Below are 72,089 nucleotides of genomic sequence, written 5' to 3'. Positions count from 1 at the left end.
GAAAGAAAAGAGGCTCACAAACACATGGAGGCTTAACAACACGCTCCTAAATAATCAATGGATCAATGACCAAATCAAAATGCAGATCCAGCAATATATGGAAACAAATGACAACAACAACACTAAGCCCCAACTTCTGTGGGACACAGCAAAAGCAGTCTTAAGAGGAAAGTATATAGCAATCCAAGCATATTTAAAAAAGGAAGAGCAATCCCAAATGAATGGTCTAATGTCACAATTATCGAAATTGGAAAAAGAAGAACAGATGAGGCCTAAGGTCAGCAGAAGGAGGGACATAATAAAGATCAGAGAAGAAATAAATAAAATTGAGAAGAATAAAACAATAGCAAAAATCAATGAAACCAAGAGCTGGTTCTTCGAGAAAATAAACAAAATAGATAAGCCTCTAGCCAGACTTATTAAGAAGAAAAGAGAGTCAACACAAATCAACAGTATCAGAAACGAGAAAGGAAAAATCACGACGGACCCCACGGAAATGCAAAGAATTATTGGAGAATACTATGAAAACCTATATGCTAACAAGCTGGGAAACCTAGGAGAAATGGACAACTTCCTAGAAAAATATAACCTTCCAAGATTGACCCAGGAAGAAACAGAAAATCTAAACAGACCAATTACCAGCAACAAAATTGAAGCGGTAATCAAAAAACTACCAAAGAACAAAACCCCCGGGCCAGATGGATTTACCTCGGAATTTTATCAGACATACAGGGAAGACATAATACCCATTCTCCTTAGAGTTTTCCAAAAAATAGAGGAGGAGGGGATACTCCCAAACTCATTCTATGAAGCTAACATCACCCTAATACCAAAACCAGGTAAAGAACCCACCAAAAAAGAAAACTACAGACCAATATCCCTGATGAACGTAGATGCAAAAATACTCAACAAAATATTAGCAAACCGAATTCAAAAATATATCAAAAGGATCATTCACCATGACCAAGTGGGATTCATCCCAGGGATGCAAGGATGGCACAACATTCGAAAGTCCATCAACATCATCCACCACATCAACAAAAAGAAAGACAAAAACCACATGATCATCTCCATAGATGCTGAAAAAGCATTTGACAAAGTTCAACATCCATTCATGATAAAAACTCTCAGCAAAATGGGAATAGAGGGCAAGTACCTCAACATAATAAAGGCCATCTATGATAAACCCACAGCCAACATTATATTGAACAGCGAGAAGCTGAAAGCATTTCCTCTGAGATCGGGAGCTAGACAGGGATGTCCACTCTCTCCACTGTTATTTAACATAGTACTGGAGGTCCTAGCCACGGCAATCAGACAAAACAAAGAAATACAAGGAATCCAGATTGGTAAAGAAGAAGTTAAACTGTCACTATTTGCAGATGACATGATACTGTACATAAAAAACCCTAAAGACTCCACCCCAAAACTACTAGAACTGATATCGGAATACAGCAAAGTTGCAGGATACAAAATCAACACACAGAAATCTGTGGCTTTCCTATATACTAATAATGAACCAACAGAAAGAGAAATCAGGAAAACAACTCCATTCACAATTGCATCAAAAAAAATAAAATACCTAGGAATAAACCTAACCAAAGAAGTGAAAGACTTATACTCTGAAAACTACAAGTCACTCTTAAGAGAAATTAAAGGGGACCCTAACAGATGGAAACTCATCCCATGCTCGTGGCTAGGAAGAATTAATATCGTCAAAATGGCCATCCTGCCCAAAGCAATATACAGATCTGATGCAATCCCTATGAAACTACCAGCAACATTCTTCAATGAACTGGAACAAATAATTCAAAAATTCATATGGAAACACCAAAGACCCCGAATAGCCAAAGCAATCCTGAGAAAGAAGAATAAAGTAGGGGGGATCTCACTCCCCAACTTCAAGCTCTACTATAAAGCCATAGTAATCAAGACAATTTGGTATTGGCACAAGAGCAGAGCCACAGACCAATGGAACAGACTAGAGAATCCAGACATTAACCCAGACATATATGGTCAATTAATATTTGATAAAGGAGCCATGGACATACAATGGCGAAATGACAGTCTCTTCAACAGGTGGTGCTGGCAAAACTGGACAGCTACATGTAGGAGAATGAAACTGGACCACTGTCTAACCCCATATACAAAAGTAAACTCAAAATGGATCAAAGTCATGAATGTAAGTCATGAAACCATTAAACTCTTGGAAGAAAACATAGGCAAAAACCTCTTAGACATAAACATGAGTGACCTCTTCTTGAACATATCTCCTCGGGCAAGGAAAACAACAGCAAAAATGAGTAACTGGGACTATATTAAGCTGAAAAGCTTCTGTACAGCAAAAGACACCATCAATAGAACAAAAAGGATCCCAACAGTATGGGAGAATATATTTGAAAATGACACATCTGATAAAGGCTTGACGTCCAGAATATATAAAGAGCTCACACGCCTCAACAAACAGAAAACAAATAACCCAATTAAAAAATGGCAGAGGAACTGAACAGACAGTTCTCCAAAAAAGAAATACAGATGGCCAACAGACACATGAAAAGATGCTCCACATCGCTAATTATCAGAGAAATGCAAATTAAAACTACAATGAGGTATCACCTCACACCAGTAAGGATGGCTGCCATCCAAAAGACAAACAACAAGAAATGTTGGCGAGGCTGTGGAGAAAGGGGAACCCTCCTACACTGCTGGTGGGAATGTAAGTTAGTTCAACCATTGTGGAAAGCAGTATGGAGGTACATCAAAATGCTCAAAACAGACTTACCATTTGACCCAGGAATTGCACTCCTAGGAATTTACCCTAAGAATGCAGCAATCAAGTATGAGAAAGATCAGTGCACCCCTATGTTTATCGCAGCACTATTTACAATAGTCAAGAATTGGAAGCAACCTAAATGTCCATCGATAGATGAATGGATAAAGAAGATGTGGTACATATACACAATGGAATACTACTCAGCCATAAGAAAAGGGCAAATCCAATCATTTGCAGCAACATGGATGGAGCTGGAGGGTATTATGCTCAGTGAAACAAGCCAAGCAGAGAAAGAGAAATACCAAATGATTTCACTTATCTGTGGAGTATAAGAACAAAGGAAAAACTGAAGGAACAAAACAGCAGCAAAATCACAGATCTCAAGAATGGACTAACAGGTAGCAAAGGGAAAGGGACTGGGGAGGATGGGTGGGTGGGGAGGGATAAGGGGGGGAGAAGTGGGGGGGTATTAAGATTAACATGCATGGGGGGGTAGGAGAAAAGGGAGGGCTGTACAACATAGAGAAGGCAAGTAGTGATTCTACAACATTTTGCTATGCTGATGGACAGTGACTGTAAAGGGGTTTATGGGGGAGACCTGGTATAGGGGAGAGCCTAGTAAACATAATATTCGTCATGTAAGTGTAGATTAGTGATACCAAAAACAAAACAAAACAAAACAAAACAAAAAAAGGGCAGTTCCTGTGTGGTAACCTCCAATGAGTTCTACACAAGGGTATAAAGGGCACATAAAAGTGTAGGCAAAGGGTCTGTTTGTGTTTATACAGAAGATCAAAGCCTAATTGGGCTACCCTGAAAATGAACTAAGATATGATATGAAAAAGAACTTCCAACATCAGCACTCTCTGGAAGACTCATGCCAGAAGATGATCATCAAAAAACCCCAACAAAGATCCACGCACTGCTACAGCTGTAGATGCACTCATCCCACCAGCTCCTGGACTTGCCATGGGAATGAGGAAGGAGATATCTAAGCTGGCCTGTGCATACAGTAAAACAACAAATTTGACTGGATCTATACTGTTGGAACTCAACCAAGAATTAGGAGAAGTGCAAATTGTAGCGCTCCAAAATCTTACAACTACAGACTATTTACTGTTAAAAGAACATAAGGGATGTGAACATTCCCCAGGAATGGGTTGTTTTAATTTGTCTGATTTCTCTCAGACTGTTCAAGTTCAGTTGGACAATATCCACCATATCATAGATAAGTTTTCACAAATGCCTGAGGTGCCTAACTGGTTTTCTTGGTTTCACTGGAGATGGCTGGTAATTACAGATATGCTTTGGTTATGTAACTATACTCCTATTATGTTAATGTGTGTGCGCAATTTAAGTAGTAGCTTAAAACCTATACATGCTGAAGTTACTCTACAAGAAGATATGTCAAAGAAATAATCAATCTTCCCATGTTTTCTTCCGCCTGCTACTTCTATAGGTTTTCTTCTTCCTTCCTAATTACAACCCTTAAATAGAATTCATGCCTCATATCAAATTTACCGAATATCATAATTCTCCCAAGTGGTAAAGATACCTCAAGACAAATGCTGGGCATAGAAGCCACAGGGCATAAATATGCAAAGAAATAAAAAGCTAACCATTTCAAACAACAAGGCTTCTCTCTCACTTACCAACTTTACATTTCCCTGTATGGTCCCGGAAGATGACTGGTTAGCCAGAGACGGGTAAGATTCCTCAAGGGAGGAACAACCTAAGACAGGCACAGTCGCAGGGGGATCATCAGGTGAGAAATTGGGGATCAACAGAGGTGAGGCTCAGAACCTCACCCTCCCCGTTCTGAGAGAAATCTTCTGCATCCATGGATGTTTTATTGCCCTCGTCTAGCTTGGATTAACACATAGTCTACAGGCACACACCTGATCATCTACATTTGCTCTCTTACAACACTAAACTATGTTTTCTACCTTTATCTTGTATCTACCTACCACTTCAGCATTGTATTAAAAATAATAATAATAAAGAGAGAAATGTGGTATCCACATATAAATCAAGTATAAAAATCAAATGAGTATTCATATTTGAACTGACTGTTTAGAGTTCATAATGCATGAGCAAAATCCGAAAGTTTCTGTGATGACTGCCCTTGTACTGTTCACTATGTAACTCATTCATTATGTAAGAATTTGTTCTCCATATAAGAACTTGTTTGTTATGCCTCAGAAGATTGGAGACTGACGAAAATTAGGCTTGGGGTGGATTAATGATTGTGCATTGAGCATTGACTCCCCTATACAGAATTTTATTGTCGTTAACAACCATTTGATCAATAAATATGAGAGATGCCCTCACAAAAAAAAAAAAAAAAAAAGGACAGACTTCCAATGGTAAAATAAATAAGTAACCGGGATGTAATGTATAGCATAAGGAATATAGTCAAGATATTGTAACAGCTTGGTAGGGTGATAGCTGGAACCTAGAATTATGTATGTAAATGTTTTATCACTGTGTTGTACACTTGAAACTAATGTAATGTAATACTGTGTGTCAACTACCCTTCAATAAAAAATAATTATCTAAAAAAAAAAAAAAAGATGCTCCACATCGCTAATCATCAGAGAAATGCAAACTAAAACCACAGTGAGATATCACCTCACACAAGGCAGAATGGCCACTATCCAAAAGACAAGAAATAACAAATGATGGCGAGGGTGTGGAGAAATAGGAATCCTACACTGTTGGTGGGACTGCAAATTGGTGCAACTATAGTGGAAAACTGTATGGAGGTTCCTCAAAAAACTAAAAATAGAAATACCATTTGACCCAGTAATTCTACTCCTTGGGATTTACCTGAAGAAAACAAAATCCCTGATTCAAAAAGATAATGTGCACCCTTATGTTTATTGCCTCACTGTTTGCAATAGCCAAAATATGGTAGCAACCTAAGTGTCGATCAACAAGTGAGTCGATAAAGAAGATGTATTACATATACACATGGAGTATTATTCAGCCATAAAGAAAAAAGAAATCGTGCCATTTGCAACAACAGAGATGGTTCTAGAGGGTATTATGCTCAGTGAAATAAGCCAGGCAGAGAAAGACAAATACCATATGATTTCACTTATCTATGGAATATAAAAACATAGCAAAACAGAAGGAACAAAACAGCATTAGACTCATAGACACTAAGAAGTGACTAGTGGCTACCAAGTGGGAGGGGGAATCTTGAATCACTGTGATGTACATTTGATAAAAAACAAACACAAAGTTTGATTAAAAAATGGGCAGAAGAGCTGAACAGACATTTTTTTCTAAAAAAGACAAACAGATGGCCACAAGGTACATGAAAAGGCACCCAACATCATACTCATTGAGAAAATGCAGGTCAAAGCCACAGTAAGGTATCACCTCATACCTGTTAGAATGGCTAGTATCAAAAAGACAAGAAATAAGATGTTGGTAAGGATGTAGAGAAAAGAAAACCCTTGTGCACTGATGGTAGGAATTTAAGTTGGTGCAGCCACTATGGAAAACAGTATGGAGGTTTCTCAAAACATAAAACATTAGGAATAGAACTACCAAATGATCTAGTAATCTCACTTCTGAGTGTTTCTCTAAAGGAAATGAAAACACTAACATGAAAAGATCTCTGTACTCCCATGTTCACTGCAGCATTACTTACAATAGCTGAGACATGAAGGAACCTGTGTCCACTGATGGATAAATGGATAAAGAAAATGTCACACACACACACACACACACACACACACACACACAGGAACATTATTCAGCCATAAAAGCGAAGGAAATCTTGTCATTTGTGACAACATGGATAGACCTGGGGGGCATTATGCTAAGTAAAATAAATCACAGAAGAACAAGTATGACAAATACTGCATGATCTCACTTATATATGTAGAACCATAAAAAAAGCAACAAAAATCTCTCCCCCAGAAACCCAAATTCATATAGAAAACAGGTGGTTGTGAGAAGCAGGGGTGACAAATGGGTGATGTAGGTGAAGGTGGTCAAAAGGTACAAACTTTCAGTTACAAAATAAGTCATGGGTATGCATATACAGCATGGTGACTATAGTTAATATATTGTCTGATATATTTGAAAGTTGAATAGAGGTGCTAGACAATACCTAGACTTATTGTGGTGATCATTTCCCAATATACATAAATATTGAATCATTACGTTCTACACCTGAAGCTAATATAACGTCTAAAGAATGTAAGCTATTGCCTCCAGGTCACACTGATAAGCAGAAGGGATAGAGAATAGTTCAAATGCAGATCTGTCAGAACCCAAACTGGCACCTCTTCTATTCCATCACGCTGCTTCTCAGGGACCCTATTCTTGGGGAGTCCATTAGACTTATGTGCATAAAAATCATAAAATACACAAGATGCTTTATAATTAAATGCTATGTGAGAGTTACAGGTATTTATTATTATAGGTTTTTGGGGGAGAGGGCATCACTTTGAGCATGTGTAGTCTGAGAAATTTTCATGGTTGAGGTGAGGCTTGATATGGAATTTGAGAGAGACTGGGATGGGGGATAGACTGGTGGATGGGAGGCTGGAGGGTAAGCACAGATTTAATTATTCTTTCCTTCAATCAACAACTTACTGAAAGCCCACGATGTGTAAAACACAGTCTAGGGCTTATATGTGACACATCATGAATAAGACGAGGCTGCTTCATGCTGCCAGGCCTGCCAAGGCACGTGCTGCTCCTGCCTACCACGCTCTCCCTGTGACTGTCCACCTGCAGACTCACTCCTTCCTCAGGATCCACCCTGGGCATTTTCTCTTCTATGCAGTCATTTACCTTAGGGATTATGTCTGTGGGTCATGGAACCAGATTATCTGGATACAAAACTTGGCCCTGCTTGTGGGCAGATGGGGAGAATTTTAGACAACTAACTACTCCGTGCTCTAGATTCCTTGTTTGTAAAATGAAGACACAACCTCCATAATATTATGGTGATGACTAATTTAGTTAATGTGCATAAAGAAAATAGCACAGTGCCTAACACTTTATGGGTCAACAAACGTCTGAAATAATGATGGTGATGATGAAGGAGGAAGAGGAGAAAAGAGGACAAAGAGAAAGATAAAAAGCTTTTCCTAACAACTCCACAACCCCCAAAATAGTGGATGACACTGTCCGTGTGTCACCAGTGTCCACGGCACAGATAACTTACCTCCTACCTCCTCCCCACCCTCCTCAGACAGTGAGCCTTAAGAGTAAAAACCATTGTATGCACGTCCAAATTTCTGCTTTTTGGTACCAACTAGGCTTTCAACAAATGCTGAATGGAAGTACATTAAATGAATTCATAGAGGCCCCATCAATATGTGCAATATGGCCTATGGCCACCCAGAAGGAAAGAAAGGGGACAAATGGTCACCAGGAAGATAGAACATTTTAATATGTACCAATGGAAAAATAATTTAGGTAACTTGCTAATCATTTACTATATTTTATCATATTTGATTCTCAGAAGGATTTTTTTGTGGCGAGTATTGTTATGTTCATTTTATAAAAGAGGAAAGCAGGTCAGAGAAGTTTAAGTAACCTGACCGAAGTCAGACAGCCAGGCAAGGGCAGAGCCAGTCCTAATCAAACCCAAAGCCAATGGTCATCTCTAAGTAGTGGCTATACTACCACCAGACATCAGGACCTATTAGGTTGTATCACTAAATATCTGGTCAGATTGGTTACAAACAATCAGAACTCGTCCACTGAATCGCCGAACTCATTCCCTGTTTTGTCAGCTTTTGGGTTATTGAAATTTCATTTCAAGCAAAAGTACATGATAATGGAGTGTTGAAAGAGATCTGCAAAGCAGCACTTGAATTTCCCTGGAAACATTAGAAGGTAGTGGAGGAGACAGCTGGGACAATGCGCCTTAGGACCACCAACCACAGGAAGTAACTGACCCAAGTCCCTGGCAGCTGCTGTCTGATAACCATTGTTGTGTTTGCACCAAGGCCATGGGAGTCACAGGCCTCTTGGGGCCTAGGAATGAGCATGGCAGGGATACTAAGGTAGACCAGTTCCCGGGAGACTGTGTCTCATCTGAAATGACTGGCTTAAGGTCTTCCAATGGCTTTGCTGACTTGCCCTAGATTGCATGGGAGTCCAGGGTGTTTCCTTCCAATCTTCTCTTCCTTTCTTCTTCACTTGGGGTCATAGACTTGCCTTGCTATCTGTTAGCTCTCTTAGTCTTCCCTGGTAACTTCTCTGTTTTCTTTCTAACCCTATCCCTAACAGAATCCTTGAATGTTTAATGTGGTCTTGAGGTCTGCTTCTTGGAGGATCTAGATGAATACAATGTAGAACAGTCACGTCTCAACAAATTAGCTCACAGACTAGTTTGGTTCTGACAATTTTTATGCAAACTGTGGAAATAATCATAAAGCTTAAAAAAAGATTAGTTGCATGGGATGTCAACACCAGGTGTTTTACATATGGGATCTTGTTTATTCCTGACCATGATCCTACATATTATCTTCATATTACCATTATCATAACATGGTAATCCAATTACCATTGCCCAGATGAACAATCTGAAGCTTCAAAAATTCACAGAGGTTACACAATGATTTGGTAGTGAGCTAAGTCTAATGACTCACAGTTTTCCTGTGCTTTCAAACACTAAAGTCTGAGTATATTCAGTATCAGTTGCTGATCATGTCATTTAGGCTTCTTAGATTTTCTGTTCATAGTAAAATTAATGTGGTCTACATCCAGTTAAAAGTTTTCTGAGAAAAGACACATGCATGTGCCCACTACAAGCTAGGTGGTAAGGGTTCAATAGTAGTTAGTTGAATTAAATGGATTTACATAGAAGACGTACGCCATTTACCAAGAATCAAATAACGTTCAGGGCTATGCAGATCTGAATGGATTTATTTAGGCTTTCAACTTTAAAATATGTTTGCTTTTTAAAAGGAAAAACAGATACACATAAAAATGAATAAACATGAGATACTGGTAAATCATAGAAGCTGAGAACAGAAGGCTTTATAAACCTGCAGACTACAGGCTTCTGACAGGTGTCCAGCATGCTGAAGCTTGCTGGGCCCTTTCACACAGTGTCACGTGTCACCTCTATAACAGCCCTGAGAGGGAGAAGTGTCAATCCCCTTCTAGAGACAGAACCAGTGAGGTTCAGAGAAGAAAATAAATACCATGCAAAGGTTACAGTAGCAAGGTTTCCTGGCTAAAACTTAAGGGGACTGACATGTCTGGGTCAGGTAGGTGAAGTCACTGGGCTAGAGGCCTATATGCAAGCAGGAAGTGGCCTTCAAGGAGCACATTGCTAAGTTGGATGTAAGAAGGCAGATTTTGAGGATGTACAGTTTTGGGATGACTAGTTGACAACCCCCTTGGCAGAAAAATGAGTACAGTGATAGTTTAGAGTCACTCTCAAATGGCCTCGTGTCCAGAGAAGATCAGCGGTAAAGAGACATGCAGGTCAGAGAAGAAAAAATGTACCAAGTGCTGTGTGGTGATTAGCCAACCAAACGAATTTTTGAACACATGTGAGACCCTTCCACTGAGGACTTTAAGACATGACTGGGTCAGCTTTTACAGTGGGATGGGTTTCCTCTGCGTGCAAGTTTGGACAAAAGTCAGTAAAACTGAAATTTTACTTTTAACATGACTCCTACTCCTTTAAAAAGACTAAGAAAATTCAAATTCTGGTTATTCTACTCTACTAGGTATTTCGGGAGGCATGCTGGTTACAGTGTAAGAGTCCTGGACTAGGAAGTTAGACAGCCTGCATTCTAGTATTAGCATTGCAATAACTTGTTAGGTAAACTGGGGCAAATCACTGTTGCTCTCGGATCCTTAAAGGGAGGCTTAGACTAGAACTAAAATGCCTTCAGGAGTCAGGGAGGTAATGGACATGTTTCATGTGACAATAGGAAGCAGTAGGGGCCTTTGTGAACTGAGAAGAATGGATGCTACTACAGGGCTCAAGCACAAATTTTTTAAAACAACTGTTGGAAAAAAATCTTAAGTCCGCCTTTGGTCTGTGGGCCACTTCTAGAATAAATGCTAGCTACTCTAAAATGTGATTACTCCACAGATGGAAATTAACACCACCAATTTCCTTGAAAGGAAAATGAGTAACTGCTGAATATTATCTATCATATGGTGATGATGGTTATGTGTATTAGACACCGTGGGGTATCTTTTTCCCTATTTTTTACTCTTACCGTACATACAACTTGGACACCCACCCCACAGGCAGTGGACTCAGGGTTATAGAGATTATCCAGAAATAATGAGTTATAGTCTAGATGTTTGAGATTATAAGTAGACTTCTGCTAGCAATAGGAGAACCAAAAAGAAGAAAAGATAAAATTCTGAGCCTAGTGGACTTAGAGCATGGCTTTACCCTATGAACCACAGAGAAGGGGACCCATAGCAGGTAAAGGAAGACTGGAAGGCACATGATGGGAACTTGGACATGCATGAGAGGCTGAAAGGTTGCCCAGCCACAGAAATCCCAGATAAATTGCTGGGATGTTCTAGAGTGGATGCCTCCAGAAGCTGTGTTCCTAGTGTGTGTCCAAGAGGCTGGATGGAAAGTCTGTGTCCCATGTTGTACATGAGCAGCACTAGCAGACAGACTTACAGACCTGTGACTCTAACGTGGCGTGGGGAAAGCTAGCCCTGATTCCCTAAACCTCTGGAGGGAATGAAGGTGCTGGCTGAGGAGAGGAAAAGGAGGATGCAAAGCTGGAAGAGCTGCCACCACAGCCACGGCAAAGCTCACGCAGAGGCAGGGGTGGTCAGCACACATGACCCTGGGGAGGTGGGCGCTTGCCCAGGAGTTCCACTTACAGACTGCACAGGGCTTCCCTGGCCTCAGAGATGACCTTATGTTCAGTCAACAGCCACTGATTAAGCCCCTAGATTCCAGTCACTAGGCTAGTTGTCAGTAGCAAAAGATGAATTCATCATGGCGCTGTGTGTAAGGCCTGTGCAGCAAGAAACATATGAGAATAGAGAAAGGGGAAGTAAGGAGTTGGGGTAAAAAGAGGGAATGGCATCCCTGGCAGAGGACGCTGAGTAGTAACCAAGAGACAAAGTCAGGCTGCTCCTTACAGACAGCTGCCCTGGGGGTGAGCGAGTGATAGGCCACTGCAGGTGAAAAGTGGAGAAGACAAAATGGGTGATTCTGGGAGAGTAAGTCAAAACCGCTCCAGGCCTATGGCTGAGGGCATCTTTTAAGGAAGCACAAGTGAAGATGCAAAGAATACAATAAAAAGACAAATCCCCAAAGGGGGACTGACCACATGTCCCAGAGGAGGAATGAAGGAAATGGGGCTCTCTTCTTTCTGGGCTAAGTAAGCCTAGGAGAACCTCTCTATTTCTTCAAACCAGAATCATGAATGGAACACAGTAGGTGCTCAAAAAATACGGAATGAGTGAATTAATCTGTTAAAAATAAGGACATACTTTCTAATAGTAAAAAAAAAAAAAAAAGGGCTTGAAGACAGCCTCAGATACCAAGTCAGGTACCGAGGAGTACCCTGAACTCTAAATGCTTGAGGCTGGGGTGAAGTTGCTCCACACAACCTCATTTCTTCTGTGCAAATTCTTTAAGCCTGGGATTGGAGGTGACAGGAGGAAGTGGACGGGGCAGCACAGGAGGGGCACGGGATGCCACAGGGACCACAGCCTTCCTTGTTTCTGCCGCTTGGCCTGAGGCTAGCCTTGCTAATCATCCATGTGGAAGGAGATGATGGAAGAAAGTGGGCCCTCTACACCAGCTGCTCCCAAACAGCCCACAGGTATAACCCCAGTGACAGTAAACAGTCTGTCAAAATACTCCTCCCCAAGGACACCCACCCTCCCACAGACGCTAACAATGCCTGCAACAACATCGCCTGCAACAAATTGAACACCCCTGGCTCCAAAAATGTTTCCTGAGCAAAGCTCAAAGCCCAGCAGAATTTCCCGGAGGATCAGAACATACGTCTTGTTTTTTCTTTCTATCAACTAAGAGAATGGTTTTCCCAAAAAAAAAAAAGGCCCACAAAGGTCCTAAAGGAATGTCTCATTAATTCTCAGGTCTCCTGAGCACACATCTTTCCGAAGAGCAGCAGGGAATCAAAAGAAACGCAGGACTGGTACACAGATAAGAGTAAATCTGAGAAGACCAATTAAGTGAAGAATTAAAAGTTTATTATGATTGGTGTTTCTAAGTCGATTGTCCAGTAATTGTTTAAAAAAAAACAGCACCATGCACAGAGGAAGCCACAAATCCCCTTTTAGGCGGAACGATGAGATATTATTAATTTGTCTGGTTGTTGTAATAGAGTTTAATGAATTTTCTGGTTGAAAAAATCTCTGGGAAACTGTATCACCAATTAAATTAACATCAGCTAAATAAACACAAACAAGTGAAAAATAAGGAGGCCAGAGAGAAAATATTCTACACTGCCTTTATCATCTGGTCCCACTCACTTCTCTCCTACACACATCTGTGTCCCTGGATACGCATCCTGCCCTGTTCCCCCCACCTAGAATGACTTTGCCCGATGAGTTCTGTCATATGAAGTTTTCATCTTTGGGTTACCATCCTGTTCAGGAGCCACTTTGTGGCTTATACATTTCGTGCTTTGCCCCAGTTATGGGCTTTCTTCTATTTGCTTCTTGAGAGTAACTCTATTTTGGCATTCATCATATTGTGTAATATTAATTATTTATTTGCCTCTGTTCCCTGCTTGCCAGTGGATTTTTCATGGGTAATGATTATTTTTATTTTATTTGTGTGCCTCCAGTGTCTAGCATAATGTCTGGCACATAGTAGGTTCTTACTTAATATTTGGAGGCATTCCCATTCTCATAGCCATCCATTCTTTCTTATTTTAACTATGAAGCACTTAGTGCCTACCATTCACTCAGTGCTGACAGGCAAAGATTCCTGTTGTTTCCCCTTATTCAGGACGGCCTGCCCTCCCCACCTTCTGCAAATTTCTTCCATCAGACGGGATCCAGCGTTATGTGGCACCTCCAGTATCTCTTCCCTGATTATACCTGTTCTTGTTTCCCATGAGTGAACCTCCACGGTTCTTGCTTTATACTCTCTGCCGTGCAATCTATGTTTTACCATCTCTTTGTTTTTATGTGAAGGCATCTGAGAAGGACTAGAGAAAAGTTACACATCTGAGGGTTTTAAAATTAGATTTACTTGGATTATTGAAAATTACATCTGAGCTCGTCTGCTGAATGCTATTTGTATTAGTTTTCCAGGCCTGCCCCAACAAATACTACAGACTGGGTGGCTTAAACAACTAAACCTTCCTCACAGCTCTGGAGGCTAGAAGTCCAAGATCAAGGTGTCAGCGGGTTTGACTCCTCCCAAGGCCTCTATGCTTGCAGATGGCCACCTTCTTGCTGTGCACATGTATGGTCCCTTCCTCTGCGCATGCACATCCCTGGTGTTTGTATGTTCTCTTTTCATAAGGACACCAGCTTAGACTGGGTCTGGGATCACCCCAATGGCCTCATTTTAACCTAATTACCTCTTCAAAACCTTCCTGTCCACAGTCACATTCACAGATTTGGGGGGCACACAATTCAATTAATAACACTATTCATTTCCAGCTTGATGCTTGGGCCTAGAGTTGCCAACAGACGGAAGGCCCAAGCTCCTTGACCCTAGGGACCTTACTGCGTGCAGCCAGTGCCTCCAGGGCAGAATACTGACTGTACTTGGAAAGCCTACACCCAACTAGTCTCATCATGCCTCTGGGCTAAGAAGAGCCTGGGAAGACACAGGCCTGTGGGAAGGGGGAGGAAGTTAGGAGAGGAGACCTAGACCACGGTATGGCAGAACACTGGACAGGATGGAAATTCACTGTCTACTGCTCAAATAGTGGGGTTGGCTCGAGTGAGATTTGGGTTATTGTTTATTCCTAAAGAGGTCTGAAATGGTTGGCAAGGTACTGTTTGTGGTGAGACCCACATTCAGATGGAGAATAACACTGTACCCAGAACAATTATTGCACTGGGAGGAGGCAATTATAAAATCCTAGGAACTTTTATTTACTTGCTGTTTTTTGAGCACAAGCAAATAAAAAATTATATATATATAGAAACACAACTGTTCTAGACACTGGATACCTAATATTTCCAATTTCCTTTGCTCAGTTAGGACTGGGGACTGTGAGGGTCAACATGGGGATGTACAGAATGGAATCAGATGTGGCTCGTAGGAGATAACTGTCTAGGATTACAGAGAAAACATGCTCAAAAATTAGATCAAGTGACACAATCCCTGAAAGAACTTTGTGAAGTGTACAGTGCTACATTTTTCTCATAGTATGTTTTTCAAAGGTATTTTTTTCTCATAAATCACAGCACCACAGAATTCAGTGATGCTGGTGAGGCAGAGGCAAAGTGCAGTGGGAGATCAGAAGGTGAGCTCGTCCATATTAGCATCTTGCACAATGTTGGACAAGAGTAGACACAATAAATATATGTTGACAGGTACCAGTAGGCCCAGGGAAGTCTTTTTTCTTCTCCCTGTCCTGGACTCTAAGGAGTAGATCAAGCCTCTTCCTTTATGTTTTCCTTCATTTTTTTTTAGATGATACACATAGCTTAATACCAGCAATACCATAAGGTAATGTACAAACTTCTGTCAAATCTTAGCTCTACCACTGGCCAATTATATCACAGGAGCATTAATAGCTATACTCCTGAGTTTCAATTTTCATAGCTGTCAATGGAGTCAATGTTTTCTACCTTAATCCTGTTGTGCATAGATTAAATGCAAGTATTTTGAGAACTGTACACAGAGCCCAGTTCTTAGTACGAAGTAAATTATTCCTTCTGGTTTCCTCTCTATTCTCAAAGCAATTCTTGGACTAGAGGTGTGACACAGCTCTCAGTGAATTGCACATTTCTTTCTCCTCTCTTCCCACCCTCTCAATGAATTGATCTCTGTGAATCAGGTAAAAGACAGTAGTGTGGGGCAGTAAAGTCAGGTAAAGGTGCCTCTGTTATCTTTCATTTGCCTTGAATTCATGGAACTGAATGTGCAGATCGGGGCCGGGTGTTCTTGAGCTTTGCCTACTTTTAACCATCTCTGGTTCCCTCACAAGCCACATTTGTTGCAGAAGGCAATGGCATTCAGGTCCTGGCACCCTGGGGTTGACGTTCAGGCTTTGTGGTACTAGAGTGAGTGCTGGTCCAGGCGGGAGAGGATTTAGAGTCAATGGCACCTCAGTCACTTACTACGATTTGAGACGACTGACTCAACTTCTCTGAGTTCTAGTTTCCTCCCCTGTAATGAGCATGTGTTAGCAAAACTAACACCACCATCTGGCTGTAAAGGCTGAATTGAGGGTTTTCCCCATCATTATTAGCCAGCAGTGGTTTGGAGGGTGAGGGCATATAAAAGGAAAATTGAATGCTGAGGGTACTGGCTCAATAAACTAACCTAACAACAAGCAAAAACAACAGTTTTATCCAGAAATACCCTTTTTTGCTCTCATTTCAATTATTTTAATTATTGGGAAAAATATTGGCCAGAAGTGTAGTTTGTAGTGCCAAGTTAATATTTTGGCTACTTGTCATGAAGTTTAAGAAATGTATTAGGTTGTATCAGAGGAAAACACTTTAGATTACTGTTGTTTAAGTTAGCTTATAATATGTCATTTGGAAATGGCAACTAAAGTTAAGGGCAGGGACTTTATTCTGTGCCAACCTTTCTTCCCTTTATTCATTTGTATGTTGAACAGACATGTAAAGGAAGAGTTAGGAAAGACTGAATAGATAAATTTTGTTTAGAAGGTATATTTTCATTTATTCATTCATTTATTCTACTAATTATTAATTTAGTTCTCTCTATGGACCATCCATTCTCCAAGGTACTAGTGAAACTGGTAAATACAGCAGTTATAATCCCTTCTTTTATGCAATTTATTGCATTCTAGAGGGGATTATAGACATGACATAATGCAAACAATTAATTTAAGCATATTACAACATGAAGGGAACAAGGAATGACAGATAATAATGATGTGTGTGTGGAAGGGAATCTACTTAAACAAATTGATCGGAGAAGCCTCATTGAGGAAGTCACATTTAAGCCAAGTTTTGAATGAAGCTTACTAATAGAATGTCACATTTTACTTTCCAGGTGAAACTGGGAAGCCAAATTCTTTTTTAGATAATAGAATGGATGCATGCAGAATTTCCAGATAGAGTCCTTAGTTTTTATAAACTCTTTGCAATATAAGCACTGATTCAAATCAAAAGTGAATTATTCACCTCAGCTAATTGAAAACAAACCTAAGACTTCCAGTAATATGACAGATGAAATTTTCTGAAATCTGAAATACTAGACACTGGATTGGTAACAACACCAGTTTCCTTTTTTTTTTTAATTCACCGTCAAGCTCACTGGCATACTCCTTCAACTACACATGCAAGGAAATCTCCAGAGACCAGACACAAAGAACAAACCACACTGTTAAATAAATGCTGAGTGTTTGGCTAAGGGGCATTTGCCAAAACCAGCTATTTAGAGTCTTGAATTTGAATGGCTTCAAACCCACAGAGGATGAAGACTTAGAAATAAGGACCCTAGCTTATAGCTGAGAACCTCAAAGGCTGAATCTATGTTAAAGGATGGCTTTGGGGGCTCGGTGGGGGGGGGGTAGCCTGCCAGCAAAAGAAACTCACAGGGATATTGTTTGTTTATTGGCATTAGCTCTGGAAGCGGAGGGAAAATGTCTCAGTGAGAATTTGTGACTACAAGACATACCTCAAGCAGTTTTGGGCTTTAAAAAAACACTGTGTAGTCTGTGAAATCTCAAGTTTAAAATGTGTTAAAAATAATCTTGGGTTTGTGGTACCTTAGGGTTCCTTGTAGTAGTATAAATGATGCAAATTCCCCCTAGATACATTAAGCCACCAAGTTTGAGAAAAATACAAACAGCAGAATTAGATGCCAAAGACTTCATGTTTCAGGGATTATTATACAGAACATAAGAATATTTAAGACATTTAAAGAAATAAAATATACAGCCAAAAACGTGAGACTGGAATATGACTCAAAGTATTTGAAAAGAACTGTATAGAATTGCCAGAAGTAAAAAAAATAATTTCTTAAAAAATATGCTCTTCCCCTAAAAAGTCTTTTGTATCTGTGTTCAAGAGTAGAGTAGTAACAGATGAGCAGAAAATTTTTAAAGATGTCTGAAGAAATTTTTTAGAATGCATACAAAAACAAAGAAAGCAAAAAGTCTAAAGACACAGACAATAGAATAAGAAAGACAAACACATATTTAATAGAAGACTCAGAGAAGAGAGAGATAATTTCAAAGAGGCAATGTGATGATATTTTACAGGTGAGAATGTTCTAGACTTTGTTAAAAATATATGCTCAGTTAGAAAACAAAAAGATCCCAAATCACTGAATTAAAAATACATACTCAGGTATATCACAGAGAAAATGCAGAACATTAAAGACTAAGGGAAGATCTTAAAAACAGTCAGAGATGGAGAAAATAAAAAGGCACAAGAATAAAACTAGACTAGCTTAACTACAGTGGAGGCCAGAAGATGGGATATAGGTCAGGATAGATATAAAATAGCTATTAACCTATTGATGGCAGCTAAAAATGTGTAATCAATGCTATCTTTAAAAACAGAGAGCTAAAGAATGATGGTTTTAAATAAATAACAGGGAATGATCACTAATAAATACTCACTCGAGAAATATAAAGAATATACTCTATGTAGAAGGAGGTGAATCCTAGATAAAGTATTTGAGATGTAACACATAACGGTAATTACTATACCTATATACAAAATAAGTAAATATTAATTCTGTAAGATAATAAAATATATAACTTTAATGGTTAAAAAAGATAAAACTCAACTATAAAACAATAATAATAAGGTATATCCAAAAGTGAATGTCTGGGTTAAAAGTAATCTAAAGTCTGTTTTGGAGGAAGGTAAAGAGAACTGATTATAGTAAATTTTAAGGAAAAACATTTAGAGGGTAGAAATAGGACATAAAACTGCAAGAGCAGCAGAAGGCAAAACAAAATCCAAGAAAATATTAAGGGAGAAAAAAAATCACAAAAGAACATAAAATAAAATTAGTCCTACAAATAGATTAAAATATGTCAGTAATCATAAGAAATGATAATATTTAAACTCACTAGTTAACTTAAATTGTCATCATGAATTCACAAAACTGAAACCCATCTATATGATGCTATTTATCTATAAAAGGCACATTTAAAGTATTAAGAAAGAGGAGTGATGGCAGCCTTATGGTGGCATAACACATCTCTCCTTTTTTGTTCCTCTTTTTAACAATGAAGCAGACATCTATCCACAAACACAAGTACCTCTGTGGGAGTTGTAGAGACCAGCAACACTTGCCAAAGTACCTAGGAAGAGGCTCACCCACATGCGCATCAAGAAACAGGCATAAAGACCAACCTTTGTGTAAGCGACAGAACCAGCAGGATCTTGCAAACCGGCCATAGCTCCTCTCTGCCCCATTTGGAGAAAACCAGGAGAGGGATGACCTGTGCAGACAGCCACTCACAAGAGAGACTCTGTAGAAGTCCAGCCTTCCCAGGGAGACATTCCAGTACTCTGTTTGAGCAAAAGAACCCCCCGCAAGTATGGACACTTTGCTTGTGCCTCTCCTTCCCCAGAGGCACAGCACAGGGCTGAACTAGCCAGCAATTACCTCTCCCACTGGGGAAGGGAGAGTGGTGAGTGAGTGCCTGGCTACCCCAGCTGTGTAGGATGCTGCTGGATGAGCCTGCTTGTCTCCTGTGGCACCCAGAGTATGGGGGTGGGACCTCCATGACTGGGGGGAGGGAGAAGATGTGGAAAGAATCAGATAAGAATATCAAAGGGTATTATCAGGTTGTGGTTTCTAATGACTGCTTTCAGGACTGCAGCGGGAACCCTGCCCATAAGCCACCAGGAGAACCTCACCCAAGGATCCCCCACCAGGTCCACAGACACCCCCAGTGCCCCAATGCAAAATCCACCTCCTCTGACTCCATGGCTGGCTCATATATGTTCCCAAGTGTGGCAGTGAGAATGAGCTTTGGTAAAAGGCAGTCCGCTCAGAAAACAGGCTAGGGTCTGTGGGCAAGGGAGAAACTATGAACTGGAGCTGTGGTGCAGCCACTGGAAAACAAAGGAGAGGTTTCCAGCAGCCAGCCTGGTGAGTTGTTAAGAACCAGAGAGATATAAAGCCTAAGAATTATGCCACAAGAGGGATCAAAAGGAGTGGAATGGGTGTACCCAAAGGCAGAGAAAACACAATCTAAAGACAGTGCCTACAAACAGATTATCCCACATGGGAGCAAATGGTGATAATTTAAGAGGTATTTGCTACTTCAAATGCAAAAGCAGTGGTGCAAAACTATAAAGAAACAGGACCAAAAAATAATAACTCTCTAATAATTGAGCTCAGAGGTGTTAGATTTTGTGATTTACCAGGTAAAGAATTCAAAATAGCTGTTTCAAGGAAACTCAACAAGTTACAAAACACATAGACAGTTCAACAAAATCAGGTAAACAATTCGTGAACAAAATGATAACTTTAACAGAGAGACATAAAACATAAAAAAGGGCCAACCAGAAATTCTGGAGCTGAAGAATTCAATGAATGAAAGAAATAAAAAAGAGAAAGCATCTACAACAGAATAGATCAAACAGAAGATAGAATCAGTAAGCTAGAGGACAGGAACTTTAAAACCACCTAGTCAGAGGAGAACAAAGAGAAGAGAATTAAAAAAGAGCAAAATAGTGTAAGTGATATGTAGGACAAATGCTGCATGATTATTACTTGTATGTATAATCTAAAATAGTTGAACTCATAGACACAGAGAGTAGAATGATGGCTACAGGGTCCCTAGGGGATGGGGAAATTGAGAAGATGTTTAAGGATACAAAGTTGTACATAAATACATTCTGGAGATCTAATTTACGACATTGTGATTATAGTCAACAATACTGAATTATGAACACTAGAGTAAGAGACTAGATTTTAATTGTTCTTACCACAAAAATGAATGATAATTAGGTGACATGATAGAGGTATTATCTAGTGCCACTGGGGTAATAATGTTGCAATACATAAATGTATTAAATTGATGCATTGTACAACTTCAACTTAAACACTATGTATGTCTAACTATTATATGTCTATTATAGTTCAAAAAACAAATGCATAAATAACACTGTTCTTAAAAATATCAAGATATGAAACATCCATAAGGCTAATATTAACTGAAACACACTAAGAAATTGATAGATCTACAATCATGGTAGAAGATTTTATAAAATATCTCTTGTTAATTGATACATAATTTTTATATAAAGATTATAGAAGATTTGAACAGTAAAATTTGAAATCTTGATGTAATGATCATGTTCTCAAGAATTATGTTTTTCTTAATCACATATGGATTATTTTTAAAAATTGCCCATATATTAGGTCATAATGCAAACTTAACTGTTTTCAAGAAAAGGTTTTATATGGCTGTGCATTCTGAGTAAAGCTAAATTAGAAATTATTAATAAAAACATAAGCACAACTATTCAAAAAACAGAAAGTTGGATCCAAAAGGAATAGAAATATAAAAATTCCTGGAACTGAATAATAACAGAACATCTCATGTATCAAAAGTTCTAAGATTTGGCTAGTCATTTTTTAAGAAAAAAATTACAGTCTTGGGTTCTTAAATTAGTACGGAAGCTTAAAAGTATTAAGCTAAACATGACATTTAAAAATTTTTAAGTAATAAAACAGGAAAAATAGAATACAGATGATACTAAAGACCACAACTAATTAAATAGAAAGCAAAATCAAAGATCAACAAAGCCAAAACATGGCTGGATTAATAATATACAAACTTCTATGAAGATTCATTATGGAAAAAGAAGGAAGGCCTAGATAACAGATGAGATTTAAAACTTAAAGACAGAGGAGAGAGAAATAAAACAGAGAAACAAAGAATTCAAGTCCAAGGAACTGGAAAACTTTTTCAAGATAAAATAGCAAACCTTACTAAGTGTATTAACATTAAATATGTATGATCAAGAATTTAGTATCTACTCCCCAACCTAACAGCAGGTCTAGATAATTTTTACAGGTAGGTTTACTAAATACTTACAAATAATTCCATTATTAAATAACATATTTCTGAGAATAGGAATTTTCCTTAATTTTATGGGGCTAGTATCTCCATAAGTAACTAAATATGAAAAAAGATTACGAGATCACAGTCCTTTAACAAATGCAAACAAAACAAAAAATTCACAAATAAATTATTAGCAAAATGAGTGAAACAATGCTTAATGCTCAGATGAGACATCACCAGTAACTTGTGTTTATTCCAGCAAAGTGAGGCTTTTTTCATTTAAGGAGACATATTAATGTTACTTCATTAAAATATTAAGAGAGAAAACTCACGATAGCATCCATTCATTATTTAACTTAGGACACAGGAATGCCATAAGCTTTCTTAACCTGATAAAGGATATTACATGAAAACCTACAAACATCATACTTAATGGTCAAACACTAGAAGCATTCCCTTTAAAATCAGAAATGAGATAAGGATGCCAACAATCACAATTTCTGTTTAACGAAGCATTAGACATTCTAGATAAAGCATAAGAAACACTTTTTAAAGTTAGAACTATTTCATTATAAAACAAGAAACAAAACTGCCATTACTTGCAGATGATATAATTTTAGGGAAAACAAAAGAGCATCTACAAATTATTAGAATAAGAGAATAAGGGTTCTCAGTGTAAGATAAATATATAAAAAACAATTACATTCCTATGTATCAGCAACAAATAATTATAATACGTTGAGACCATTTCCTGCTTACTCTAAAACTTTATTTAAAATGTTAAAGGATGGCCTAAATAATGGAGAAATATACTACCTTCAAGAGAGAGGGAACATTTAAAGTACTGATCTCAATTTTCTGCTAACTTGATCTATAAAAATTCAATACTACTCCTATAAAACTCTGAAGAGGCTTTTTCTATGGAAATTTGCTAAGGAAATCTCAGAACCTATATGGATGGGGTTAAGGCCAAAAACAGCCATGGCAAATCTGAAAAAGTAAAATAAATAAGTACACTTGCCTCAGTACATCAAGACTTATAATAAAACTGTAATAACTGAATGAGCATGGAATTGGTGCCCAGAAAACAAGTAGACCATTGGAATAAAACAGTACCCTGTCACAGAAACATGAAAACCTGTGTATGTCAGAGGTGGCATACTGCTATATACCAGTAAAGGATGGACAAGTCAGGGAATGTTGCTGGGCTAATTGGCCGTGCACAGCAATTAAGCTCTGAGGTATATACCCTGGATTGAGATACCCTCATTAAGTCACATACAAAAAATGTCCAGCACTTAAAACAAACAAAAAGTAGAACTTAAAGCACCAAAAAACTATGAAAAGCCATAAACAATTTAAATGACCATTAAAAGAATGAGCAAATAAATCAGTTATGGTATATTCATTCAATGAAGTACTATATAGCAAAAAGATGACATAAAAATGGAATACAGTTGAAATCATTGTCAATGATTCTTTTAAATGTTTACTGGAATACAAACAATATAATATTCTGTAGAACTATATGTATATATGTAAACACACGAGTTTTAGGGAAAAAAGAGCATCTACAGAAAAAATTATTAGAGTAAGAGGGTTAATAAGGTTTCTGGATATAAAAGTATAAAACCAACTTCATTCCTATATTTCAACAACAAAGAATTAAAATAGTAAGATACCATTTCCCACTAATTGTAAGAAATGCATAAAGAATTTACATAGGCTCACACGTATGTAGTAACCATATTCAAATATGAATGTGTTTCATCAACACCAGATATGGGATGATGCTTTCTTTTGAATGGGAGGCTAGGAAATACCTCCAGGGAAGGAAAGAGAAGGCTTCAACTCTACTGGTAGCGTGTTTTTTTTCTTAAAAGGAGTGGTGTTTGTTTTACTGTTCATTACATAACTTTTTGTATCCTTAATGCTGCATAATACACTTTTTAGGAATCTTGGGAGATCTGAACCCAGTTCTACATCAAAGTCAGGACACAAGGAAAGCCAGGACTTTAATTCCCTGATCAGGTTCTCATCCTGAGCCCTAGTTACCTAGGAGGCCAGAGAGGCAGTAAAATGAAGAAATTCAGGTGTACTCTGAAAGAGGAAGAACAATTTAGAGGTTCCAGGTAGTAACGTTTTGGGTTGCTGAGGTTTTTCTCCCACCGGTTACATTTTTGGTCACAAGACCCTCAACTCCCTTAAATTTTACTTTAGAAAATCTTTCCAGGATGGATGCAAACTTGCATTTCCTTGAATGGCCTTACGGTTCCCTGTCTTCTTTATATTCTGCAGCTACTTATCTTGGACCACATTATCTGTGCACGTGCCTTTGCTCCTCTCCTCTCCCTCGGCATGCGGTCTGGGCTCCCTAAGCACAGTGGACTGCGTGCTCAGTAAGCCAGGAGCAGAAAGAAGGGGACAGTGGGTGAAGTGGGAAGACAGAAGGCCATGGGAGTCAGGCAGGCCTAGGCTAGATTGTAGCCCCAGCCCTACCCACTGTGTCGTTGTAGGGCCACGACTTCACCTCTGTGAGCCTCACCTCCTCAACTGAGACGTGGAGAGAATAACAGCTAAAATCTCAAGAAGTTGCACTGTGAGGATTAAAGGGCCAATTACAGTGCCCAACTCAAAGCAGGCACACAATAAACATCACTTCCCAAACCCCTTCATTCTTTCAGTTTGAAAGATTCCAGTGTATCCCTAGTAATGAGAGTCATCAATGACTCCATTATGGAAAATGCAGGTTTGGTGGTAATCACTCCACACAGCCTAACTGCTTTTGAATAAGTAGCCATTTTAGGTGGAAAATAATGAGGGATTATAGATGATGATTTAATGCACTGAGCATTCTCACTTAGCCAGGTAGACAGAACCCTACCGAGGGCTGAGGTTCAGGAGCTGGCAGAATTCAGGCCGTGGAAGTTCCCAAGGACGCTGGCCTATTTCTCTGGTCTCCATTCCTCCAGTGCAGAAGTCAAACACACCCCTGGATCACAGGAGCAATTTCCTGTGTGCACTGTCAGTAATTCTCAAAATAAGCCTTAATTAATATGAAAAATAAACACAACTCTCTACCATTCCCAACACACACAACAGCACTTTTTAAACCTGAAGGTTTTCCTGTGTTTCACTGAAAACATGAAACTGTTCATCTTTTCAATCACATTCCTGACTGAGGTAAACATGTCTTTCTTGCTAGAGGGTTCCTCCAGGAACATCACCTGAAGTAGGCATTGCATATTAATCACATGTTATAATTTTGCCCCTTCTTCCAAGAACAGCTATTTGGTGATCTGAAGATGTGGTCGGGAACCCCTCAAGTTTTCTCTTCTCCAGGTAAAATACACCGTCTTTTTTTAAAACTAGTAATTAAGATATAATTTTAAGAATGGACAATAAAAAGAACATATTCAAAGGCAGTATGAGAGAATGAACAACATTCTAGATGTATTCAGAACAAATTTACAGAACAGGATCATCACCTCCCTTATCATTTATACTAAGCCTCTGTTAACACAGCCAAAGATAGCCTTAGGGTCTTTGGTAGCACTGTCCCACTTCTGACTGAATACTAAGCTTAGCGGTAACTGAAATCCACAGTTCTCTTCACATGGCCTGTTGCTGAGCTGTGCCTACACCTGTCATCATGCTGCTCATTACCTTGACAGGTTTTGAGAGGTGCTCACCCCATGTCAGGGATTGTGCTAGCTGCAGAAGATACAGTCAAGACACATCTCCAACTTTCAAGGCATCCTTAGTTGAGTCAGGGCCAAGAGGCAATGAAAAATAGTCCGATACACTCCTCAGTAAGAATGTCGGGATTCTTGGAGGAGAGGACGGGACCTGAACTTGGAAAATCCGGCTAGGCTTCCCACATGAAGTGGTATCTCAGGAAGAATGGCCATCACTGGATCAGGTGGGTAGAGGAGTCAGAACAGAGCAAGCCTGCATTTCCTCTCAGACAGCCTGGTTCCAAGGGCAAGTATCTCAGGAGAAACTCAATCTCAAAAGTCACATGGCATCACTTCAGCCATAATCTACTAGATAGGAAAGTCACAGGGTCCCACCATGGGGTAACGTGATGGATTGTGGACCCCACTTCTTCATGGAATATTGGCAGTGTTCTGGAAGAATGGGTATTTGGAAAACAGAATTGGCCACATAAGCAGTGCTCTGTGGTTGAAGCCCAGAATATGAGAGGTTGGGAGAAGGCCAGAGATAAGACTTCAGCTTCAGCTTGTTAAGATTCAGGAGGTTTGCTTCAATCCTCATTTCTCATCAATTCATATCTGTCCCCATTCCCTTTCCCTGGCTTTTCTGTGTTTCCCTGTGTTTTCTGCCAACATATTAAAGGCAACCTGGAAAAATAAGTCTTTAACATATTGGGAAATGTGTCACTATATACAAGTGATATGATGCTTTAATCTGCTAAAGGCTACCAGTACGGAGGCAGGAGTATTTATTAAGGGAGAATCAGAAGGGCTGGTGGATTGTGTATATCATGTACAAAGGATGAAGGTTCAAGTACTGACTCCAGGATCTTCAACAGGCACTAAAACCTCATTAAGACTTCATTTTTCTCATCAATACAATGTACATAGTAATAGTACTGAATTACTGTAAAGAAAAATAATGTGAAATAAGTGAGCTATTATTAGTGATTTGTATTTCAGGTTAACCACAAGACTGTAAGTTCCATGAGGACAGGAATCTTACCTTCCTTTTTCACTCTGGGGTCCCCAGCGCCTAGAACAATGCTTAGCTTAAAGAAGAGGTTCGAATACTTGTCCAGTGAATACCTGTAAAATGAAGGACCGACTGGACCCTTAACTGTGCATAAGCCAAAAGGCCCAATGTCTGTGTGTGCGGCTGGGAGAGGGTCAGAGGCGTTTCTCCAGGGAATCACATTAGGACAGCTTACTGGAGTGAAACAGATCACAGTCCATCAAACTGGGCTCTCAGAAATCATGTGATCCAGCTTTATATAATCACACCTTAAAAAAAAAAATGAGAACCTGAAGTTGGGAGACATGAACTGATAAGCTTGGGGTGGCACTAGATGGGAAACTGCAGAAGTGGGACTGGAAATCAGTTCTTCTAATTCCTCTGCACACACGCTCACTCGCTCTTTCTCTCACCTGCCCTCCTCCCACCCTTGTGTGTGTGTGTGTGTGTGTGTGTGTGTGTAGGGTGGTGTCTTTTCCCTTTATGTACTCTCATATAGTTATGATTCTGGATGCTGTTCATCTATATCTCATTCTGGGACCCACTGATTTAGCAGGTCCATAATCTAAAGATAGAAACACAGTTTATAAGGAGATCTTTGCAAGGTAGAATCACATTTATTATTATATAAGAATATTCTGATTTACATACACAATGGCCTTTGAATATTCATTGCCTTCTGCTACCTGGAGGTACTCCTTCAGTCCCATCTGTGTCTCCTCCTTTGACACAGTCACATTATTATGGAGGCTGCCTACAGAGAACTCTGATCAGACTCTTGGGAAAACCTTCGAGAGAAAGATCCTATAGCAGGTATTAAAGAAAGGTGTTAATATCATCATTTACTGGGGACTTTATTCTCTACTGTAATGATAATGTAAAATATTGTGAGAAAAAGACTTATTGGACGGAAGTAGCTATTTGTCTGGCTTTTTCTGAGGAATGGAAGATGACAGAGGTTGAACAACTAGAGCTTGAGGAGGCAGGGAGTCTGAATCCCATTTGTAGATATGAAAGTGATCTCAGACTATTTCTTCTAGACAAGTACTGCAGGCAATATAAGGGGCTTTCTAGGGTAGTGTACTCAACTTTGGTTGCATATTGGAATGACCCAAGGGACTTAAAAAATACTGATTTGACACCCCCAGAAATACTGATTTAATTGATTTAGGGTATGATCTGTGTACTGGGATTTTTAAAAGTTCTCCATGAGATCCTAATATGCAGTTAGTGTCGAGAACTATTGGTTTACTTTCAGAGATTAACATACTTTTTCTGTAAAGGACCAGAGATTAGAAATTTTAGCCTTTGCAGGCCACAGAGTCTCTGTCTCAGTTACTCAACTTTGCCACTATAGCATAAAAGCAGCCACAGATAGTATGTAAACAAATGAGCATGACTGTGTTCTAATAAAACTTAATTTATAAAAAAATAGCCTACAGTTTGCTGACCCTTGTCTAGGCTCTGAAGTCATCAGTCATGAAATGGAAGGATGAATGTTCATAGCCAGGAGAGGTTGTTTTGTGGAAGGAAGGTTAGGTTAATTGGCAAGATTTCTAAAAACATGTAAAATGTTAAATGATGTTTTTATTTGGGGGGGGGAGTTCATCTTGTATTTCAGATAGCCCTACTGCAGCCAATGTCAAGATTCTAAAATACCTTCTATTTTAATACTTTGTGTAGATATGAACTTATACAACCTACTTTTATAGCTGATACCTTGGTAACATATTATACAAAAGATTCATGGTCCACATCATATTTCTGCTTGTGTATTTGGAGTAGATATGGGGCATGCATGCTCATAATCTGTTACCATCATTTTTTCAGACTGGTACCTTTGACGGAAAGTAGTATTTCAGGAGTAGCTAGGAGTTTTGACTTCCTTGCTAAAAAGGGAAATGCTTTGGTTTAAAAGTATAATTTTGGATTTCCCATGTAGCCTAGCTGCTGGCATGATGCTGGGCTTACCAGCACTGGGCTATGGCTTCTTCTTTTTTCTCTGGCAAAGTTGTGACATTGCCCAGTGTTTCCCAGACCTGTTCATTTATAGATCCCCAAGGTCCAGCTAGTGCCAGTGCAGGGAGAACTGGAATCTGTTGTACTGCCATGTGGTCCTGTGAATGCAGGATAGTAGAAGAAAGCTAGATACTCCTGAAATATTACTTTTCATCAAAGGTATGTCTGAAAAAATGATGGTAACAGATTATGAGCATGCATGCCCCAGTGATTACTCCAAATACATGAGCAGAAATATGATGTGGACCATTAATCTTTTGTATAATATGCTGTCAATATATCAGCTAAAAATTTAGGTTATTTATGTATATATCTATGAAAAATATTTGAATAGAAGGTAGCATTCATACATCCACTGCCTCTCAGCTCCCACCACGCCCTGCTATGATGATCTGGTCTGTACTGTGGAATTTCTGCCTCAATATCCTGTTGGCCACCACTGCTGCCTCTATCCGAGCTCTTCACCCCTGCCTTATACTTTACACCCACACCCTTGATGGAACTGATACTGGGGTCTGGCTCTAAAATCTAATGCAGTTGGCTGGCTTTTGTCTGGGCCATAATGATGATAATGGCATTAATGGCTAATAATAATAATGCTATCAGCACATTCTTTGAGATCTTTCTATGTGAAGATCTTGATCAAAATATTTCATGTGTATTATTTTGGGCATTCATAGAATATAGCCCCTTGGGAGGAAGATACTACAGTCTCTCCTTGAAGTGCCTATATTCTGTTAATAAAGATGACAGGCATGCCCTGCACTTCTTACCTTGCCTGGAGACTTGCTCTCATATGATTCCCACAGAATTCTCCTGTCTCTGTTCATGCACATTATCTTAGGCCACATCATTCTTATTAAATACCTTTGACTTTTGGTGGAGATAGGTATTAGATCTGGCTTCAAAACTCCCCTTTGGACACTAAAGAGTACAAAATGCTGCTCCTTCAGGGCTCCCAGGGGTAAAGTCACACCTGCAGATCACCCACTGCAGTTTAGGCCTCACTCTTCCTAGCTTCTCACCAACTGGCATGAGGTCTTTAACTTGGTGCATACCTGTGCCTGGTTATCATGAGCATGGAGGACACCGAGGTGAGAAAGAATCACCACACTGGACCAGTTTAGCAGCCAGTCTGGAACATGGACATGTAAACACATCCTCTCCATCCCCAGCCCCACTGCTGCCATCACTCAAACCACCACCACCACGCCAGTGCCAACAACACCAGAACTCCCCCACCTCGGAATCTCAGCACCCCTCCCACCCCTCACCACCATCCTGTCACCGACCCCCCATTGCCTATGCGGACACCGTCGCCCCACTGCAGACCCTGCACATCCACTCTCCCTCTTGGGCAGTCAGTACTTTACACTACACGTGAATCTTACAACAACCCTCAAGCTAAGCAATAGGAGCAATAAGCTCTAATGTACAAATGAAAAGGTTAGTGTTTGGTGCAGGAAGGTGATTTAGTGAGGGCCACTCAGCTAATAAAAGCAGAGTTGGGGTTTAAATCTGGCTGTTAGACTCTAGTGCTCACACTCTTCCCATCACAATAACAATCATCACTTAAGTGTTTACGCTACCAGACACTGTACTAAATACATGGATTCAGTCATGTAATCCTAACAAAAACCGTGAAAAGTACTATTATTCTCACAGGTAGTAAGGCTAACAAAGGAAAGTGGAACAGAATGACCAAGTTACTTGGCAGAGGTTATGGGGGGATTTGCAGTGCAGGCCGCCAGCCTCCAAGGCCAGTGGTCCTGAGCTGGACCTTCACTGCCTTTCACAGAATCTGCCAGATGCTTGCCAAACACCCAGCTGGTGACAACTAGGAAGAGGCTCATGCAGGCAGAAATCCAGGGACCTGCAGAGCCAGGAGGCCTTCCCAGAGCAGCCCTGTTTGAGCTAAGGATTCCAAGGCACACAGACACATATCAAGCAGAAAAGTCCCTGATAACACTACAGTTCCTGAGAAGGGTGTGTATTTCCCTCAGTGGCCGTCAGTTTGCCTAGCCTTCGATCAGGAAACTTGCAGCCTAAGCAAGATAATATTCAAAAAAAAAAGCAGTATCTCTGTGATACTTTTGTAACATATAGTTTTTATTTTACCATATTATAAAATGTATGTTTCATATTACCACTAGAGGTAGCATTGGGCCAGTCAGACATTATTTGAGAATCATGGTTTGAGTTTTGAGAATTAGTACTCAGATTGAATCTCTATTTAAAAGTCATACAAGATGCTTATACCATTTTTAAAAATTGCATTTCTTAAATGAAGTTAGTAAAATGGCTATTATTTTCACAAAGGCTCTGCCCAAGCCTCTTTCCAATTGAAGATGTTGATTTAGCTTTGACTGAGTGACTTGGTGGCTCACGGAATCACAGACCATGAGTCATCAGGGGGAAATTAGAAGTTCCTTCCCAGGCAGGACAGTGGAGCAGGTGAGGGCAGAGATTCTGGATCCTTGCTAAATGGGATGTGATCTTGGCTACACAATATGACTTTACATTTGTCAAGTGGGGACAATAGTGCCATTTAACGCATAGGATTGAAATAAGTCAATGAACAGTATTTTGACTTTTATTTTTTCTAAGACATGGATACTGAGGCCCAGAGAAGCCACCCTCTGAAAGATACCCAGTGAGTGGGTGGCAGGAAAATATCATGGCTCCTATATGTTGACTCCTAGCTCACGCTCTTGTCCTGAGCAATTCCATTAGTTAAGAGTATTAGGGGACACAATGTTGATTGCAAAGCACCAGGCCAGAGCTTATACTCTCCTAGGTGCAAGGGGCAGGGAGGGAGGAGGGGGTCCTAAATGTTCCCCTTTAGTGCACTTAAGCCTTCCCAATGCAAAATACTCTCCCAAGGGCACTTTACTATCTCTGGTCCCATGACAGTTCCACATTGTTAAAGGTGTTGCCCAATTATTGTTACTATAGTTATTAACATTTTATGAGCTTATTATTCACCTCTTAAGCTCCTTAATATGAAGTGGTACATTTTAAAAGCACAGCACATACCTAACTGATTCTGCTATAAAAAGGTTGCAGGACTCCTTGGGTTTCTGTCTTTGCTTTTGAGTCTATGATGCATTAATGGGGGCAATATAGGCTTATGGACTTGGAAGTGGTACAAGACAGCTCAAAATTTTCCTTGCTGGAGAGTGCACAATTGTATTAATTGCAATGGACTTTCTTCCTCTATCACTAAAGATGACCTTGGTTTAACTTCTGGATTTTTGTTTTCTGCAGATACATCTTATAACATCAAATTCAAAGGGAGCCAACATTTCTACCTGGATGCAATAGTAACACATATTTGGATGCAGGCTCTTCAGACTCCCAACTTCCTATGGAAGTTTTGACAGCCTTTTCTCAGCTCTTGAGAAGTAAGTGTCTTTATTTTGGGAATGGCTCCAACCCAGAAACTGGAAAGCTTATGCCCTAGTTGTGTGCAATATTCTCAGCTTCTATCCTCTCATCTGTAAAATGGAAACAATACCATTTGTCCTGTATGAATCGTAGTATTGTTGTTAGTGGCTATATGAAGATGAGAACTCCAATTCCCTTATTCTCATTCCCATGGTATTTATTGAAATATTACCTAGAAATAGGTATATGGAATTGCTTAAAGAATGACAGAGGAATATATAAGCAAAGGAGATTATCATTGCTAACACTCACTGGCAATTTACCTAATTTCCTTTCATATTACAAAATGATTGAAGTCGAACTGAAGCTAAAACTATTTTATGTCTTCAAGTTAAAAAAAAAGGTAATGCTCATCCTTGTGAACTCCACTTAATATCATGCATTTTACATTTGCCTTAGGCCGTAAGACAGGGCAGGGTGACCAGCGTTCCTCAGAAGATGTAGCTCTCAGTACAATTTGCACCTGGGCTGAAAGATTGATCCTCCTTTTTCCAAATGTGAATCCTATTCTCTTCTTTCCAGTGTCTTGCTCTGGATGAGGGTGAACCTTGGATACCCACATGGGATAGAATAAAAAGAGGGAGTTTCCACTTCCTCCATGGCAGTAATATAAGAATATCTGTTAATTGATTTCTTAATACTTGCATGACTTAAGAATTAAATATATCAATTATGATGCCACACATGGACCTTCCCTCCTTTCTTCCTCCTACAAATATTTACCAAGTAACCTTTTTATGTCAAGTCCCATGCTGGGCACATGTTTCCCTTTTTAGTTGAGACCACAGGCATGTAAACCTCCAATTACATTACTGTGTGGTGAAGTTATGCAATTAGAAGCAAGAACATGGACTGAAGGAGTAAAGGCTCAATAATGCCTGGGTGGAAAAGACACTTGAATTGTCTTAAGAGAGACATAGGAACTAATGAGACTGAATGGAGACTGGCAATGCATTTGCTACGAAGGAAAAGGGATCCAGAGGCAGCATTTGCATGAAAAGATGCCATAGTCTGCTAGTGGCAAGTTGCTTCTTGTTACTACAGGGTTGCTCTAGAACAGAGACAGGCAGTTACACTGCAGGACTAGGCAGAGGTCAGGTCTTTGAAGGTCATGTGATGTTAAACTTTCCCACACAGAATAGTCAATGTCCCATTTGATGTGGGCAGATGGAATCCAGAGATGGGAGAATGAGTGGTAACTGTAAGGATCTTACTGGTCAGATTCCTTAATTTCTTACTTATAAAATGGTGGTGATACTATCTCCCACACAGGGTGGTTTTGAGACTTATGCCTCTGTAAAGTCAACATGGTACAGGTGCTGTCAAAGGCCAAGCCCTCCGCTCCGCTCAAGATCCCATCTCTTCTCAGTATCTCAAAGTCCTTTGCTCCTGAAATGATCCCACACTCTCCTGAATTAAAAGTTTCTCCCTTCCAGATAATTTCTATCAACCAATCACAACAGAAACCTGCTCTATAGTTTCTCTGGCTTAGATAAAATTCCTTTTACCACATTCTCTTCTAGCTATTCTACTGAATTTTCCCTTTCCTTGTATTGAAATAGATGTCCATAGCTTCTGTTGGCACTTTATCATCTCTAGCATCTTTATTTAACATTTTCTATTCCAATCAGGAATAGATATTCCATATATTCCATATCCACCACCTCCAGAGATTGAGTGTGTCGGAGTTACTGATCCACCCCGATGGCCACTTACCCGTGTCTTCTGTCTCTTCCTCGCAGGAGCGACTGACAGGGTTGATGTCTCCCCTATGGTGGACTACTTTCCTCTCTTGGCCTCACTAACATCTCAGTGCTGTGACTTTACTCCTGCCTCTCCTGCTCAGCCTCCTTTGCTGTCTCTGGATGCTGGAATAACTACCCCAGCCCTGTCCTTGGCCCATTTCTCTACATCTGTCCTCTCATCCTGTCCCATGGCTTTCAGCAACATGCACCAACTCATTCACATCACCACTCCCATCCTTTCCCAGGACTCACTCAACATCTGAGAATAAAACAAGCTTCTGACCATGCCTGATGAAAAAACACACTTCCTATCCTACAGTCCTTCTCTGTTTCTGCCTTCATCACGTGACCCTCCCCTGTGCCCATTACAGCCAAGTCACATCGCCTTTTTGTTGTTGTTTTTAAATTCCGTGAACACACAAGCTGCCACAGAACTTTGTGTTATAGGTTCCCTTCCCTCTTCTTGGGAGCGTCCTCATCCAGTCTTCACATGACTACCTCTTTCCAGACATTCCCATTCCCAGTCCTCCCCGAGATCCTTGCTTAAAGAAGTCCCAACACACTCATTTTCACAGGACCTTTTTCTAATTCTCTGCATAGCTGTTACCACTGTCTGATCATTTTTCCTATTTTATCTTAACTGACTGACTGTTTTTCCTTCAATAGAATGTTTGCCCCAGGAGAGTACTTACCTTGACAGTTGCTTTATTCTGGGCCCTAGGGCACTGCCTGTTTATAGTAAATGCTCAACAAATACTTATGCAATGAATGAACAAATAAATATTGTTTCTCTTCCCACAAGCTCTCAAATGCTGCTTGAATGAATGAATAAGGATCATTACACTCATATTCTTTCAGTAGCCAATGTTTGCAAAAATCCATCGCATGCACTATATTTAAACTGCTCCATATGGTCTTCATGTGGGTCACAGGGTTTACTTTGTCCTGAGTTTGTCCCACTGGCAAATCATCTTAATTCCTTTGTAGGCTTTGACCTTGTTGCTTTCATCCAGAGCGAAGCACAAGCAGTAATTAGCAGCTGTCAAACTATGGTTGCCTTCACCCGGCTGGATGCCCCTTTCTAAGCTCTGAGTGTCTGGAGGTTTTCTCCTAGGCTCGGTGTTCACAGACTTTCAGAGGAGGTTGTCCTGGAATATTCTGGCATGGAGGGCAAGCTCGGTAAGTGCTTACACATGAGACATGGGGTGGGCACGCTGCTAGTGTGGAGGACTGAAGAGTGTTCAGGAGGAAGGGTTGAGAAGGAGAGTTAGAAAGACGTATCTGGTTTCACACTAGCTTGGCTCTTCCTAGCTGAATGATCTTGATCTAGTTATTTTGAGTATGAATTTCTTTATCTGTAAAGTAGGCATGACAGTACTATCATGGATTGTTGTTTGAACTAAGTTGAAATCAATATTTCAATTTTTTGTACATAGTACATTTGCCGGCACAGGGTAAGGCGTTCACTGTTAGCAATAACATCAAGGGTAACAGTAAAATTCACTTTCCATTCTGAGGGGCTGACTCATTGTGATAATGATTTTGTTTTCTACCAAAGTTTTACATAGGAATTTTGTTGAAAGCATGTTTAAAGATAAATAATATAAAAATAAATGATTAAGGGTCCATATTTAAAATATCATGCTAATATTGACCTGAATAATTTTGAGTTCACTTCCCTTATAGGAACATGTAACACTGTAACACTGCAGGGGGCCATAGCATGAAGCACTAGGCTCTCCCTGGCAGGGGCCATTCAAAGAGTGGCCATCAGGCAAGGGTGTTGTGTGAATGAGTCTCTGTGGGTTAGAGTGTTCCCTTTCAATTCTATCTAGTTAACATATTTCAGCAGATACACCAGCATTCTACTGAGACCACTTTTACATGGGTTTATAAGATACTTTATGAGGTAGGAATGATAATCAGCTTGACAGATGAAAGAACTGATGTTCAGAATGGTCAGTAACTGGCAAGGGTTTACAGCCAGTATTTAAATGAAAGTCTGCCTAACAACAAGGCTGGTCACCATAGTCTTTATTGCTTGTGTTTGTCTCTGCTGTGGTCACTTTATTCTTAGCCCAGAAATTAAGTCCTCCCTCTGTTACTGCAGTCGCCAAGACCATCTCCCTAGTAGTCACTGATAACTTGGAGGTGAGTTGGCCATTGGAACATGGTTACTGAGCACTAGATGGTTACCATGTCTTCCTCTCATGGGACCTTGCACAGGTATCTACTTTTCCACCCACATTTTGCATATACATATCTAAGATTCCAAAGAAGTGCTCCTCACACAAGGACAAACACGAGCTGATAAAATTATCAGTAAGTCCCAAAGACTTCTCCAAGTTTTGTTCATTAGGTGACTCTCCTTCTTCAGATGCCTTTATTCCCAGCTTCTCACTTGCCAGGCTACATGCTTCCAAATCTCGCCATTTTACCTAATTTTAAGGACACAAAGCCAGAGTTTGGTCAGGGGAAACATAAACTTAGAGGGTTCAGCTAGGGATCCTGTGATCCATTCCAGAGTAAGAAGAGGATCCCCGTGCTCACGATTGCAGCTGGGAGGTGCTGTGTTAGCCCTTCTCCATATGGTTGAAATGAAAGAAATCTCCAAGGGTAAAGAGGTACAGACCTGTTTTCTCTCATTTTAGGTCTGTTTTTCAAGGACGTTGCAGAGAGAGTATCAACATTATTGTAGAAGAATTTCATTTTTGGATATCATCCCTTTCTCTTTAATCACATTTAGTCCTTGACTAACAGATAGAAGGACAGAGGTTTGGAGAGCCAAAGCAGACAAGGCATGGGAAGGAAGAAAGGTAGCCACAGGGAATGAAGAATGAAAAGAAATGTGAGAGAAGATATGGCAAAGTAGGAAAAGACAGGAAGAGAGGTAATATTTATTGAGTAACTTCAATGTACCAGGAACTGCTGCAGAGATCTGTCCAACTCGAAACAATTCAGTGAGTAAATGTCATTATTAATCTTTTAAATATAAAAAACTGGGGTGTATCTTGATGTATCCAAGTTATACTGCTAGTTAGGTGCAGAGTTTGGCCATTTACTTTCTCTCTTCTAACCCAATTCATCCTTCTAGAACTCCATGAGGTAAGACATATTCAGCCCTTATTCAGAGAAATATGGAACAGAGGCTTTTAGAAGTTGAACAGGTTTTAAAAATAGTGGCATAAATTTCAACAGGTTTCTGTATTGTAGGACTTCTCAGAGATTTTACTGTGTGAATAGTGAGTCACTAATAGTAACACTGTAAGAAAAGGGTGTATTAAATAATATCACTGTGGGTAAAACTGCAGTATTTCCAGAATCTCTCACCCAGCCTTAATCCCTCTCCATATTCATAGGTGCTTACAAGAGGCTGGGGAAGAGGCCAGTGAAGGAAGAGGCCAGTGCACTCCTGGACGGAGAGGTTTTTTGGTTCTTCCCAGCCTTCCCAGCTGGGACAGGGAGACACACAGGCGAACAGGAGTAGATGACTTCTTGTAGGTAATGAACTGGCTTCTCCCACTTTATTTTTCCCTTTGACTGATTTTGGCTTTACAGGTTTCCCTGGTTTATTTGTCCTGGGCTGAGAACACACTTTCCCCCTGGAGTTAAAATCACCGTTTCACAAATTCTTCGCTCGTGGATCCCTTTTCTGTATGAATACTTTTGCAATATTTAGAGAAAAATATTTTGTTCGGCTCAGATTAGACTAGTTCAAAACCTGAAGCTAACCCACATTTACTAATTGAGCTCTGGGGAAGAACTTAAACTCTGTGAGCTTCCATTTTCTCATGTGTATAAGGAAAATATTTTCTGTTGTCCTGACTTGTAGATTATCATAGGTAAAGTATTAAGAGCCTTCCTATTATTATAGAGAAGAAAATTTCTTCCCCTTCTCCCTCTGGTTCTTCAAGGAATCTCTCTGTCCACTGAATAAAGCTTCTCATGAGGGTAGCAGATGGTAAGGCACCAGAGCCCCAAACTGAGCAGGTAAGCATGACCCTGGTGGTCCAGTTCTCTTGGTAATTCATTGCTAAGTTCTTCTTTATATAAACTCTGTGCCCATCTTACTTGGGATCCAAAGTTCAAATGAGCTGCCCTAATTGTGCTGTGTCCACAAGCATTATCCCATGTCCATTATGTAACCACAAGCAGAGAAAACCATCAGCACAGTGACAATCATCATGATTAAGAACATGGACCATGTGTGTGAATATAGCACAGCCACTTACTGGCTATGTGACCTCAGCTGAGTTGTTTTGCTTTTTTGTGCCATAGTTTTCCCATTGACTTAAGGTGAGAATGAAAGGATTTACTATGGGAAAAGCACTATTTTATCCCTATAACCAAACCCTGTATTTTCTTCTGGTTTTGTTTCCCTTTTTCCAAAGATAAAACGAGTTCACAACTCAAAATGAAGATGGCGGCTATAAGGATTGCCATGCAGTAGGGAATTCTCCTTGATCCTGAAGAAATTCGTATCTACTGCTAGAGAGTCAGCTGTGATGCACCTTTCTTAGCAGTAGCTGTTGAAGTGGGAAAAGAAATCCTCCTTTGTCACCTGTGAACTCTCCCTTTTTCCATATTTGTGGCCTCTCTTGGTCCCTCTACCTGCTCCACTCAGCTGAACCTGTAACTCCAATTATATCCCTCAAGTCTCAACCTTATTTTCTTCCAGAATGTCTTCCCTGTCCACCCCCAGTCCAGGTGAAGTGACCCCTGTGTTTCTACCACTTGAATACAAATTGCACTTACATGATTGTACTTCTCCAACAGAAACAGACCTCATCTATTCCCTGGAAAGCCCAGTGAAGGAAGAGACAGGTCTGTTTTGCTCACCACTCTGCCCCTAACACACAGCACACACCCTGCAAATGGTGCAAATCAAAAAATAACCAAAAGATGAGCAAACTTGTTCAAGTTAATTAGTGGCAACTAATCTGACTTCAAAACCCATGTGCTGTCCACTAAGCCTCATTAGCTCCTAACAAAAGTGTTATATTATACAGGTATGTTTGCATTTCACCAATCAACCAACCTATTAACAAAGCCACACTTATTTAATTCTGTGATTACTCTTAGAAAGATTTTAAGCTCTATTTTATTCTTAGGGGCAAAGTTAAGAAAACCTCTCAGTTCAGTTTATTTGAATAAAATCGATACTCTAATATAAACCTGGCATGGCATTTATGCAGATTCCTGAGGGACCTGCAATCAAATGAAAGAGTGTGGCATGCTAATGGATTATTTTTGAGCATTATAATGTCGTAATAGAGGACATGAGATCTGTACTGTCTATATGAAAACACTAATGAATAGGATTAAAAACCTACAAAACTTTAAATAGATTATTGACATGAAGAAATTGAAGTATAAAACAGATGAAAGATGAATAATTTAAAAAAATTGATGACCTTCCCTCTTGGGAACATTAATCTCCATTTAGTATTTAGTTATTCTGAAGTCAAGCAATCTGACATATTTCATATACTCAAGAAATAGAGTAAAAAAAAATTTGGGGAGTATTTTAAATGGATGTAACTTTCAGTCTTTGTATTATTCGTTTCCTAAGAAACCATCCTACTTTAGAACAGACTATCACATGTTCATTTGCAGCACTTGATTTTAAATATAAGGCTTGTGTAATTTACTTCTTTCTGTGGTTTATTAAACTCTGAAAGTACTGTGGAAGGATCCTTCAGCAACTGAAGTCCCAACTTAGAATGGGTGGGCAGGAATTGGGTGAGGATTTCTGTTTTGTTTTGTTTCCTTCCTACAGATTCCAAGGACTCAGCCTTGCTAAAAAGAAATTTAACTATTTCTACCTTCTTTAAGAGATAGTATAGTATATTGGAAAGATTCTAAGCTCTAAACTCAGACCAATCTAGGCTTAAATCTCAATTCTGACAAGTTTCTAACCAGTCTTGGTATATAAGTCTTTGATATTTGGTTACTTTCCTGTCAATCTGAGGCTCTAAAATATATAACCTTCCTAATTATAACTGTTAAAAAAGCATTAACTATTTTCTACCCGTCCACAAACACAAAAGTTCACATGTGCTGATCAATGATTTAAAGAATAAAAATGGAAACAGTACAGCTGAATAGAAGTGGGGGCTGTGGAGAAGTGGGGAACACATGAGCATTTCAGAAGAAACAGCTGTTGCTCATCTCTAGTTGACTATTATTTTTTAGTGGCAGTTTCATATTGGAAATGAAAAGGACAATTTACCTTCAAAGTCATACAGGAATACTGTTTTACCCAAAGATTATTTAATTGTCTATGAGAATGTACCTTTGCTTATTTTGATATTAAAAATTGATTAGGTCCAAAACTCTGCAAAATTATTGTTAATTTATATAATTTTTTCCAGTAGAAAGAAACGTTAGTTTTGTTGTCCTGTAAGACATTTGCCAGTTTTTTATTTGAATCTAGCCATCTTCTTCTAATATTCTTTCTGTGATACCTATAAATACTCAGTTCTGCAAATGTTTTTTGAACCAAACTTATGTTTTGTTATTAATGAATGAATTAATCTTTAGCATCTGTTCACTCTATATATGGATGAGTCTTCTAACTTTATTGAATATTATACTTTGATGATTTTAAATGTTTTTATAGTTAGTATCTCTGGTGTGTGGCTTTGAATCCATTACTTTGCTACCTTCTCTCAAATTTCTGTTTATTCAGATGGGCTGCTTGATTTCTGTTGGTTTTAACAAACTGTGTCTTTAATGTATAAGCCTAAATCTACATCATCCATCTTTGAGAAAAATAAATCAGAAATGTTGGCCATTCGACTATAAAGCAAGTTTTCAATAGGTAACTTACATCTTCAGAGATCTCCACAGTGAGAGACACCAACCAGTTCCTATAGGTCACTCATTCCACAGGAGCAGATGGGTGGGGACACCTCACAAATTCCTCACAGGATTTTATGGGAGTGAGAAAAAAGTAATTTCCATCAAAAGTGGTGTGAACCTCCAGATGGGTAATGAATATTGTCTTTTTATAAAATTTGACTTTCTAGAAAATTCAGTTCAAAATTTAAAACTTAAAGGCAGTAACTAACTTAATTCTTTTTCTCAGTTTGAGGGACATGGGTTTCAGAATCATACAAATCAAATTCACCTGGGTTTAAATCAGCACCACTATCACAGGGTAGGCAAACCTGCAGGATCTTTTCTTAATGTTAGCATTTGCCTCTGAAGATAGGAACATGAGCGTCCGAACTCTGGGGTGAAGACTGAGATGATATATATAGGATCACAGAGCAGGGTGCCCTGCACTGAACAGATGCTCTCTTCACTTACTATTTTGCCTCATCTGTCTTTCTCCTCAAATCCTTTTTTAATAGAGCCTCTGCTAGTTCCTATAATAATAGCTAAGATTATTAGCCATGTATTTTGTGTCAGGCATTAAACTTACATGCTAAGTTCATTTTAAAATGGAAATAAGGTATAATTTATAAAAAATGAAGAAAAAACACATTTTCAATTATAAATGAATGTTGATGGCCTATATACAAAGCCTGAATGGACTGAATGAACAAGGCATGAATTGTTTGACTGACTCTTTATAGAAAAGTCATACATTTTCACACTGGCTTTTCCCCATCATATCCAGAAGTTGGCATTCCATTCTCAGCATAAATAGTTCCACATGCATATGATTTCACATTCTCATTTTCTCTCATGCTTTTCAGGTCTTTAAATACTCTAAAAAGAGTAACTCATAATTATAGACTATTATCCAAAGACTTTCCACCTCAGGCTTTCTAACATACCCAGGTTTGGTGACTTTTGAGTGACATAAGAGAGTGGGTTTGAGTTCTCACTCCATCATCAATTCACCAAGTGATTTGGACACGTTATGCAAACTCTGTGGCTGATGAGACCTTTCTGAAACAAAGATGGTGGAACAATGATTCAAAGCTGGTCTATAATGGGTGTATAAGAATTCAGGTGAACTGTTAGCACGTGGGTACTAGTAGAGATATTAAAAGTTAGATTTTAAAAAATATATGTTACTATTATTACTCTCATAATACTTTACACCATTCTTGATGGTTGTATTGTAGTCATTCAATTTATGCTGGCTGCTCCAATGAAAGTAATGAAGGTATGACTGTACTGGACTTTTACTGGATGCTCTAAGTTCAAAGTAGAAGTTTTCATGCCCACTTACTTCTAGAAGCAGTAGTATAGTTCCAGAGCTTTCGATAGCAAAATGAATCATGTTAAAACAGCTCACTTTAAATAAAATTTAAGTACTATTAATTGTTTAAATTTAATATTTCATTAGAGAAAATGCTGTGGGTTGAGTATAAATTCAAAAATATAATTAGGCATCCTTAACTAGTTCTTACTTGTATATTAAATTAAAAGGAATTGATTTTACAGTGAAAATAAGTTCTTCTTTCAACTCCAAGCTAAGCTTTAGGGAGAGACTTTCATCTCTTAGTTAACTGTAATTTTAGTGTCAAAAGTGCCTATTGATTTAGTAGCTTCACCTATCAGTATCTACACAGGATATTCTGTGGGGCTGTATTTTTTCTCAGAATGTGTTGGGCTTAATTCTTATATTTCAGCCCTAAACACAAGAACTTCTAATCCCTGAAACACTCATGCATTCAGAGTCCTTTTACATTATAAGGTGCTAAATTGAGAGTAAGTTTACTGGTTAACAGAGCATTTACTCTAAGTTATTCCTTAAATGCACTTCTCTGAAGATATGAGTTTGATCTGATTTCAATGAATGACTTAAAACTTTATTGGCCTGAAGATTCTATGTCCCATGCAGCTGAGGAAACTGTTACCAGATGTGAAAAGAGCATCATTTATAATAGCCAAAAAGTAGAATTAACCCAAATATCAACTGGTGGATGGATAAGCAACTTATGGCATATCTAAATAATAGCATAATATTTAGCAATATAAAGGAACTTAATATAGACAATGTTTCAACATGAATGAACTTCAGAAGCTTTGTGGTAAGTTAATAAAGTTAGATGAAACAGGCAACATAATTCATTATATAAAATAGCCAGAAAAGGAAAGAAAGAGAAAAAGTTGCCTAGGGCTGGAGCTGGGAATGGGGACTGGCTACAAATGGGCAGGAGAGATCTCTTTTGGGTGAGAGATATGTTCTAGAACTGGATTGTGATGTTGGTTTCATAAATAAGTAAATTTACTATAAATTACTGAATTGTACATTTAAAAAGGTGAGTTTTAGGATATGCAAATACCTCAAGAAGTATTAAAAACAAACAAATGGAAATTATATAACTGAAAGAAACTGGTATCTGAAATAAAAATTCACTGGAAAGGCTTAACTTAAAAATGAATATGACAGAGGGAAGGCTCAGAAAACATAATGTTAATCAATGGAAACTAATTTGAATAGAAAAAATACTGAAAAATAATAACAGCATTTTAGGGACCTTTGGGGCAATAACAAAAGGTTTAACATATTTGGAATCCAAAGGGAAAGGACTGAGGCAATGGGACAGAAACAAATATTTGAACATGTATTAACTGAAAATTTTCCAAATTTGATGAAGACAAATTTTTGGAGTCTGAAAAGGTTAGCATAAACCAAGCAAGGTAAGTATAACACAACCATGCCTGGGCACATCATAGTCATATTCCCATAAATCAGAAAAAATCTTGAAGACAGTCAGAAAAAAATATAAATTACATATAAAGGAACAACAATTTGACCTTTATCTTCAGAAAACAGATGAACATCTTTAATGTGCAAAGGTAAAAACAGTATTATCATTAATAACATTCACAAACTCCTCACCCAGAATTCTATATCCAGCTAAATATTCTTCAAGAATGAAGACATGTTCAGCTGTTGGCCACCTCACACTACAAGTAGGTCTATAGGGAATTCTTTAATTCGAAGGAAAATGATATCAGATGGATGTACGTGGTATCAGAGGAAAGGAATGAAGAGCATCATAAATGATATGTAAGTGGATAACTGTAAAATATTATTTTTCTTCTAAGATTTCTTTAACATACATGTGACTCAATGGCAAAGTTATAACATGGCTTGTGAGATTTATAATAGATATAATATGTACGACAACTAAAGCATGAAAAATGGGAAGAGTACTGAATACATCTACATGATTTCAAGTTTTCTACATTTTATGTGAAGTGGCTCAAATCATATTTAGATAAGTTGGAAAAATTAAGAAGGTGTATCGTAATCAGTAGAGCGATCACTAAAAATAAGGCAAAGAAATCTGAAGGGAAGTTAAAAGTGAATTTTAAAATAAATTACCCAACAGAAGGCAGAAAAAGGGGTACATAGAAAAGCATCAGTTGAGCAAACAAAATAAGTAATATGGTAGAATCAAATCTACCTACCCACATCATTATTTAAATGTGATTAGGGAAAATACTTCAGTTAGAAACCAGATATTGTCATATTGTGTTGTCTGTGACTGATACACTTTAAATATAAAGATACAGGAAGGATGAAAGTAAGTGTGTGGGCAAATTTCACATAAGCAGCGAGCATAAGGCGGGGATGACTATATTATATCAGACAAAGTAGACTTCAGAACAAAGTATTATCGGACATGAAGCTGGCCATTTCGTAATGATAAAAGAGTCAGATAATCAAGAAGATGTAGTGATTATAAATATTTATGCAACTAATAAGAGTTTCAAAATACAAGAAACAAAATTAAAGGGAAAAGTGAACTCTACAACAATACATGGAGATTTTGACAGTCATTTTTTAGCAACTGATATAACTAGACAAAAAGTAAAAACTTAGAAAATGAGAATAACACTATCAACTCCTTTAAAGGATATGGAATCATAGGCAAAAGAGTTCTCTCCACATCAGACACCAGTCACAAGCCCAGGTTGTGCTTCTGAGCAATGGGCTATATATAGACTGGAGGTTCCAAAGATCTCCTCCTTGGGTTTAATTAATTTTTCTAAAGAAAGATTTCTCTGTCATGCCTCTGTATTAAAGTCTCCATAGAAATCCCACAAGACTGAGGGTCCGAGGTGGGGAGCAGAGAGGGAAGTCTTATGGGACTGAGCCCTTAACCTGTGGGATCAGACACTGTTGCCAAGAAATATTTTACTTACTAGATAAACAGCTATTATTATAAATGACATAACAAGAAGAGCCAGACAGAAGAAATATACAGGGCAAGGCATAGGGAAAGGGCACTGATCTTCCATGTCCTCTCCTGGTACCTCACTCTTCCCAAATCTTCCACAAATCCACCAATCTGAAAGTTCTCTGAGACCAGTTTTCTGGAGTTTCTATGGAGACTACTTACATAGGTATGACAGAGTAAATCACTGCCAACTGGCCTCAATTTCCAGCCCTAGAGCTGAGTAGGACTGCAAGTGCCAATCACAGTTATGGAGTTGGTTCTTCTGACAACCAGAACCATCCTGCGTGTTTTCCAAAAGCCACCTCACTGGGCTTTTGTAGCTCTCAACACCTAGAAGATTCCAAGTGTTTTAGCTCTGTGTCAGAAACAAAACCAAATATATATTTCTTGTTATAAATCACAATATTACAATACTTGGGATTGGAAGCCTCAATTTTGTTAAGTTCTCAATTCTCTCAAAATTTCAGGAGACATTTTTTTTTAGAGGGTGTTAACAGGTGAAAAACTAATTTTAAAATTTACGTTGAAATGAAAAACATCTAGAATATCCAAATCAATCTTGAAAAAGATGAACAAAGTTGGAAGACCTACACTACCAAACTTCAAGTCTTACTATAAGGTTACAGCAATTTATAGTCTGGCGCTGAGACAGGATTAGATCGAACAGAACAGGAAATTCAGAAACAGAACTACCCTAATATGGTAATTTTTTTTTTTTTACACTAATCTAATATAGTGTTAGATAGAAAGATAGACGCAAGCAGCAGCAGGAAGGGGAAGATAAGGTTCAAGGAAAAACTGCCTAAATTCTGCCCAGGTAGGGGGTCCCATGTGAAGACAACAAAGCCTTTGCAGGTAAACATCTTTGCCTATCAGGACCACACCAAACTGGTCCCAACGTGCATACAAATGAACAAAATGAAGCACTGCCGAAAACACAACTAATCATAGGAAAAGACATGCGCACTGAGGGGAATAGCTACACAGGTGAACCCGTCAATCAACCCACCTTGTCCATCAAAGAGGCACTGCCTTGCCAGAATACAATACATAGGCCTCCCACGTAATGGACTGGGGCCTTTGTCTACCTCGACTCTGGCCCGCGCCTCCCTAGGAGTGTACTCAAATAAAACTTTCCCTCTGCTTCGCTACTGTGTCTCTTGCCTTTCAATTCTTTGCTGCGGTGCAGACAAGGGCTGAGAAGAACGAACTCAATCCCTAGTAATAGGAAAAGAAAATGTTAAACTAATACGCTGGAATCACAGGGTTTTGATATGGGAAATGAAATTAAATCCTACTTCACACCATACACAGAAATTAATTTAAGAAGAATCAGACTAAATGTAAGAGGTAAAACAGCTTTTCAGTGGAACAGTAGAATTAGCTCACAACTTGAGACTAGGGCAGTATTTCTTAAGTCACTGATAGTAACCAGAACATTTAAAAAATGATACATTGGACTTCACCAAAATTAAAAACTTTTGCTCATCAAAAAAATACCAAAGAAAATGAGAAGCAAGCCACAGATGGGGAAACTACTTGCAAAATACATTTAACAAAGAACAGTGACCAATATAAAAATAGGTATTTACCCTCAGATATAAAAAAAAAAAAGATATATTCACAGAAGACTTGTACAAAAGTGTTTATAGCAGTTTATCTCTTATAGCTTAATACTGACAACATTTCTGGCAACCTTCTATAGGAGAACAGATAAGCAAACTCGGATATATATTCATTTAATTTTACTTACGAGTAAGTCAATACATTCATCAGCATGAACGAATCTCAAAATCATTTCACTGAATGCATGAAGCCTTGCAAAACAGATACTATATGATTCCATTTATATGAAACCCTAAAGCAGAAGAAACAAATCCATGGTAAAAAATTTAGAATACTATTTGCCTCTGGGAGAGTGAGGTGATGGTAACATTTCAGTTCTCGATAGGAGTTTGGGTTACCCAGGTGTATGTGCTTGCCAATACTCAGTGCATATACACTTAATAATTATGCATCTCATTGCTTGCAAATTTTAAATTAAAAGCTACACAAATATTGAATTCTAGTTAGTGATACACCTCTTGAAGTATTCAGAGAGCTGTGCTCAATGTCTTTAACTGTGAAATGCATTGAAAGTCTGATGGATAACGGGTAAAGGGATTGAGACATCAATATGTAATTAAACAAATACATGAAATATTAATGGTAGGATTTACATGGTGGGTGTATGAATTTCACCATAAAATTTTTCAACAAGTGTGCATTTGAAAATTTTCATTAAGAGATTATTTAGGAAAACAAACAAACAAACCCTTATTGGTCTTATGAATTATACAATTAGAAGTTTCAGACAAGACAACTAGCTCAAGTTAAGAGGTATTTGGGAAAGAAATAAAATCGAATATTTAAGGCAATTCCAACCTGTTTACTCACCGGCCAGATACTGTCTCTTTCAGGTCTGTAACTCTGCTCCATCCTCATTTCATGGATACCAGCCTCTCCTTGCCTGGCTCGCTCTTGTTTTCCTTTTTCCTGCATTGAAGTCCATATTTCTTTCACTGTCTACAACTATTATTTTTCCTCAGGGTTTTGCCATTAGTGGTTCTTTATTTGTTTTATTAATAGTTCTCAAAACTGGTCTTAGCTGCTTTTAAAAGTTCAGATTCACCCAACAGGGAGCTCTTGAATTAAGTGCCCTGGGAGTCAGACCCTGGAATACATACACTGCAGTTAACAAACTCCACAGGTGATCCTCAGGCACCCTGTAAGCAGCTTCTGCTTTACAAGCTCTCTCGTGGCACGCCCAGCGTCCCGCAGAGCACCTGCTCCTCCTTGTCCTGCTGTCCTTTGGATGATTCAAATTACTCTGTTTCCATTTTCATTCCTTTAGTTTGTTTCTTGACCATAAAATTACCATCTTCACAGGATGCTTTACAGGTGACTCTCCCCTGTACGGCTCCTCCTTGGCTCCACTAAGGCAGAGATTAGAAGCTCTTTGAGTTACTATGTGACTGGCCCAAGTCTACTTCTATAGTGTTCTATGTCTTACCATTCCTTCCTTTTATAATCTACATTTCTGAAATATTATTCAGCCACTTACTTTTCCAGAAAGTGCCTTGGGCATTTGTGATTTATTCCCAAAGGAGAAAGTTTGGTTTTATCCATTCAGAAGAGCTATGATTTTTCAGCTTGTGATAACAAAACAGTTTATAAACAATGTTACTGTGTTCTGTAGAAAAATTAACCTAGTTATTATAAATTTAAAACTTTCTAATTTGCAACCCTCTTGTCCACATTGAAATAATTTTTAGTTAGCATGATTTTGAAATAATGAGAACTGTCATAGGAGCTAAACTGTCTTGCCAATGGGTTTCAGCCCGGGACAAGTTCGTTATGGATTCAATGAGACCAAAGAAATGACAGTAGAACATTCCTGGGGTGAAAGGGTTATTCCTAACTTTGTTTCTCTGGTGGCAGGTCAATCACTAGAATCCTGTCCACTCAGAGCGAGTCTGCGTGCAGCAAGCTGGTCTCTGCCTCTGGGCCCCTCTGCCTCAACAGCCATCTCAGTCTCTGTCCTCTGCACTGCCACCACCCCAGCCTCTGCTCTCCTGTAGCCGTGCCACCGTGTCACCCACAGGACTGGATGGATTCTTTATATAGAGTCAATAACAACATACTGCCCACATGTGTGTAGTGAACTAGCCAACCACAGCCAGGTGAGAATCCTGGCCACAGGAACCTTCACTTTATATAGCAGAACCACTTATGTATAAGTCCACGAGGCCAGGAACAGCATCTGTACTGGTCATCATTGCATCCTCGGCACTAGCACAGTGCCCGAGATCCCATTTGCTCTCCAAATGTGCTATTCATAACAATTCCCCAGTATATGAAAATATATTGTATTTGAAACTTCAAAGAATTTTGTAAAAAAATATTAAATTGTGACAAAGTTTTTGACAAGGCTTTGTACATGGTATGTGTTCAACTAATATAAAGAGGGTTTCTCTCTATAGCCAGAGGCATAACTTAATTTTTTATCAGGGCAATTAAATTTGGAAGGGGGATCAGTGGGGATGGCTGTTCCAAATATTAGAGAGGAGAGAGCAAGTAGAAAAGGCTTACCACCCTGTCACCAGTGTTTCAGAGTTACTGTTTAATTTCTTTATATCAGTATTAACAACTGTTGGGTAGAAAGATAGACATGAACAGCTGGGGAAAGGGAAGACAGGGTTCAAGGAAAAAACACCCTGTTAGGGGGTCCCACTAGGAGAGAACAAAGGCTTTGTAGGGACATAATTTCCTTGCCTATCAGGACCAGGCCAAACTGGTCCCAGCCAGATCCCAACAAAGCAGGCACAAGGGAACAAAACTAAGACCCACTGAAACCATACCTCATCAGAATCTCGTTAAAATGAAATTGTGGTTTTGCTCCCCACCCTCCAAGCCCATGGGCTTTTCTCTCTGTGTTTTGGGAAAAGACATGTGCACTGAGAGAGATGGCTATATAAATGGACCTGTCAATCAAATGACCTCACCCTGTCAATCAAAGAGGCTCCTCCTAGCCAGAATGCAATAGGCCTTTGTCTACCTTGAGTCTGGCCAACTCCTCCCTTGGAGTGCATTCAATTTAACTTTGGCTCTGCTTTGCCGTTGCATCCCTCTGCCTTTCAGTTCTTTGTTTCTGTGGGGACAAGAACAAATGCAGCCCACCACAGAACCACCAGATCAATATCTGGCCTGAAAATTTTCTGTTGTATGGTGAATATGTTTGGTGAATGTGTCTGGAGGAGGACATACTGTCCTGTTCCCCCTCAAGCTAGGCTTTGTATCTATAACCAAACAAAGGATGTGTATTAAGAACAGATCTATACACCTAATTTCTATTAACCTTGGAATACATGGAGATCAGGGATCAAGTAGTTATGTGGCAAGGAAAATGATGATGGAATAAAGATTTGTATTGATTCTCCAGACACCAATAACTGAGAACAGTCAGGCTCTCAATCAGGGTCTTTGTTTAAATGCACACAAGTTAAGAAATGCCTCTTAAGGCTCTTTGATAATTCCTGGCTTTAATAAGCACAGTTTCTGTAAAACAGTACCAGTCAGTCGTTAGCAGGTTCAAAGTCCTGAGATTGGAGTTTTCACAGGACTGGAATTAAAAAGGGGTTCACTTCACCTACATACTTTACCTTGCTTCATCTTCAGTTCAGTTCAAGTCCGCAAATATTTGCTAAACACCTCAAACCTGCAAAGGCTGAATGTCAAGTGTCCAAAGTGGAAGTATGCAAACTTAGGCAACTGGAGGGACAGACTGTGCAGGGCTAATCATGCCACCAAACAGGTTGATAGGTGCAGGGAAGATGATGATGATGATGATGATAACTTTTGCCTCTTGAATGTTTCTTATGTGGCAGATACTGTCCCCCATGTTTGACAGGGATTAAATGTATACCATGTGGTCATTATAATACCCCACAGAAAATGGAATTAATTACCATATTTCACAGACAGGAAAACTGAGGCATGAAATTGTTAACCTAGGGTCACAGAGCTAACAAGTGCAGAGCTAAGGTTTTAACTCAGACACTCTGTCATCAAATCTTGAAATGCTGAGGGAGCACAATAAAGGGGGAGTCATTAATTCTAATGGAACACGGAAAAGCTTTAAAGAGCAAGTGGTATTTGAGCAAGAATTGGGGGCACACAATATTCAGATCTGGACAGAACCTATGAGAGAAATACAGGTTCTCTAGTTCCAGAGGGGAAAGGATGTGAAAGGCAGAGGGGATATGCCAGATATTTTTCATTTGCTCCCCCAGATTCAATCTCTGTCCTGTACCCTGCTCTGTGCTCTGGGAAGATGATTTCTACATACCTAGTCACTTGGGCTCCCTTGCCCTCTGGTTTCCGGCTGTGTTTGGCCAATGTGAGGAAACAGCATGAGGCTTGTTGGGTAAGCGGAGTCCCTGGTTAATTTTCCCTGCTCCTGCCTGCTGGGCCAGGGCTTGGCAATGGTTATGCTCCTCTATCTAAATCCACAACTTCTGACAGGTAGCTTCTTTCCCATAGCTCTAACCCCTTCCAAGTTCTTTGCCCAGACTCTGTAACTTGCCCACTCACCAAGCTCTCTTTAGTTACCCTTTTGAGTGGGTCCTTCCCTGCTGTGCATTGTCTGATTGAGCATACTTAGGAAACAGGGCATGGTCAGAAATGCTCCTGTTAGATACTAATCTCCACTGAGTGGAGATATAGTACAGTGAAATGCATTTGTTCTCAAACACCCTGTTTTATAGAGTATAGTTTAGGAAATGCAAGATAATCTGATTCCTGGTGGCCAGTATTCGTGCAGAACAGGAATGGAGGTGATATTTAATATTTGGTGAACTATTCCTTTGTGTCAGGTAATGTGCTATTATACTTGCACACATAATCATTATTGATTCTCACCAAAGCTCTTTAAAGTAGATATTATTGGCTTCAGTTTGCAGAGGACACTTAGGCTCTGGGTAACTAATTGGCAAAAAGTCACTTAGCCATTAACTTGAAAGACCAAGCATGGAATGGTAATTTTCTGTAGCGCCCTTACTCTTTCTGGGACACCAGAATCATGTACCTTAGTATTTACAGAAGCAGAGCTGGGATTCCTTCTTATAAAATTTTCTCAAAAATGTAAATGCTAGAACATTCAACAAGCCAGCTTTTCTTGCCCCATCCCCCAGGCTGGAGTGTGCACCTGTCCAGAAAAGATCAAGCAGAGACATCTTGCAGCCCCAACACTCTTTTGGACTTTGCTTTTTAAATGCCCATTTCTAGGCTGTGAACTCTGACAGCAGCAATCATGGCGTATTCTTCTTAAAGTCCTAATGTGAGTACAGTACTTGATGCTGTTTGCAAAATGAATGCCAGGATTTTGTAGGTCAAACCACAGAGCCAGTTCTTTACATCCAACCAGACTACTTCTGCTGCAGATGAGTCTCATTTTGTTTTCATAAGAGTCTCAGAATGGTTGGTTATTCACTTCCTTATGGTGAGCATTTCTATAGAGAACAAGCTTTATTATTTCTATCCCATCAGTTCTGAATGAGAAATACACATGACTTCTGTTCAGATCACTACAATTCAATCCAATTCAAATCTAAGTCCATCTAGTACAATTTAATATAATTCAATACAATTTAATATCACCTTGCTTCTTATTTGAATCGATGTTAGACTGTAGGCTCCCTGAAAGCAATGATTTTCACATTGCTGCCTCCTCAGCATCTAACACAATATCAGTAGGCCCCAAGGTAGTTGAGTGAATGAGTGAACACATGAATAAGTGGGTATATAATGTACTTAGATAGGGAGCAAGCCCTCAAGTAAAAAAAAACAAAACAAAACAAACCTTGAATCCACCCCTGGATCTTCCAGTTACTAGCTATATGATCTTTACTGAGACATTTAAATTCCCTGAGCTTTAGTTACTTTATCTATAAAATGGGAAAAATAAAATTACCCACCTTGAAGAGTGGCAGGTCAGATTAAAAGAGAGAATGCCAAGAAAATGCTTAGCAGGGTGCCTGGCACATAGAGATTAGCTATTGTTGGGCTACTGATATTGTTAGTACAAATTATATTTGAATGGAAAAATAAAGGAATGAAAAAAATGAATAAGTCTTTGTAAAGTGCCTGGGTATAATGAAATGGGGTGTGATGGGCTTCAGGTCTAACTCTGCCCCTCAATTGCTATGTAGCCTTGGGAAAAACCACATGACCTCACTGAACTGTTTTCTCATCTATAAATTAGGGAAACTATTTACATTTCAGGGTTGCTGCTGGGCTCAAAGAGAGAATGTATGAGAAAGTGCACAATCAATAATAAAAATCTAGATGGTTGTAATGAACTGCTATTACTTTCGTATACTTAGCACCATCCATTAATATGTCTAAGAGAATTATCTGGAATACAAATAAAATCAGGCTGATTATGTGGCTTCATGTCAGATGTGAACAACCTTATAACTTAGTTTTGAAAGGGATAAAAGGAAGCCTATTCTTTACTACACAATATTTATGAGACAGCTGACATTTTGCATAGTTTAAAATATCATGACTGGTGTCCATTGGAAATGAAATACTAATAAGATGTGTGGAATAAAAATTTTATGGTTTTGTGTTGTTTACTAGTTTTCGACTTGTGTAGGACAGCCAGCTACCTGTAGGCCATTGACTTGACTTTCGGATTGTACTTCCAAATCTGGATATCTATTGAGCAAAGAAAGTCTAAAGTGATGACCAATAATAATGAATGTGTTTGCACCATTTTTCAACATTACAATTAGGGAAGGCAAGTGTGATTAAATTTGTACAGTGCCTGTATTCAACAAGTATTGAACTAATGTGTGATGATTTGATATTAAATAAGACTTGTTTTTGTTGAGATAATACATGGGTTGATTACTTTTGCTTTAATATAAATGTCCTATCTCCTCTCTTAATTCCAATTTCCTCACTCACAAAACGAGTATAATGATGTATAATTCCATGGGTGGTAGTGAGAATATGTTTATATTTATCTAGAACTTACACAGCACCAAGATGCTTTACAAATACTAACTCATTTAATTTGTATAATGCTCACTTAATTTGCATAATGTCTCCTACTTTATGAATGAGGAAACTGAGTTACAGAGACTTACTAACTTACCTAAGTTTATAAGCCTAGTAAAGCAGCTAGCAGAGAGCTTGGTGGAGGCTAGCCCAGCTGTATGGGACTGTGTTCTTGCTGTGCCCACAGCTGATACACTAAAGCCCCTCATTTCAAGTGGTTGTATCGTTGTCACCTTAAGTAAAGGAATGTAAATGCAATCTAACTGCAGGAGAGAATAACAAAGCTCACATGTGTGTTTTGATTACAATATTTCTTGGATCAATTCAGACTGAGCAGCTCCTCAGTTTGAAAGCTCACTGTTGGGTTTGTGGAGGAGCCACAAATAAATAGACTGTGTTTTCTGCTTGGTGTTGGCCATCTCAAAAGCCCTCCATGCATCCAGTACTCCATAGAGTAAGGTTCACGGAGTTTAATAATGGTAACCAGGACTTGCACTCATGTCTGTCTGTCCACAAACTCCACAGCCTTTCCACTAAATCACAATAAATCATGAAAGGGGCCAAATGCGTCATTTAGAGGCTTTCAGCTCCTCCACACACATGGAAGAATTCCCACAATTCCTAATAAGTAGCGTGGTCCTACTTTTTCCAGATTTGCAATAGATGGTTAGGCTACAAAGATGAATGAGAGATAGTCCTCCAGCAAAGAATTCTCAAGTTACACTCTATCTGGGTGGCAGAGATGGTCCGTCTGTTTTTCTCAGCCTTCCCCTCGCTTTAGTACTGAGGCTATTTACATAAAAGATGCAGCCAAGGGGAGTTCTGGAACGGCAGAAAGAGAAGGCTTCCATTTCTCTAGTAGGTGTGTTCTGGCATTAGTTTGGCTGCCCTAACCGATTTTCCTGTGTCTAGGATGATCCTAAGCACTCCCATAGCTGACCAGCAAACCAGCCCATATTTTTTCAAGTTTCGTTTCCTGTATGCATTCCAAGCCTCAAAATGGAGCTAGAGGTTCGGCCACCAGAGCACCTATCCCACAGGACCCCGGCCGGTCCCTCTTCTTCCTCACTGCTTTCTAGGGCAGGGTTACACAAATCTAGGTGAGTTGTGGCGACTGACAAAGTGCCCACCATATGACACTACTAATATCATCTTGCATTTATTTTCTATTGTTGCATGAAAGTTTACCACAAACTTAGGGGCTTAAAACAACACAAGTTTATTATCTTCCAGTTTCTGTAAGTTGAGCATTCAGCACATTTTAGCTGGGTCCTCCCCTCAGGTCTCATAGGTTAAAATCAAGGTGTCAGTCAGCTGCTTCCTCATCTAGGGGCTCTGCTAGGGAAAGATCCACTCCCAAATCTACTCAGGTTGTTGGAAGAATTTATCTCCCTGCAGCTGTGGAGGTGAGGGTCCCACTGCCCTGCTCCTATCAGCTGAGGACCTCTCTCAGCCCTAAGAGGCTGTTTGAGGGTCCTTATCACAGGAGCTCCTTTAAGTCAGCAGTGGGAAACCTGCACATGTCAAATCTCTGTTGTGGCTCCAATCTTTCTGACATCCCCTTTGGTGATCAGCTAGAGAAACCCCTCTGTTTCCAAGGCCTCATGTGAATAGGTCAGGCCCACCCCAGTAAGCTCCTTATTTTAAGGCTGATTATGCCACATAACATGATCTGATCATGACAGAAGAAGGCATCACATTCACATTCTTGGTGATTATCTTGGGCATGTACACCAGGGGTGAGTATATCCCTGGGGAGAGCTTAGAATTCTGCCTACTGCATAGTTCTACCTGGAGATCCTGGAGGCCATGCCCCACCCTCCAGTTAGAAATCCCACAGAGAACAATGCCAAACCTCATTAAGACCAAATTCATGATCCTTGCCACCCACCCTTGGAACTGCAATTTGGGCAGGTGGCTCCCATTAGGAAGTCAGCTTCCACGGACAGCTTAGTCCTTTAACCCAAGGCGGATTGTTCCCAGCTTCCTGCCCTTTCCTGCACGTGACACATGCCTCACAGCTGAGCCAGTTTATGTGAAGACACCAGGTCTATGGCAGCTTAATATAGTACAGCATGACAAAGCCTACAAGACATATATTAGACCTCGGTATATATGCTGGAAGGAGTCAAGGACTCTGCCTGGTGAAAGGGTTGTTGGATGGGAGAAGACTCCTCAGAGGAGTGATGGCTGTCATAGACTCAATAGGGGATTAGAGTTGAATGAAGAGGCAGGAAGAGCGTGCCGGAGAAAAGTCAGGGAAGCCTAAAAGGGCCGGAAACTGTGGTGCAGGGTTAGTCTAGAGTGAAAGGGGTGTTTGGATTTAAGACAAAGTGGTTGGGAAGAAGCTAAGAGTGGGGCTTATATATCAAAATCAGATAGGAATTTAACTTGGAAATAAACATAGTGATTGGTTCTTGCATAGGAGACGACAAGACCCAATGTGTTTCAAGAATAATTATCCTGGGGACAGGGTGAGCTGATTTAAGATGGGACCATTTAGGAGGCTGCTCCAATAGGCCAGTGGGAGGGCAGTAGTTAGGGGACTAGAGAGAGAAGAATGGTTTAGATACTAATTTTGGAGGTAAAAATGAGAGGGAACACGCAGGTGGTGTGTTTATAGGCTTAGAGCATGCTGCTCACGCCCTTCACAATTTTATATGCCACATCACATAAATCATTTTACATTCTCCTGTAAACTTTGCATCTGTCTGACTGCCTTCATGATCAACATTTAGTTCCAAGCTTTCATCCTTCAGATGTCAGATACAATATTTCACCAAGGCTGGCTCACTTCCACGTGGATTCATAGCAGGGTGGACACTCTCTCCCCTTCATGGACCCAGCACTACAGCCTCCGCTCCCACTGCTAAGACATTCCTGGGTGATTTAAGCATCCTCTAATGTGTCACTGATTCCAGCTATCTTTTTCCAAGCTCTCCAGTGGGGTTATTTTTAAGATGTTTAAGAAGCATCTGCTGGTGATTTAGTGGCATTTGCCTCACCCTGTGTCATAAAAATAACATTGATAACTATCAGAAAGCCATGTGTTGGAAATCTCATCTCTGGTGATAGAAATCAGAAGAATGGTTATCCTTTGGGGGTTAGTGACTGGAAGTGGATTGAAGGGAGCCTTCTGGGGCACCAGAAATGTTCTCCGTATTTATCTGGTGTCGGTTCCATGGCTGTGATTACTGTGTGAAAAGTTATTGAGTTGTTCCCTTAAGATCTGTGTGCTTTATTATATATGAGTCATGCATCAGGAAAGACAAATGAAGATGGTAAAAATAACCATGTGCCATTCCCAAAACTTATCCAAAGTTCTTAGAACGTGGGTTTTATGATCTGTGTTATTAAAAAATTGAAGTTCAAGTTTAAGTGACTCCCCCAAAGTTGAATGGACAGCCATGGTCAGAGTCAGGATACAAGCCCATGTTTTTCTCATTCCAAAAGCTGCACTCCTTCAACTACAAGACTAAAGGTTTACCAAACTTACTTCTGGATTTTTCTTTCCTCTGGAATACAATTGCCACTGGGTACATGTGTGTCCCTCTAGTATGTATGTTAGACTGATACAGTTGGCTTATTGACCCACAGTGAGGCCATAGTCCCTTGAAAAAGGGAAAAGTATGATTTTTGCATCAGTTATCCAAGGGAAAAGCAAGTTCTGAGACAGAAGCCAGGAATCAGGAATAAGGACCTTAGACTGGTGAAATGGGATGGCCCTGCCTCTCAGGTGAGCACTTCTGAGAGGTGGAGGGGGATGGCCTCTCACCTGGGCTGGGGAAGACTCTGGTGTCAAAGCCATGATCTCCAATGGTTATACTTTATTTCACAAATGAGACTATCTAGCTTCCCTTCCCTTTGTATGTCTTTGGCAATGTTTGTCTAAATGTGATAAAATAAATCTCCTGCATCACATTTCTTTCAAAAAAACACATAGATTGCTGATCCTCACTTCGGACCTACATAATCAGAATATCTAAAATCTGGACCATTTTAACAAGTTTCCCCAGGGATTTCTTTTAACACATACCAAAGTGTAAATGCCACTGCCTTGGAATTTAGGACAGTGACTTGCGACACACTAGTTTCAAACGCTCCTGTGGGGATCTCTACAGACACTCTACCTTAACAAAGAAGTAGCTCCCCCTCTGAGTTCAGAATGGAGATGACTAGTAAGAAAGTCCCAAGGGCAACAGTAGAGGGTCTTTGAAGTCAGACTCCTAAATTCCTCACAGAGACCCTTTGACCCACACCAAACTTGAAGATTTGGATTTTTTACTTTTTTTTTGATACATATGTAAAATCCACTCTTTCCAAGGTTCAGTTTTGGGCAAACATAATGCCGTGTAACTACATTTCAGTAAAGAAATAGAACAGTTCATTACCCCCCAAATTTCCCTTGCATCCTTTTATTGTCTTTCTCTATCCCCACCTCTGGTCTCTGTAACCATTGACCTGTTTCTGTTTGTTTAGTTTTGCATTTTCCAGGATGATGACTTTCTGTGTAGAAGAAATCATGTGCCCCTTTCAGTCAGTTCTTTTTCACTTAGCATAATGATTTGCTAATACGTAATCCATGCTGCTATGTGTTTCAGTACTTCAATTCCTTTTATTCCTGGGATTTTATCCACTGTATGGATACACCACAGTGTGTGTGCGATGAAAGAGGAACTGGCCTGACTCAGGTGTGGGGGCAGGAGGTTGTAGGGCAAAGCAGAGGCCGGGGTGTATGACCGAGAGCTCTAATTTGGAGTGTGACAGTGTGACACTGAACTCTCTGTGCTGCTACCCTACAACACTGTGAATGGAGAATAATCCTTTAGATGTGGATATCTACAACCAGGGGGATATTTTTTAGAAGGTGGCCATAGACAGATGAGATATGCTTACTGATTTCCCTCAGTTAATTATGATTACATTCTTAATTTCCAGCAAGATCTGGTTTTGTGGACTTTGGGGAAGGAATATCTAAATGTCTGTCTACTTTCACAGGTTGCCTTGTTAAAGAATGGAGAGTGTGAAGAGCACTACAATGATAGTGACAAGTCCAATCAAACTCCTTCCTGCTCTGCTTGCCTTTGCTGGGCATAGGAAACATGCCTATAATCTATAGGTGCAGATTCAGGTAAGCAAGCAGATGCTAAATCCTTCAAAATCCTGAATTTATTTACACATGTTAACTACTTTTAGAGGCATTTGTGCATATATTGTATTTTCACTACAAATCTGTATGGCTCAGAGGTAGTCTATGCCCACACAAGTGCTTCCAATAAAGGTAGGAACTCAAACAAACTTTGAAGGAAGATAGGAAGAAAATCTATATAATACCTAGTCTAAACTTAGGTAGTTTAATTTGAAAGTCATGTTATAGTATTTTCTGAAATAATTTTAGCTATGAGACCTGATCATTTGATTCTGATGAGTCTGGACAAGTTGAAATTCCTTTTTTTTGTTTGTTTGTTTAAAACTTTCATGCTTGTTCTATACTCTAAAAACTACCAAGTTAAATTGTTAATTATAAAGTAAAAGATAAATTCAAAACTTAGAGTGTAAGTATAAAATATCACTCTCTTACAATTAAAGTTTACCTATTTCATTATTAATTTGATTGAGCCAAATGCCCTAGTATGTTAAATATCAAATCTTCTAGAATTCTGGTGGGTTTGACATAAAATTAACCCCTTTTAAAGTTAAAGTTTAGACTGATCACACTGATGTGACTCCAGTGTGAAATGAGAATAACCACATAGTTGTTTTGAGGTTAGAACACTTATGTTATATGGTAATTTAATGTAGGTTAGGAAGGGGAGTGGTACATTGATTTAGGGCTTGCTATGCAAAGTTCCTAGGGTACCTTCAAGGGGTAATAAACTTAAATAAAATAAGATCTCTGCCTTCAAGGGAATCACAGTCTACTAGGTGTATGTTGTGGGGCTGGAGGAGAGATGTAAATGAAAGGATAATTGTATTTCAACAGATAACATTCTGTATGAGAGATGAAGCCACAATGATATGTCTTCTACACAATGGAAGACTGAACCTTGAATGGTTGTGAGAACAGCCTCTTTTCTGTTCCCCAGTTTCCTCAGAAACCACTTCATAGTGTAGTCATGAGGATTCAACAAGTCAATATTTGTGAAATGATGTGTGCATAGTACAAACCGCTTTTTAAAATTAAATAAAGAGGCCAAGGGGCCTGTGTATGGTAAGATCTTGAAAAGGGAGAGCAGAGTGCAATTGGAGTTTTGCTCAGGTTCTTTTTGGCAGGAGAATAAGACATGAGCAGAGAATCTGCCAGCTGTGGAGATGGAGAGTTAAATCATGAGAGCATTGCAGACCATCCTAAGGGCACTGGGTTTTATTCTGAGTGCTACGAGTAGCCATGAAAGCAGTTTAAATCAGAAAAGACCAGAACCAAGGAGCCCAGTGAGGATTCTTTGTGGCATTACAACTAATAAAGGCTGGTGGTCTGAACTAGAGAGGAGAAGAAGTGCTAAGGAGGCAGAATCAACAGGTCTTCAGGATAGCCTATTAGTGGTTGAGAAGACTGGAAAGAAGTATTTCTTCCAAGTGCCTGGCTTGGGTGTCAGGGGTGGGAGGCGCCATTTGCTAGAGAAGAGACTGGAAGAGGAGGAGGCCTGGGCTGTGCCTAGGATGGATGTTGTAGATGGAACCTGGTCTGTCTGGGTGATCTGAACATGCGTGTGGTGACTTGCTCACTCCAGGGCCTGAATGGCTGGTATTTGTATGACTTCACCAAGGGCAGAGAAAAGTGACTGGGACACCACCGCTGTCTGATTTCGGTGTGTGAAACTGAGGGCCAGCTATGGAGGGCTCTGGTTCAGGGAATAAGCACCAAACTGGATAGAGCTCAATGCAGAGCAGAAAGTTAAATGAAGCCAAGGAAAGAATGGCTAGGAAGAGGAAAAAACTGAGGGTCCCAGAGGGTCCATGAAGCTAGCAGTACCTGCTACAGGACCTTCCTGTGAGGTTCTTTTTGATGAGTCCCTATGATCTGGGGTAAGAGTCTCAAGCAAGAATAAGCCAGATACATGTCCTAAATTGATTAAACCAGGATCTGACGTCTGAGCCAATGTTATACCACCTGGAAAGGTCATTACTGTTACCAGTCCCTACCACCATCCCAACACAGTTTGGAAAGAAAAAGAAAAAAGGGTCACTAAAAACACTTGATAATAGATGTGGCAGATACAGTCCCTCGTGTCCTCTCTTGGACAGGACGAACAGCACCCACGGAGAGGGTACTCTGAACCAGGCTGTGCTCTCCGTAAGTGCTGGGGCCCAGGGTGACTTTCCAGCAGTGAAAGAGAGGACACCTGTCTTCCTTCATGCCTCCTTGTCTGTTTGCAGTCAGTCAACCCCATTATTATTCACTTTTGTCAGAGAAAGAAACTCAGGCTCAACATGCAACATTGTCACACAAACCGAAAATCAGGCTCATTTGTTGAGCAGCTAAAAAGTCTGAAGCTCAACTGGGTATTTTCTCTATTCTACACTGCCTTGCCAATACTTTGATAAATATAATTCAATCAGCAGTCTATGATAAATTTTATTAGAATGTCAAGAGGCTTACCAGTCAGAATGAAAAGGCAGGATAAAAAACTTATCTGTGGATTTTATTAAACCCCACACTGTTGGAATAGAATTCCTACTGTTCAACAAATCCAGGCTCACTCACCTGTATTCTATTGTGCCAAGAACACAAAGTGATAGGAGGAATAATGTTTTCCTTTTTCTCCGCTCAAGCTTGGAGTCTCAAAGTGGACACAGCATGCCTCTTTGGGTTCTGAAGCTGGGGGTTGGGTGTCCACCACAAAGATGCGTTTTGATGCATCCGAAACCTTATTTCCCAAGAACAAGCAGCTCTCCCTCTCCAGTAAAAGTTTATTTGCGTGTGTTTCCTTTTCTTCAAAAATCACGAGTCATAATAAATGTCCTTTTTTTTTTTTACTGGAACCACAATAACTTCTAATCTCTGGGAAGAAAACATGAAAGGAAGCCCAAACACACAGAAATTGGTTCTTGCATCATCCTGCTTTATCCCGCACTAAGGCTTTCGGGACGTAAAAGTTGGCGTTATCAGAGGCCCTAAAGGCACACAGTTGCCGGGATGTACAGCAAGGAACAAAGCGAAATCTTTCCTGAACAAGCGATCATCAAATTACAGACCCGTCACAGGCGCTTCCTGGGAAGGGTCAGCACCTTCCCTTGTTCCCAACGGGCAAAGAATGTGTGATGGGCAGATCGATATTTCAGTTAACTAAACAGCTGGCTAATAACAGAACTGACAGCGCACAAAGGTTGGTTTAAGACAATGAAATCAAAGTGGCTTTTTATAGACTTTTTTTTTGCCTATTCAGCAGCTTGGTTGGGTCCCGCTTTTTCTGTGTGTTTTTTTTTTTTTTTCACTAGACGAGGCTGACTGTGATTCTAAACTCAAATTTAAAAGAAGAGGGACAGAATTCCCAGCTAATGATGCATGGAGGGGTGTGACTCATCATGAACAAAGAAGAGGCAAAGGAGGGGAGCGAAGCCAGTTGACGTACCAGCCTCCTGCGGATGACGGTGGAGGCCTAAATCAATTGTCATTAACTAATTACTCTTCTCCTTTTGTCAAGATAAATTGGTTCATCCAATGTGTTTTCCAAGTGTGTCAGGTGAATTGCATTAAAAAGGATAAACAGCACTCTTTTCCTTACACTCTGTCGAAAATCTTAACAGCTTAATTGTTGTTCTGCTGATTAGAGAGGCAGTGCTGGCTAGTAATTAAGGGCCAGGTCTGGGACCGCTCAGATTTGAAGTCTCCATCTCCTCCTAGTGCTGAGGCCTCAAGCAAGTCCCCTACCCTCTCTGTCTCTGTTTCCTTACCAGCAAAATGAGCCCAACAATAGCCTTGGTGTGAGAATTTTAAAAAGATAATATAGACTTTAAAAAGTAATATTAAAAAGTGATATAAAATGTTAGGCATGGTGTGACTGGCACATAGTAAGATTAGTAAACATGCAATAATATGCTTTTCCTTGTTTTTCCCACTGAGAGAGCCATATAAACATATGGCTGCATCTTTTCAATATAAAATACCCAGATTCTCAAAAAAAGCCCTCATTTAATCAGTGATAGCAATAATTCTAGCATCAATAGTTTATGGTTATGGAGCCCTTTCCTATCCAACAGAATTTTTAGTTGTCAAAAAATGTTGCTAGGGAAATTGGTTTTCCTGTTGGAATTTCTATGACAGAGGAGGGAACTAAAGCTGACCAGGTTAGGTAGCTTGGCAGTATACTTAGCCACATTGGAGATACAGTCCAGTGAACTGGGTATAACATTCAGATAGTGTAATCAGGGCTCAGTTTAAATCTTGGCTTCACCAGTTCTTAGCTGTGTGACAATGGGCAACTTACTTAACTTCTCTGAGCTTCAGTCGCCTCATCGGCTAAACAAGGATACCAATCTATACCTCTCACAGGGCTGTGGTAAGAAGTAACAAAGAGATAAAATGGTGCACATAGCAAAATCTTGGTGAATATTAGTTGCCACCTGTTCATTATTACTGTTGTGATCATCCTCATCACTATTACTTAGGTAAAGTGTTTAATAGGGAAACTTTTTTTTTTTTTTTTGTGAGGGCATCTCTCATATTTATTGATCAAATGGTTGTTAACAACAATAAAATTCTGTATAGGGGGGTCAATGCTCAATGCACAATCATTAATCCACCCCAAGCCTAATTTTCATCAGTCTCCAATCTTCTGAAGCATAACGAACAAGTTCTTACATGGAGAACAAATTCTTACATAGTGAATAAGTTACATAGTGAACAGTACAAGGGCAGTCATCACAGAAACTTTTGGTTTTGCTTATGCATTATGAACTATAAACAGTCAGTTCAAATATGAATACTCATTTGGTTTTTATACTTGATTTATATGTGGATACCACATTTCTCTCTTTATTATTATTATTTTTAATAAAATGCTGAAGTGGTAGGTAGATACAAGATAAAGGTAGAAAACATAGTTTAGTGTTGTAAGAGAGCAAATGTAGATGATCAGGTGTGTGCCTGTAGACTATGTGTTAATCCAAGCTAGACAAGGGCCATAAAACATCCACGTATGCAGAAGATTTCTCTCAGAACAGGGGAGGTGAGGTTCTAAGCCTCACCTCTGTTGATCCCCATTTTCTCACCTGATGGCCCCCCTGCGACTGTGCCTGTCTTAGGTTGTTCCTCCCTTGAGGAATCTTACCCGTCTCTGGCTAACCAGTCATCTTCTGGGGCCATACAGGGAAATGTTAAGTTGGTAAGTGAGAGAGAAGCCTTATTGTTTGAAAAGGTTAGCTTTTTACTTCTTTGCATATTTATGCCCTGTGGCTTCTATGCCCAGCATTTGTCTTGAGGTATCTTTACCACTTGGAAGAATTATGATACTCGGTAAATTCGCTATGAGGCACGAATTCTATTTAAGGGTTGTAGTTAGGAAGGAAGAAGAAAAGCTATAGAAGTAGCAAGTGGAAGAAAACATGGGAAGATTGATTATTTCTTTGACATATCTTCTTGTAGAGTAACTTCAGCATGGATAGGTTTTAAACTACTAATTAAATTGCACACACACATTAACATAATAGGAGTACAGTTACATAACCAAAGCATACCTGTAATTACCAGCCGTCTCCAGTGAAACCAAGAAAACCAGTTAGGCACCTTAGGCATTTGTGAAAACTTATCTATGATATGGTGGATATTGTCCAACTGAACTTGAACAGTCTGAGAGAAATCAGACAAATTAAAACAGTCCATTCCTGGGGACTGTTCACATCCCATATGTTCTTTTAACAGTAAATAGTCTATAGTTGTAAGATTTTGGAGAGCTACAATTTGCAGTTCTCCTAATTCTTTGTTGAGTTCCAACAGTATAGATCCAGTCAAATCTGTTGTTTTACTATATGCCCAGGCCAGCTTAGATATCTCCTTCTTCATTTCCATGGCAAGTCCAGGAACTGGTGGGATGAGTGCATCTACACCTGTAGCAGTGCGTGGATCTTTGTTGGGGTTTTTTGATGATCATCTTCTGGCATGAGTCTTCCAGAGAGTGCTGATGTTGGAAGTTCTTTTTCATATCATATCTTAGTTCATTTTCAGGGTAGCCAAATTAGGCTTTGATCCTCTGTATAAACACAAACAGACCCTTTGCCTACACTTTTATATGCCCTTTATACTCTTGTGTAGAACTCATTGGAGGTCACCACACAGGAACTGCTTTTTTTTTTTATCATTAATCTACACTTACAAGATGAATATTTTGTTTACTAGGCTCTCCCCTATACCAGGTACCCCCGGGAAACTATTTTTTAAGGTATTATCATCATAAAACCTGGTATCTTTCCACTCTATTATCTCTTCTCCTTAGCCTTTTTTGGTCACATGTCATAGGCAATTAGCACATAGAGTATATGTGCAATGGTCCTCCTGTTAAGGATGAACATTTTGACATTTTGATCTATGTTATTTAGTCCCTTATGAATCAGTCCCCTTGAATGTGACCCCATGTGGTTTATGCTAGCAAAGTTGAGTTTCTCCATCTTCAAAGTAAAACTCAGATACCTGGCCTGTAACCACTGCCTCCTGACATGTCATCTCTTTCTGTTAAGTAGAAGGAATCTAATACTTCCTGGACATCACTTATCCTACACATAGGTATTGATGCACACTATGTGCTAGACACCATACTAGGAGCAAAGATTAAAATGGTAAACAAAACACATCTTATATGTTTGATATTTACATGTTGGACCTTACAATTAGTAGGGAGACAGAATTAATCAAATAAGTGTCTAATCATAGCATGGTAAGGTGACCTCGTGTCATGTGAGCACTTATGAGACTTGTATGGATACCCAGGGAGGTTTCCCTGAGGATGTCTCATTTGAGGTACTCTGACAGATGAGTAGGACTTAAACAGAAGGGTTTGCAAAGACCCAGTCGTACAAGGAAGGTGGAGCATTTAAAGAACACTTGTTACTCCAGTGTTACAAATGAGGAGCCCACATTTCATAGGTGTTAATTTGTCAGAATGGCAGTTGGCAACTGGGAGAGTGGGCTGTTGAAGACAGGCAGACCTGGGTTCCATCCTTCCTGTGTCCCTGCTGCATGCCCCAGGATAAGCTCACATGCAAACACACCTGGGCTCCTCTCACCAGAAAGGGACCTGCATAAGGTCACCTAAAGTCAAGTGCCCTAGTCTTTCATGTGAAACATAGCCATACATAGGCATGCACTTGTGAAGTCACAGAAAAAAATAGGTACATTTTTTATAAAAGAAAAATATACAAATTGAAAGTGGCTTAAAGGCAGAGCTGTTCCCATCTGGAGGTGAGCAGGATTGGGAGGTGCAGCGCTGCCACTACCACATAGCTGCTGTCAATGAACTCAGCTCACTTCTCCAGCGTCTCCTGTCTGTGCTTTGCTCCTAGAAGACCAGCCTCTCTGCCTTCGTGCAGGCTCAACTCCCTGCCTGTAAAGCTCTTCAAACCCCAACTGTACCTGTCATCAATGGGTAAACATCACCACTAACTTTTATAACCATCTCAATATTCCACCTGTCCTGGAAGCCTTTCCAGCCCTGCCCTGCCCCACTCCCCAGCACAAAACTGACCCTGCCCACTGTCCCAGCCCAGACTCTCAAGGGGAACTCCTTCCTGTCCAGCCCTCTCCCACCTGGACTCTGAGCTCCTTGAAGCCAGGGACTTCAACATCCAGATCTCTATCCTGACAAATAGTTGAGAATAAATAAGTGGAAAGGAGGAAGAGAGAAAGAAAAGGAAAAGAAGGAGGGGAGGAAGGTGATAGACTTACAGTGTAGCTTGTGAGACTTGCTTCAATGACGCCACACCATGTGGTGCCCAGAGAGCAAATACTGCATTATACTTGAGCCCCTTTGTCTGTAGTGAAGAATGAAAAAGCGAAGTTTTCGCAGGGCAATGACCAGGTTGCTATGTCTGCTGAGAAGGGAAGGCATGTTACTGTGACAGAGATGGATTTGTTTTGCTCATGGAAGTAAGGAGATCGGAGATACTGTAGGTGGCAGCCTGACAAATCCCATCCTGTCCTACAGAAACAACACACTCCTGAGGAGTACCCAGGGTGGCCCAGAGGCCCGGGGAGAGGGCCACAGGTCCATGCCTGTCAGAACTCTGTCCTTCGTTGGGGCATCAGTGATGGCGTAAGGCTATTACAAAAATCAGACATTTGATACATTCTTAGGGGCCATGTAGTTACAAATGCTTATTTTGCAGAAGAGATCACTGAAAACCAGAGAGGTTAAACACCTCGCTCAAGGTCACACTACTGTCAGTAACAAATGAGGGTTATGTCCCCTGTGTCCCAGGATGGCTTCTCCTGAAACAAGGCAGGGACTGGACACGTGCTCATTCATCATTCATGAAAGATTCTTGGCATTTTTCATTTCTTACATATCTTCCTCTAAGAAACACGAAACAATTAAATCAACATTGCTAGTGCGACTCTGTATTGAGGCACTGCATTCTAGAGGCAACTTGGTAGAGAAGCAAGGGTACAAGCTTGGGGCCAGACAGACTCTGTATTATATTCCTGGTTTTCCTGCTGTCCCTCAGCAACGTTGGCCAGTTATTTGAACCCTGATTTGACCCTTGATTTCCCCTGGCTTCTCTCCGAAGGTGTGTTTGAGGTGAATGGAGATGAAAGGGTGGGGGCTGAGGTTGATCAAACTGATGTGACATTTAAGGGACAGAGCAAGACTTGGGGTGTCTGGGACTGGAGCCTAGAGCTGGGAATGTTCACTGAGATAATAGGGCAGGGGCAGGCAGGCTGGTGAGCAACAGGCCCACGAGTGAACAGCACGCCCCTGAGGGACTTAGCATCAACCAGTCGGGCAAGAGCCAATTCTGCTCCCACAGGCAGGACCCACCTGGGGGGTGTGGGGGTGGCTGAGCTGTGAGGCATTTGGGGGAGGAGTTCCTGAATGCTTATTCAGGCCGGAGTAACACCATTCAAGGCACATTTGGAAGATCGATAGGAGGAAGGGGTGTGCGAATCATTTGTTAAGCATACATTTTAGTGGATGTGAATGTGTAACCACAAAATCAAGTGTATAAACAAGTTACACAGCTTCATTTTTGAAAATTAAATCAAACACAACTTTGAATATTACTTTAAATACAACTTTGAATTCATGACGCTAATAGAAAATCCAGTCTCGGTAAGTTGGAGTTGCCCTCAGGGCCTGCAAAGTTCCCAGTAGTCTTATGCAGAGTACAGCCCTGGGGAAAGGTAATTGCAGAGGACCTCTGGATTTCAGCAATTCTGCTTTTTAAAGATCATGTTGGTCACCTAGGCCTTTGCTAAGGTTGCCAGCCCTGGCAGCCAGGGTCCAGGCTTTGGTCTCTTGTCCTTGGAAAAGATTCTGCTACTTTGGTGGGTGGGGACCCAACTGAAAGGCTGAGTTTCCTGGGATACAAAGGACTTGATGGTGCAGGCTTCTGTGGCCTTCCTTCCTGGCCTTCCAGAGTCTTCTCTTGTCTCTGTCTATTTAATTTTGTCTCTCACTCTCCCTTTCTTTTTACTTCATTAACAACTCTAAAAGGCTTTTGATTCTTTCTCTGTCTAAGCAATGTGGATAACCGCCTTAAAAAACTGGCTTTTTCTGGAAGACTCATGCCAGAAGATGATCATCAAAAAACCCCAACAAAGATCCACGCACTGCTACAGCTGTAGATGCACTCATCCCACCAGTTCCTGGACTTGCCATGGGAATGAGGAAGGAGATATCTAAGCTGGTCTGTGCATACAGTAAAACAACAAATTTGACTGGATCTATACTGTTGGAACTCAACCAAGAATTAGGAGAAGTGCAAATTGTAGCGCTCCAAAATCTTACAACTACAGACTATTTACTGTTAAAAGAACATAAGGGATGTGAACATTCCCCAGGAATGGGTTGTTTTAATTTGTGTGATTTCTCTCAGACTGTTCAAGTTCAGTTGGACAATATCCACCATATCATAGATAAGTTTTCACAAATGCCTAAGGTGCCTAACTGGTTTTCTTGGTTTCACTGGAGATGGCTGGTAATTACAGATATGCTTTGGTTATGTAACTATACTCCTATTATGTTAATGTGTGTGCGCAATTTAAGTAGTAGCTTAAAACCTATCCATGCTGAAGTTACTCTACAAGAAGATATGTCAAAGAAATAATCAATCTTCCCATGTTTTCTTCTGCCTGCTACTTCTATAGATTTTCTTCTTCCTTCCTAATTATAACCCTTAAATAGAATTCGTGCCTCATATCAAATTTACCGAGTATCATAATTCTTCCAAGTGGTAAAGATACCTCAAGACAAATGCTGGGCATAGAAGCCACAGGGCATAAATATGCAAAGAAGTAAAAAGCTAACCTTTTCAAACAATAAGGCTTCCCTCTCACTTACCAACTTTACATTTCCCTGTATGGCCCCGGAAGATGACTGGTTAGCCAGAGACGGGTAAGATTCCTCAAGGGAGGAACAACCTAAGACAGGCACAGTCACAGGGGGGCCATCAGGTGAGAAATTGGGGATCAACAGAGGTGAGGCTTAGAACCTCACCCCCCCTGTTCTGAGAGAAATCTTCTGCATCCGTGGATGTTTTATGGCCCTCGTCTAGCTTGGATTAACACATAGTCTACAGGCACACACCTGATCATCTACATTTGCTCTCTTACAACACTAAACTATGTTTTCTACCTTTATCTTGTATCTACCTACCACTTAAGCATTTTATTAAAAATAATAATAATAAAGAGAGAAATGTGGTATCCACATATAAATCAAGTATAAAAACCAAATGAGTATTCATATTTGAACTGACTGTTTAGAGTTCATAATGCATGAGCAAAACCGAAAGTTTCTGTGATGACTGCCCTTGTACTGTTCACTATGTAACTTATTCATTATGTAAGAATTTGTTCTCCATGTAAGAACTTGTTTGTTATGCCTCAGAAGATTGGAGACTGATGAAAATTAGGCTTGGGGTGGATTAATGATTGTGCATTGAGCATTGACTCCCCTATACAGAATTTTATTGTCGTTAACCATTTGATCAATAAATATGAGAGATGCCCTCACACACACACAAAAAATAAATAAATAAATAAAAAAAAAGAAAAAAGGACAGACTTCCAATGGTAAAATAAATAAGTAACCAGGATGTAATGTATAGCATAAGGAATATAGTCAAGATATTGTAACAGCTCGGTAGGGTGATAGCTGGAACCTAGAATTATGTATATAAATGTTCAACCACTGTGTTGTACACTTGAAACTAATGTAATGTAATACTGTGTGTCAACTACCCTTCAATAAAAAATAATTATTTAAAAAAAAAACAAAACTGGCTTTTGCCCTGGAAGATGACTGGTTAGCCAGAGACGGGTAAGATTCCTCAAGGGAGGAACAACCTAAGACAGGCACAGTCGCAGGGGGGCCATCAGGTGAGAAATTGGGGATCAACAGAGGTGAGGCTTAGAACCTCACCCCCCCTGTTCTGAGAGAAATCTTCTGCATACGTGGATGTTTTATTGCCCTGGTCTAGCTTGGATTAACACATAGTCTACAGGCACACACCTGATCATCTACATTTGCTCCCTTACAACACTAAACTATGTTTTCTACCTTTATCTTACATCTACCTACCACTTCAGCATTTTATTTAAAAAAAAAATGATAATAATAATAATAATGGGAGAAATGTGGGATCCACATATAAATCAAGTATAAAAACCAAATGAGTATTCATATTTGAACTGACTGTTTATAGTTCATAATGCGTGATCAAAACCGAAAGTTTCTGTGATGACTGCCCTTGCACTGTTCACCATGTAAGAACTTATTCACTATGTAAGAATTTGTTCACCATGTAAGAACTTGTTCGTTATGCTTCAGAAGATTGGAGACCGTTGAGAATTAGGCTTGGGGTGGATTAATGATTGTGCATCGAGTCCCCTATACAGAATTTTATTGTTGTTAACAACCATTTGATCAATAAATATAAGATACGCCCTCTCAAAAAAAAAAAAAAAACTGGCTTTCAAAAACGCCAGGAAGAGCAGATTGCCCTGAGGAGAGGGAACCTGAATTTTTGGCCTCCTCCTTAGAATGAGGACAGAGCCAGGGGCTGTCGGCCTTCTTTCTGTCCACTTTTTTTCCACCTCAGAGGAAACAAAACAAAGTTCATGTCTCAGTAAGTTATCTTGACACAATGAAGTGCCAAAGTTTTGAATAACTTATTTTAAAAACGGCGGTAAAATACACATGATACAAACTTTACTATCTTAATCCTTGTTAAGTGTACAGTTCAGTATTAAGTCCATTTACATTGCTGGGTAACCAATCTCCAGAACTTTTTCATCTTGCAAATGGAAACTCTACTCATTAAACAACTCCCCATTTCATCCTCCTCCCCGCCTTTGGCAACCATCATTTTACTGTCTGTTACTATGAATTTGATTTAGGTACTGCATATAAATGAAATCACAGGGTATTCGTTTTAGTGACTAGTTTGTTTTACTTAGCATATGTCTTCAGCGTTCACACATGTTGCATGTGCCAGAATTTCTAATCCTTTCCAAAGCACATAATATTCCCTTTATGTATATGCCCCATTTGCTTACCCGTTCATCCATCAATGGGCTCTTGGGCTGCTTCCACATTTTGGCTATTGTGAATAATGCTATGAACATAGGTGTGCTGAATGATTTGATTTTAACACATAAAGGAGAGTGAGTTTAGGAGTATTTTTATCACGACATAGCTTTTGGATACTCCCATGCCAGAGTTTAGGTAGTCTATGAAACCCCAAGGGAGTGTGTCATGGGGACGTGGCAGGAAAGGGGATTAGGAGCATCAGCTGCCTTCCAACCCCAGAGGTGTAGCTCACAATACCCGCCTCACAGGGCTGGTAGGAGGATTCAAGGAAGTAACTGAAGAAAAGCACCGGGTGCACAGTAGGCATCTCTTACATTGCAATTATCTTTCCTTCCCCTTGAACTTGCCCGCTCTGAGTGCAGAGGCCTCGGAGTTCGCAGGGCCCAGGGCTGCTTACAGTGCATCAAGGATTCCAAAAATGATTCGACTGCAGATTCTGCCGTCTGTATAGTCAAAACATTTAAAACACCATTAAACCTCTGCTTTCCCAGCTCTGTGGGTTCCTGCAACCTACAGCTCACAAAATTTCTGTGTCTGCAGGGGTTCATAATATACTCCAGGCTCAATGCTGTGCCACACAGGTTTCCATAAAGTGATTATGAGGAAGAACACAGTACGGCTTGTCTCTTATTCTGAGATGTCAATTTTACATGACATTTATCTCTCCCCTTGATTATGTATTTTTGTTTCCCGTGATCATTTTTCATGGGGGTCTA

The sequence above is a fragment of the Manis pentadactyla genome, chromosome 9, assembly GCF_030020395.1.
Source record: "Manis pentadactyla isolate mManPen7 chromosome 9, mManPen7.hap1, whole genome shotgun sequence".
Lineage (NCBI taxonomy): Eukaryota > Metazoa > Chordata > Mammalia > Pholidota > Manidae > Manis > Manis pentadactyla.
The sequence above is the reverse complement of the archived record's forward strand: the minus strand, read 5'-3'. Positions refer to the sequence as shown.